Source organism: Delphinapterus leucas, chromosome 2 (genome assembly GCF_059928025.1).
Source record: "Delphinapterus leucas isolate spDelLeu-1000000601 "Yukka" chromosome 2, BTC_Dleu_Yukka2, whole genome shotgun sequence".
Taxonomy (NCBI): domain Eukaryota; kingdom Metazoa; phylum Chordata; class Mammalia; order Artiodactyla; family Monodontidae; genus Delphinapterus; species Delphinapterus leucas.
Window position 1 is genome coordinate 37,259,041 of NC_143130.1, and position 72,089 is coordinate 37,331,129.

The 72,089-nt window shown below is 44.1% G+C and overlaps 1 protein-coding gene across 1 annotated transcript; it reads right to left on the reverse strand.

Annotated features, from left to right (window-relative positions):
• Positions 1-813: 813 nt before the first annotated feature.
• On the reverse strand, positions 814-46,492 carry TMC3 (transmembrane channel like 3). Its single transcript, XM_022554555.2, has 22 exons — positions 46,294-46,492; positions 44,905-45,051; positions 40,946-41,021; positions 35,384-35,465; positions 32,578-32,684; positions 31,688-31,786; positions 31,449-31,591; positions 28,543-28,690; positions 27,791-27,834; positions 23,857-24,004; positions 22,145-22,254; positions 19,320-19,398; positions 16,877-17,122; positions 15,896-16,024; positions 15,532-15,599; positions 13,606-13,734; positions 11,528-11,638; positions 10,173-10,298; positions 9,465-9,543; positions 7,297-7,339; positions 5,378-5,627; positions 814-1,658 (listed from the first exon to the last, which is right to left on the reverse strand). Exons 1-22 carry the CDS (start codon positions 46,380-46,382, stop codon positions 854-856), a joined length of 3,258 nt encoding a protein of 1,085 aa, XP_022410263.2. The 5' UTR covers positions 46,383-46,492; the 3' UTR covers positions 814-853.
• Between the last annotated feature and the right edge of the window lie 25,597 nt (positions 46,493-72,089).

A 72,089-nucleotide genomic window follows, 5' to 3' on the forward strand; every position in this document is an offset into this window, starting at 1 on the left:
TCACTGGCTTGGTGCCATCAACCTGGAATTTTCTATGGCTGTGCATTCCTTCTCCACCTACCACATGGAGGAAGCTGGTCAGCAGTAGGAAAAACAAGGTCAACAAACAGACATAGAGTTGAGAGGTGAAAGAGAGAATCCTGAAGATGTTTGACACCCGGGTCCAACTGAGCCTGAAGCCAGTTTGATGCTCAACCCTCCCAGTTAAAGGAACCAGTAAACCCTGGGGATTTTGTTACCTCCAACCCAAGTATCCTGACTAATGAATACAGATAGATAGTTGGGTAAACAGTATGGTAAGCTCTCAGTAAATTTTAGTAACTCTGGTCATTACTAAACTGATTATTGATATGAAGTAATTAAGCGCTGTGAAATCTTTAAGGGCAGCCACCTCATCTTGGGGTGCTTATCAGGGAGGACTGAGTTTTGTATGCTGAAAGAGAACATTACAATACGAACAGCCCACTCCTAAGATTCAGGACAAGGGCAGACACGTGGGGTGAGTCTTCTGTAATTGGATCAGCTGTCTGGCTTGCCTATGATTTGGGGTCACCCTGAATGGAGGTCAAGGACTGAGGTTTTTTGAAATGATGGCCTAAAGTGGCTGGACCCAAAGAGACCCCCTGGAAACAGACCCCCACACTTGTGTATGGTTGTTGTAGATTAGGGAGCCATAGCCCTGTGGGTCTCAGGGCCTCAGCCAGCGGGCCACATGCCTGGATATGCCCCACTGATCTCACCTACTGGGTGTGTTTGTCTCTCTTCCCAGAAGGGGAGGGACCATACACTTGTCACGCTACACGGCATTCCAATAGGCCTCTGATCTCTATGAATGGGACGCCAGAAGAAGGCCCTAGACATTTGAACAAATCAGGTCATTCAGATCTGTGGTCAGCTCCTGCCCAGACATGGCCTTCCTCCTGCCAAACTGGCCCGCAGACCTCGGAAACTTGGGCTGGCTGCGGGTGACCTGGAGACTGTTCTGCTGGTCACTGCTGGATGCTGCCGACATGGAATCAGATTCTGTGACGGATGGCTCGAACTTGGCCTTAACTCTGGGCTTCAGAGGGTGCTGGGGGGCTTGGAAATTCCGGTAGCGTGGCTTTTTATGCACGTACATCGGCCGGTCAAGCTGACCCTCAACGCCATCATTCCAAGATTTGTAATGTGTCCGTCTCTGGAGCTCAGGAGTCAGGGCCTGACTTTCTAAACTTTTGCCAACATAAAAATGAGGAGCCCCGTGGAGGTCGGTCAGGGAGCGTGGGTAGAAAGCCCGTCTGCTCATTTTTCTCCTCTGCATCTCCTCCTCTTCTTCACTGAGCTGTGGAGAGGCCCAGGGAATACACTGTTGCATGTTCCTGGGGTACATCTCCACAGCGTCCCCAAAGATGTCTACCTTGAAACGTCTTTCTGGCCAGAAAGTTGAATGGTTATTTTGGTGAGGGTCACGTTCATTAACCATATAGTATCTGGGGGCACGGGACCTACGACCCCGTGGAACCAAGGCTGAGACCCTTGATGCATGGTCGATTTGCTGAAGGTCTTTTCGGAAAAGAGGCTCTGAGTGAACATCTTCGATGTGCTTTGTAAACATCCCAGGTGTGCAGGGTCTCTTCCTGTAAAGATCACTTGTGCTTACACACAGGCCACGTGGATACCTGAAAGACAGAGGTGGTTAAACACCTGCAGCCTTGGTGCTCACAGACCCCTATGCTGTCCCAGCACTGCAACCCAGAACAGCAGTTCTCTGCATTTCCACTGAAACTTGTTCTGAAACGTTCATGGGTGTCCAGTGGGGAATTTCCCAGTGGTCCAGTGGTGAGGACTCTCTGCTTCCACTGCAGGGGGCACGGGTTTGATCCCTGCTCGGGGAACTAAGATCCCACATGCCGTGCAGCGAGGACAAAAAAAAAAAAAAAATTTCCTAAGGGGTGTCCAGTGGATCGCATGCACAGGAGGCTTCGGGGAACCGGGCTAAATAGATTTCTTTACTGCTGGAATTCTCAGAACCCTTAATGTAATGATGTGCACCGTGAATCTCCATGGAGGGCAAAGCGTGCTGTGCTGGCGTATTTCATCATGGAGACCTCCTTTTGTCCAGGAGCACATAGTGGGCCTAAGAACTGTGGAGCGCATGCTGGGGACACTGCCCCTCACTATCTCTGCCATGCAGCTGTCCAGGTTCTTGGACACTTCCTCCCCATAGCCTATGTAGACAAAGAATGTCACCTGTCATTTCAGAGAACAAAGGATGTAAAGCCATCGGTCACTGCGGCTGCCGTGACGGTGTACCCTACGGGGAATTCGGGATGGAGAAAAACAAGATACTGGCCCTAGATAGTTAAGATGTGTATCAAAGAAATAACTTCAATGAGCTCAGACTCTTGCATATTTCCCTAGAAGATAGAAAAGCACTAAAATCATTAACTTGAAATGTCTGTCTTTTTGTGATTAGCAGTAAGGCTTTGATGTTCAACCACGTGGGGTTTTTTCAGCAAAAACTGCTGTATCTCCTAGCTCCTTGATGTTCAACCACGTGGGGTTTTTTCAGCAAAAACTGCTGTATCTCCTAGCTCCTTCTTTGGAACGGTCCTTCAGAACCATCTGAGAGGCCGTGTCCCAGGCCACAGTCCTCAGTAAGTCCGCCAAATAAAACATAATTCTCAAATTTTAGGTTGTGCATTTTTTTTCAGTCGACACCTATCCAGGACTATTGGAATCTCTCCTCCGTACCAAAGCCCAATAGATACATGAAGACAACTCCTAATATAGCAAGATTTTGAATTCTTTGTTCACTTAGTCATCGTTTTTACAAACAAAACAACCTCACCCCTTATCCCTGCCAAACAACTCTCCTATATATTACCTGTATTGCTTTCACTGTGTTACATTCAGATCAGATATAATTCTCCGTGTAAGTTAGGGTCAGTGCATCCTTCTAGATGTCCTACCTCCCTGAAAAGAACGCAGGGCTCTACTGCTTTCTTATGTGTAGGTACAACTGAAATAATTGACCCATACAAATGCAGAAATGATCTTGCCCATAACTTGGCCAGCCTGGAACTAAAATATAAAAGATCTTGTCGATAATATAGCCAGTCTGGAGTGAAAAAATAAAAGATAAAAAAAATTTAAACAACAACATCCTACTGTATAGTACAGGGAACTATTGATACATTCAGTATCTTGTAATAACCTATAATGGAAAAGAATATGCAAAAGAATATATATGTATATACATGTTTATATAACTGAATCACTGTGCTGTACACTTGAAACTAACACTGCTGTGTAAATCAACTATACTTCAATAAAAAAAAAAAAACGAGATAAAGTCCCAACTCCAAAGACACTCAAAGGCCTTAGTGGTCTGTATTACACTTCTTTCCAGCATCATCTCTGGCTTCCCTCCAGGCTCCCTATGCTGCAGTCATTTCCCAAAGATACCTCACTTCTTCATAACATCATACCTTTGTTCATGCTTATTCTCCACTATGGTACGTTCTTTTTTTTTTTTCTTTTTTGCTTTTATTTTTTAAATTTTTTGTGTTTTCTTTATAACATTCTTTCTATATTCCCCCCAAAACTATTAAATGGAGATTGGTTAAATAAGTCATAGCATATCTAGACAGTGGAATAGTAATTGACCTTTTCCTCCCCATCTTTATTGAAGTATAACTGACAAATAAAAATTGCGTACGGTTAACGTGTACAACTTGATTTAATGTATGTATCCATTGTGAAATGATTGCCACAGCCAAGCTAATTAACACACTCAGCATCTCACGGAGTAACCACTTTTTTTGTTTTTTTTTTACGACACATGTCACTGTCTCCTTTTAATAGAGGGATTTAATTGACTAAGAACTGCAAACTTTTTTTTAAAAAACTGGTATATGGCTTAGGCAATACTGTCTATAACCAACCAAGAATGCTCTGGAACATATTCTAGTTTCTTTCTTAAGAAATAAAAAGAATTGTACACTGTGACCAAGTGTCGTTTATCCCAGAAATACAAGAGTTGTTTTTTTTTAAGTCTTAATTTAAAATAATGGCTTTTCATTAAACCAGTTTATTACTCAACACTACGGTGCACTCTTTTTTTTTTTTTTGCGGTACGCGGGCCTCTCACTGTTGTGGCCTCTCCCGTTGCGGAGCACAGGCTCCGGACGCACAGGCTCAGCGGCCATGGCTCACGGGCGCAGCTGCTCCGCGGCATGTGGGATCTTCCCGGACCGGGGCACGAACCCGTGTCCCCCGCATCGGCAGGCGGACTCTCAACCACTGCGCCACCAGGGAAGCCCTATAGTACATTCTTGATTCTTCTCCATTCGGTGAGCTCTTACTTAGTTTTTAAGGTCCAAGTCCAATATAATTTCTCCTAAGAAATATTTATGCATTCTCCACGTAGACTTTATCTCAATCCCCCTTGTCCTCTGAAAACATACTGTTTATCACAGAAGCACAGCATTGATCACATTATCTAATATTTAACTACATCCTTCTCTCACTATACTTTCAACTCTTGGAGGCAGAGATGTTTCTGATTCATCTGTAGTATCCATCACAGAGAGTACGATAGAGTTGATTCTCAATAAAAATTTGTTGATTTAGATACTAGAGAATTCTTTACAATACAAACGTGTTTGGATTATGCTAATTTGGAATTTTTTGAGTTAGAGTGTTGTTGCCATTGACAAGCAAGCAACTAATATTCTAATTAAAATTAATCCCTCTATTCATTAAACCAGGTCCCCAATGGAAAAACAAATTTTTTTTAAGGCATTTTCTTTTCTTAGGCTATAGAAATAAATACCCTAGGTTGGCAGGAAAGTTTGCTTATAGGTTATACGGCAGAAGGCCGAGGGGGAAGAATTTGTCCTGTTTGACAAACTTTGTCCCCTCATTTCTTCTCAATAGCAGCTGTCAACAGGCAGAAGTGGCCTTGTGGCCTTCGGGCAGAAATGGAATTTAATGGCTCTCACTTCCTGAACCTGTTAGGGCCTTTGAAGCCCTAACGGTTTTTTTGTTTTGTTTTGTTTTGTTTTGATGCACAAAAACTGAACTATAACTTTATTTTATATTTGGAAATAAACACAACAAAAATAAGAATGAATTTTTATCCTTCTAAAACGCTCCATCAGGTCTGGATGATGGGGACAGTCTCCTCTGCTCTGAAAGACCTGTGTTCTTCTCAATGGGAAAATAATGCTCTGGTCTCCTGCTTCTCTTCATCACCTAATCCTTCCTTATCCGTTGCTGTCCCTAACATTTCAGCTTCCCTAATGGCTTTTTATCCTGCTCTTTATGGCTCTGGACCATCACTGGTAAGTATTACCCAGGAGGCAGATTTCCTGCCGAGCTGCAGTTAACTCACCTGGGAGAGCTGTGCCCGGATCTGGAGACGCCAGGAAGAGGCAAGCTGGGATTGCCAGGTCCTGGCTGGGGACTCGGGGGCATGGGCTGGGTGATGGTCTCCACCCTGCTACTCTTGCTGCTTGACGAGTCGAAATTGACCACATTGCCATTGTTTTGAGGTGTCCCCGAGTGAGCCGAGGACAGCTGGCTGCCAAAATCGCTGTCCTTTGGAAACCTCTTGGTGCTTTCGTCTTGGGTTTGGATGCGGGCTGCAGGAAGAGAGAGGGTGAGGGGAAGACAAGCTGAGGGGGGACACGCTCAGGTTGGTTTCGCTGCAAGTGTCCTGACTCCCAACAGGTGGGTCTACAAACAGTTGTGTGCACTTGCAGATACTCCTGACCCCATGGGTGACAAACATTTCATAATCCAAATCATTTCTTCACTGACAGGTGGAGCTGGAAGGGAGCGTAGGAGGAATCAGATGAACCCCGAGGATTTACACATGCACCATCTGATGGCCCCATTAGCAAAGTGGATTATTCACCAGCTTTGGGGCTCTGGTTCTTTATCTATACAATGGATACGATGAGGCTTAGATGATAATTATGATTTTTTGGAAACAGTTCACAGAGCATTCTGAAAAAAAGTGTGGTCTTGGGCTTGAAAAACATTAGATGACAATATTGTTATCCTGAGAAAGTTCCTAGTTTTTTGAAGGCAACCTGAACTAAACTTAATTATGCTTCATTGGCAAATCATATTTGATAATTACAGTGGAATTTTATAACATGAGCTGCAGTCTCTTTCCATAGCAGTTTTAAAAAATTTTTTATTTGATACTGGAATATAGTTGATTAACAGTGCTGTGTTAGTTTCAGGTGTACAGCACAGTGATACTGTTACGCATGTACATGTATCTATTCTTTTTCAAATTCTTTTCCCATTTAGGTCGTTACAGAACACTGAGTAGAGTTCCCTGTGCTATACAGTAGGTCTTTGTTGGTTATCTATTTTAAATATAGCAGTGTACACATGTCACTTTCCATAGCAGTTTTTATCTGTAGGCTGGCTCTCTGAGGAAGTGGATGGAGCAAACACAACCCTTAGGCCTCATGACTCTTACTCAGGCATTTACTTGGAAGGAAACACATCCCTCCCAGTTAGCTCTGCATTGAAGCAGACAAAGGAGTTGGTCAACAAAGCCTTTTTGGGTCTCATTTTTGTTTATTTTCTGAGGAAGAATGTGGACTACGTATGCCATTTTGCCGTGGCCCACTGATCTTATTAGTGGCTCCAAGTGGCAGACATGTTTCCTTTGAGCTGCACCTGCCCACCTTCTCCTCCCTTCAGCCCACACCAGACTTGTGCTCCTTGTATTATCATTCTTTCTACAGGGAGGCTCTTTCCTTTTCCCTCAATGAGCCCAGATGGGAGCAAGTGTGTCCAGGTGCTGCTGGGGAAGATGGGAAGAAGTGTGTCTGCTGGGTTTGGATTTCATACTAAGGAATCTGTTTTCATGGCTGGACCTGCCCACCTGGTATTGCTCTGCAGGCAGGGACAGAGAGGACATGACCTAAGGGGCAGAGAACTGGGGAGGGGCGCTTGCAAGGAAAAAACGGGCCATTGAGAGGAAGTACACAAAAGTGAATAAGGCCAAGATGTTCTTATGGGTTTTCTTCAGATTTTTGTGCTTCTTTTTCTCTCCTACTTCAATACGTCCTTGTGATTTCAGATGTGTTTTGGGGTTATTCACAGGTCTGGGTCTGATGTAAAAATTATAGATATAAACCAACATTTATATCCCTAGATTTTTATTGTGTCTAGTTAATTGTGAAAACCACAGTTGAGTAGGAATGTTTATTCGTGATGAACCTTAAACTGCTGTTTTTCTAAAAAGGCTCACCAACTGAGACATTGGGAATTTTTGTTTGTACTTACCTTCTACCATTTGGGCAACCTTTTTCTTATCTTCAGATCTTGCCTAAAATATAAATGATAACCATATGTTTGTTTTGGATTTACAGGAAGCAGTTAAGTCCCCTACATATGAACGGGTTCCATTCTGAGAGGGCGTTTGTGAGTCCAATTTGTTCGTAAGTCCAACAAAGTTAGCCTAGGTCCCCAACTAACACAATGGGCTATATAGTACTGTACTGGAATAGGTTTGTAATACTATTATAAAATAATGCACAAAAACAAACACACACACACAAATAATACATAAAAAACAAACACAAAAAATAAAGGAAACATTTCTAATCTTACAGCGCAGTACCTTGAAAAGTACTGTAGTACAGTACCACAGCTGGCATCCAGGGGCACGTTCGCATCTTTGAAAGCTCTCAACTTGAAGGTTCGTGTGTAGGGGACTTGCTGTACTATTCTTGGGGGTGGGGGTGGGGAATGATGTAGGTATCACTGCTAATCCTTTGGGCCATGGCTGAGCTACTGCCATCACCTGGGGACAGTGTGCTCTGGTCCTAAGCCTGTTACTTGAATGAATAAATGCTGACACCTGAGAGCTGAAGTTTTATCCCCGGCAAGTTTCATTTTTAGGGGCAGCTCTTTGATAGACCATGTTGAGATTCTGCTAAGCATGGTTTGGCTGAGACACAAAAGAGAAAATATGGATCAACCACACGGGAGATGTGTGTTTCCATAAAAATGCCCTTTGCAACTCCAGATGCATTTCCTTCTTTTTTTTTTTTTTTTTTTTTTTTTTTTGTGGTCATGCCATGTGGCATGTGGGATCTTAGTTCCCCGACCAGGGATCAAACCTGGGCCCCCTGCAGTGGGAGCACGGAGTCTTAACCACTGGACTGCCAGGGAAGCTCCTAGATGCATTTCTTATTTGACTATATATAAAATGAGTTGGTGTTTCTTTACATGAGTTGATATTTGTGAGAGTTGTTTTTTTTTAAATGGAGAAAGGTGGAAGTTTTTTGCGTGGGGTTCTGGGGCTGGGTGAAGCAAGTGAGGTAGCCAGGGGTCAATTTTAAGGAGGTGCTCACTCTTGGGGCTGTGGGAGTGCAGGGTCGGTGTGACCCTGAGAGTCTGTGCCTCTAAGTTTGGCAGCCTGGTGCCTCGCTTGCCTCGTCCCGGTCCTGGCCCTGGGGGAGCACCTAGGGTGTGCAGAGGAGGAGAAACTGTGGAAGGATTGGGGAGTGTTGGTTTCCCTCTGACTGTTCTGAGATCTATGGTTTGAGCCCCAGATGGGAGAGAAGGTATAGTAAGTCCCCCACATATGAACCTTCAAGTTATGAACTTTCAAAGATGTGAAAGTGCGTTCCATCAGTGTCAGGCGTGAGTGACATCGCAACTCGCCCTCCGTCTCCTGTTGCTGACGATCCTTCAGCTCTACCATCTCCCACCTCCTCTCCCTCCTCCAGTAACTCTTCTTGCCTGCTCACTCGATGCCAGCCCCTGGATGCCAGCTGTTGTACTTTACTACTGTACTTTTCAAGGTACTGCACTGTAAGAGTCAAAATGTTTTCTTTATTTCTTGTGTTTGTTTTTTTATATATTATTTGTGTGAAAAGTATTATAAACCTGTTACAGTACAGTACTATGTAGCTGATTGTGTTAGCTTGGAACCTAAGCGAACTTTGTTGGACTTAGGAACAAATTGGACTTACGACTGCACTCTCGGAGCGGAACTTGTTCGTACGTAAGGGGACTTACTGTAATGACAACCAGAATTTAAAAGATATGAAAAGGGTGGGTCTTTGGCTCCAAACAGTGTCTTTGGGCTCAGATGTCCAACTCGACATGGGATTAGGGAGGGACCCTTTCTCCCTGCCCAGTCAGTGCAGCCAGCAGAAAAGCCCAGTACATTGCAAGCTTGGTGGCCACAGGAGGGGGAGTTGAAGTGCTGAGGGCATGAGCGAGGCCTCTAGGAGAGGAGACTCATTCTGGCAATTGAGGGCCTGGGTATTCTTAGAAACAGCCCTGGGAGCTCCTGGCCGGGGAGGGGTAGCCTTGCACTCTAGCACGTGGCCAAGAGTCCCAGTAATTTGAAAATGTGACCTCACTGGTATTCCCTGGCCAGGGAAATCAGTCAGATGGTTGATGCACATTCACGGTAGCAAAGGTTACGTAATACTTGCGTTTTGGATCTGCGTTCTGAGCTGGTGGTTGCTGAGCTTTAAGGATCTTGCGATGCTCTGAAGGTAATAGATGAGCATGCTAGGGCAGAACAGCACAGGGCGGTGAGCGTACTTCATCCCCCTGGTCGGGCTTTTGTGTTCCCGGCCCCATGTGGGCTACCCACTGACTGCCCCACCACCCCCTGAGGACAAAAGGTATCAGTGAGTTTTCAGGCTGGCAAGTGCTGGGAAGGAGCTGCTTTCCTTTTCTCTCTCCTGATTTTCAAAGCAACCTCCATTGACCTGGAATTCTGCACGGATGACAGCTGTAAGGAAGGAGTGAAGACGGGAGAGGCGTGTGTGTTACAGTGTATCGTGGTAGGAGTATTGGATCAACTACTTGATGTTATTTCCCCTTTAAGTTAAAACAGACGCAAGTTAGCTGCACTGTAAAATTCCATGTTGAGATTAAACTTCTGGAAAATAAGATAATGATAATCACATTCAACCCCATGATCATGGCCACAGCGATCGCCGAAATGCTGTTGATGAATCAATCATGCTCTACCTCCCTGGCCCCTGTGTGATTCAGCCTCCCTGCTCAGATCATCAGGCTCCGTACGTGACTTTTGAATGAACTCACTGAATTTATACAATTATTGGAAAGCAGTGCTTTCTTCTTGGCCAAACACGCAGAAGTCCCCCCAAAGCAGGCAGGAAAGTACTCACAAAAGAAGCAGCACAGCTGGCAGGATAACCACAGGGCTACTGATGTACCCAACCACAGAGCCAAACCACGCGGGAAAATCCTTCTCAATCGTTTCTGACACAATGTCATAAATTTTCTCTTGTCCGCTGTGAGAAAGAAAACCATAATTCCAGATTATATTGCTTTTGGCAGAAGGATCCTGCAAGCCATGAAAAAAAAGAAAAAAGGCTAGCTAGCTAGAGTCCAATCCTCAAAGTCAGTTTCAAAGCTAAAGTAAGTATGTGATGAATGTGAAAGATACATAACATTCCTGAAATGATTTCATCTGAAGCAGTCATTTAATTAACAGGTAGGCTTGAAGATGGGGTCAGTAACTACATGGGGTGTGTGTGTGTGTGTGTGTGTGTGTGTGTAATGTATACAAAGATAGACTCTAAATGTTACATATACGTCGTATCAAAACTGACTTAAGGCAGATGCTACGTGAAGATAATTGAAGTGACTTCTGTCTTGATGCAGCTAGATAATGTAGAATCAAAAGGGACATGGAGGGCTTCCCTGGTGGCGCAGTGGTTGAGAGTCTGCCTGCCGATGCAGGGGACGTGGGTTCGTGCTCCGGTCCGGGAAGATCCCGCATGTCGTGGAGCGGCTGGGCCCGTGAGCCATGGCCGCTGAGCCTGCGCGTCCGGAGCCTGTGCTCCGCAACAGGAGGGGCCCCAGCAGTGAGAGGCCCGCGTATCACACACACAAAAAAAATAAAAAAAAAAACTTCAGTCTTATCCAATCTCACGGCATCTCAAATAAAAACCATAGTCCAGGTCTTCCCTGGTGGCGCAGTGGTTGGGAGTCCACCTGCCGCTGCAGGGGACACGGGTTCGTGCCCCGGTCCGGGAAGATCCCGCATGACGCGGAGCGGCTGAGCCCGTGAGCCATGGCCGCTGAGCCTGCGCGTCCGGAGCCTGTGCTCCGCAACGGGAGAGGCCACAACAGTGAGAGGCCCGCGTACCGCAAAAAAAAAAAAAAAAAAAAAAAAGAAAGTGACATGGACTATCTCTTAATAAAAGCTTTCTGAGTTCTGGAAGGGAAAGATTGACCAGGTAGAATTTCCTTCTAGCCTTGGAGCAATGCCGTTTCCCGTTTTGATTCGAAGTGGGCTGTATCTTTTAAAGGTGAGCACAGAGATGATCATACTTGAGGGCAGCCTGCTTAGCAAGGAAAGGGAAATGGTCTTGGATTCAAAAGACATGAGTTTGAAGTTTTTCTCTGCTGTTGACCTGTTTTGTGAGCCAGAAGGAGAATTCAGTTCAATGCAGGGGTCCTTCCTCTATAGCTGTCAGTAGCTCCAGGCAGAGTGGACTGAACTAAGAGAACTTACCTAAATGGCCCGCAATTTAGAGATGGCTTGTACCGGACAATAGCAAAAATGGTTGGCAGCATGCATAGGAAGAGCATAAAAAGGAGCATTGCCAGGTAGAAGTTGTTGGATCTGTAAAGAAACCAAATGCCAGGCGCTGAGTTCACTCTCTGGCCAGCTGCCAATGATGTCTGTGCACCCCGCTGCCGCCCCCCCAAAACAAAACCGACACAGAAACTGTAGCCCTGACTCCTTGCAAACAGAAAAATCCTCCTCCCATCACTGCCTAGGAAAGGGTCTGTTATAGGATCACAGGCAATTTAGCAAACTAGAAATGGATGCTCAAAGGGAATTCGTGGATCACCCAGCCCAACCTGTTCACCTATTAAACACTTGCTGAGCACCTGTCCACCTCAAACCAAGAGACGGGTGACCCCATGGCCATCACACAATAAACTTAATTCATGGAAAAATCTTAGCACCTTTGCCCCACCCAGCTGAGTCCTTACCTAGTGGTTCCCTGTCCTGTTCCCAGCCTTGAATTTGTCCCCTATGTCTGAGGATGGTTTGACTCTTTTGTTACGGTTCTTGACTCTCTTACTTGGATGCCTCTCTCAACCTCTTATCTGCTCTGCTCCTGGCTGCTCAGGGTGAATGGTCTGCCTGAGTAAGCCCTGGGCCCTGGGCCCTAAGCTGGTCTGAAAGCTCGGCTGCCCAGGCTTCCCCTGAGGGCAGCACAGGTCTGTTTGGTGTGCAAGGCCCTGTATATAGTCCTGAAAAGAGAATGAATGGTCTGTTAAACTTGAGACTCTCATCCTGCATGCTCTCTATCTCTCTAATGAAATAGACTGGACTAGAAGAGAGCAGAAAATGTCAGGGCACATACAATGTGGTTAAGTAGGTGACTGTTAATTTGTGAAACCTTTCTCTATTTATATACACACATTCTCTTTATATATATGTATAGGCACACACACACATATATATACACTCAATATATGTGTGTATCCATTTATATGTACGTGTTATGTATATTTATGTGTGTATATATGTATGCATGTATTTTTATATATAGGCATACATAGATGTCAATGAAAATACACATTCATATATAAATTATATATAAAACATATATGAATATATGCATCTACACTGGTCACTAGGTGAAAGATAAATACACTGTCATGCTTGTTATTGTCAAAAAGTTTGAAAGACACTGATTCACACCCACATCAATAACTATTGTGTCAAAATAAAATAAATGAGTTCTAATCAAGGTGTTCAAAATGTGATATGAATTCACCAAAATGGCTAAAGTGAAAAATACAGAGAAGAACAAGTGTTGACAAGGTTGTGGGACAACTGGAACTCTCACATGATGCTGGTGCGAGTGGAAAGGGTGCCACTGCTTTGGCAAAATAGTTGGTGCTCTCTACTAGAGGAGAACACATGCGTGGCCTGTGAGCCAGCAAGCGCAGTCCTAGGTATGTACCCAACAAAGGACATGCGTGAGAATGTTCAAGGCAGTGTTATTCATTATAGCTAACCACAGGAGGATGGATAAAGAAATTGGGGAGGGGGGGTGTCCTCAATGAGGTGTTTCTCACAAGCACGATATTGAGAAGAAGACAGGAATAAAAGAGGTCATCCTGAGTGTGGTTCTATTTACATCAAGTAAAAAATGGTGTGGCGGGGGGGAACGAATTACGCTGTTAGAAGCTGGTAGCGACCGGCGTCGAGTACAAGGGGGCTTCTGGGCGCTGTTCTTGTTCTGTTTCTCCATCTGGGGGTTGGTTACAGAGTTGTGTTCAGTTTGTGAATATTCATCAAGCCGGATATTTGTGATGTGTGCCCTTTCTGGATGATTATTAAACTTCAGTAAAAAGTTGTAAAAGATGTGGCATGAGCTTAAGAAAAGTCATGATTCATTTGAGGGGTGGGGCATTGGCAATGGCTTCAGGGAGGAAAGGCAACTGGAGGGTGGACAAGATTTTGACAGGCAGGGAGTTGGGGAGACCCCCTTGCTGGAGGTCACTCTGGCTAAGGCGAGTGTGGGTGATGTGAGTTCTCTCTGTGAAGCGGACTTGACGCTCACTGACCTGGAGGCTCGGAAGACTTGCTGGTGGGGCACGTTGCAGGTCAGCACGGCCCAGCTGCGCAGGTACATGAGCCCAATGAGTTTGAGGACATTGAAGGCAGGGAGACATGGCGAGAAGAAGGCTCCCATCCTGAAACCACAATGGGAGGCCAGTTAGCGTCTGTTCTCCTCTGGTCTATCTTGGTTCTGAGAGCTTGAGATTTAAACTCTGTGCTTAAAGAACTGAAGAAGCCCCTGGAGATCTGAGACCCCAACCTTCCACCTGCTGGAGATAAGACAAGTCACTTCTGCAGATGAGCAGGGAGCCTGTTTTAAAATATCCTCTTGGCACAAGGATTTTAAGTGTCTCCTGCCTCTTCACACTTAGCAAAGGAAACGCCCTCTTCCGGTCAAGAGGCAAATGGTGGATAACTGCGGTTTCGGGCAAGCTCTAGATTTTGCCTGTCTATGGGGTTGGTGGGGCTACGTTAATAAATTATTGACTTTCAGATTTGATCAACATTATGTGGAGCAGAGCTACTTTTGTTGGACCTTGTGCTAAGCATCCTCACACATTTTGGCCCATTTAACCTTCTGAAACCATAAAAGGAGGGATAAATAGCCAAAGTTTTTAGACATGAAATGTGGGTCTGGGAAAATTAGGTGATTTGCTCAGAGACTAATAAAAGGGTGACGCTATATCATCCAAACTGAGAGACCTTTGAGAGTGACAGATCTGGGATAACATCCCAGGAAAACAGAGGTATATCTACCCTGCAAATAAGGGCCAAATATGGAATGAAACCCAGATCTTCTGACTTTAAGGCTAAATCTGCTTATACTGGATGTTTATTCAATACAATACTTGTGAAGTTTGGATTTAGCAGCAGGAAAATAGATACAATGAGAGGTTTAATAAGTAAAACGCTTTAAAAAAAAAAACTTGGTTTCTCACATCAGGCAAGACACTTAGCTTCTCTTTTCCTCAGTTTCCTCATATTTAAAATGGAGAAAATAATACTAATTACCTCATAGGGTTTCTATAAAGATTAAACCAGTTATTACAGGTAAAAACGTGCCCGACATTCTGGCAAACATTAAGTAAATGTTTTGTATTATTTTTAATACTGTATTTGTGAAAATATTTTTCAAAATAAGTGGACTCTAAGAATACAGAATTTGAGTAAAGGGATATTACTTTATATTCCATTCCTCCTGCATTTTACTGAATGATTATGAAGAGAGATTGTGTCTTCTGCAGGTATGGGACACCCAGGTTCTTCTTCTTTTTCGTCGTTTGCTTGTATTTTAACAAATAGCACTTTTTGTGGTCCAGTAGGGAAATCCAGAGATGGAGGGATGGTTAGGGAGCTCTCCGCCGTGTCCCCATGGACACACACTCCATGTCGATCAGATGATCCCTTTCAGCCTTTAGTATCTTTAGGAACATGATTGCCTTGGCTGGGGGTTGCCCTGGGTGAGCAGACCTCCCCTAGGATGGGTCTATCTTTCTGGGGGATAGTCGTGCACCTGGGCTCAATGTCCAAGTGAGAGTACGGAAGGAGAGTGGGTAGCTGAAGGCAGGCTCCCCAGCTGTGACACAGCCACTGATGGAAGTCCTCCTCGGGGGTCAGCAGCCTCTCCTCCTAGCCTCCCCACAATCCTCCCCAGCTTATTCTACTGGTTCTTGTGCAGTTTTGTTGGTTTTTCAGTGACCGATAGTGACCTAAAAAGGGACTATTTCCTTCCTCATTCCTTTCTGCAAAATACTTAGAAAACCATTACTGAAATTACTATATATGTGAAATAGTTCAATTAGAAACTCTTTATGTCCTTTCTTGACTCTTATGACTGTGTTTATTATGGTCATGTCCCATCCAGACTTGGTAAATTAAAATCTTAGCCCAGATTAGATGTAAGCACAGCAGGAAGAAGCTTTGCTACGTACCAAATCATTCCTTGGTTGTAGACTAAATGTAACACGTTCTCTGCTATTTTGAATTCCCCATATTCAGGCTACAAGAGAAAAGAACTTCTGCATTAAAAAACGTTCCAAATTTCTTTGCATAAACCAGTCCATTATAGTCAAATACACAGAATTCTTTGCTCGCCTAGATACGTAGAGATCATTGTCTGTGAGGCCATCCCAGCAAATGGTAAATGTAAGAAAGAAATGGGAACTCAGCTTTGTACAGCCTTTCCCTCTTCCCTCACGTATTTTCTCTCAGCCACGTCAGTTTCCCAGCCTGGCCATCAGGAAAGGATGGATCTGGTCATACGAACTTCCCCAATGGACACGGCATCTTACTTACAAACTTGCTCTCCAGGTCCCAACACCAGTAGTCACTTAAGTACCGAACGAAAAGTCCTCGGAAGAAGTCTATGAGCAGAATGCTGGCCACAGTGAACAGCATGTCGATGATGGAGAGCTTCAGCATCTCCTGCAACACAAGGTGTCCTTGGATGCCACCACATCCTGCCCTTCCCACTGTCCACCTCTTCCTTGGGGTCCTCCCTTCTCTCTTCATTCCCATGGCTTGAGCCACCGGGCCCCCTCCAATGGCGACTTCATTTTTGGCACATAATAGCTGCTCAACAAATATTTGTTAATTTGAATTTTGATATCTGAGGCCAGCTTTACACAAAGCCAGGGAAAAAGTCTATGGTTCTGAGCCACAGGAGACTACCTGAGGTGTTATCATAGGATATAGTGAAGGTGAAAGGCAGAGGAGTTCAGAGCAGAGTTTGGAGCAGATGCCTGGGTTTAGGGCTTCATTCTGCTTTTTTTTTTTTTTTTTTTTTTTGATGTGGATCTTTTTTAAAGTATTTATTGAATCTGTTACAATATTGATTCTATTTTATATTTTGTTTTTTTGGTGCGAGGCATGTGGGATCTTAGCTCCCCGAACAGGGCTCGAACCCTCATCCCCTGAATTGGAAGGCTAAGTCTTAACAACTGGACCACGAGGGAAGTCCCCTTCATTCTGCTTTTACTATCTGTGTTTTGGGGCAAGTTACTTAAACTCTAGTGCTTCAGTTTCCTCATCTCTGCTTCTAAGGATGATAATAAGGTTCTAGACTAAGCACTTAGAACAGGGTCAAGCACATCATTAATACTGCCTGAGTCCTTACACTGATTACGATAATTCATTTTGAGACCTGGAAAATCCTAATCCCCCACTGAACTTTATGTTCCTTTTCTATAAAATAGAGATAATGACACTTCAGAGAGTCGCTAGAATTAAGTGATGAAATGGACACGGAAGGGCTTTATAAGGGAACGAGGGAGCCACCTGTCCAACGTATGTCTCCCAGCATTGGCCTTGCGGACTCTGGGTGGAAGCAGTGGTCTTGTTGGCCTCTGAGAGAGGCGAGGTGTAAGTCAGAACGTTGGCTTGTTCCAGGGCCCAAGTGCTGTTTCTCCTGAGCCCTATCCCAGGCCCAGGTGTGGACCACTTCCCTTCTCCAGGGGCTGCCCTGGTGACAAAGAAGATGGTAGAATCTATCCAATGACTTGTGCTATTGGGGGGAGCAGTTTCCTGTGGAGAGAGGGAAGGAAGAAGAAAAGGTTGTCCAGTTATGTGTAAATAAGAATCCATCGTGAACACCAAGGATATCACTGCATTGCTTGGGAATAATCCCTTTTTCTTTACCTCTGTCTCTCTCTGTCTCCGACCCTCTGTCTCCCTCACTATCTCTAGCTTGGTTGATAGCCCCTTGACTGGAGTTGGTCCAGTAATGAACATAGAGTTGTAATGAAGAGCATCGACTGGTCCCTAGTGAAGGGTCAGAGCCTGTCCTAGGTTACAGCATGCTGTATTTCTCATTCTCACAAGAGTGTCAGGTAAGAACGATTATTCCATGTTACAGATGAAGGGACTGAAGCTCAGCTAGTTGAAGTCAAACGCTCGAGGTCATGTTGCTAGTAAGTGGCAGGTAAGGACCCAGTCTACGCAACATCAAAGTCCCGATGCAGAACCATTTCTCCCTGTGGCCTCTTCTGTCTTATGAGCAGCAGGATTTGATGCTAGGAAGGTATGGCTTGGGCAAACAACCCTAAAGAAGCCTCCTACTTCCTGCCTCCTCTTCCCCTACCATTTTGGGATAACCTCACAGGTGGGGCAGGTTTAAAATGACCTCCAAAACTACCCTAGGCTGGGATGGTGGGGCCTGCTCTGAACTGCTCTCCATAAGATATTTATTTTCTCCTGATTTTCTAAGTGAAAATTAGTCCCATGGTCTGCCATTCTCCTGGGATCATTTACAATAGCTGTTGATAACCTTTCCTGATGGAATTCCAGGAAAGAGTGTCAGGAAACCCAGGTTCTCATTCCAGCCCTGTCACTAACTAGCCATAAATTCTGGCCTCAGTTTCTTTATCTTAGAAATGAGACCAAATTTCCTATCCTTTGTTGAGAGACCAAAAATGAACTGATTTTTGAACACGATGAACAGAGTGCAAATACTAGCAGTGGTATTGACAACACTGATGATGACTCTGTGTGTGTGTGTGTGTGTGTATATGGGTGTATATGTATGTGTGTATATGTGTGTATGTGTGTATATGTGTGTATGTGTGTATATGTGTGTATATGTATGTGTGTATGTGTATATGGGTGTATGTGTATATGGGTGTATATGTATGTGTGTATATGTGTGTATGTGTGTATATGTGTATATGTGTGTATATGTATGTGTGTATGTGTATATGGGTGTATGTGTATATGGGTGTATATGTATGTGTGTGTATATGCATGTGTGTGTATGTGTATATGTGTGTATATGTATGTGTGTGTATGTGTATATGGGTGTATATGTATGTGTGTGTATGTGTATATGGGTGTATGTGTATATATGTGTGTATATGTATGTGTGTATGTGTATATGGGTGTATGTGTATATGGGTGTATATGTATGTGTGTATATGTGTATATGTGTGTATATGTGTGTATGTGTGTATATGTGTGTATATGTATGTGTGTATGTGTATATGGGTGTATGTGTATATGGGTGTATATGTATGTGTGTATATGTATGTGTGTATATGTGTGTATATGTGTGTGTGTATGTGTATATGGGTGTATGTGTATATGTGTGTATATGCATGTGTGTGTATGTGTATATGTGTGTATATGTATGTGTGTGTATGTGTATATGGGTGTATATGTATGTGTGTGTATGTGTATATGGGTGTATGTGTATATATGTGTGTATATGTATGTGTGTATGTGTATATGGGTGTATGTGTATATATGTGTGTATGTATTCAATATGTATGTGTATATGTGTGTATGTGTTTGTGTGTGTGCATGTGTATATATATGTGTATGTGTGTATGTGTGTATGTGTGTATGTGTGTGTACATATGTGTGTATGTGCATATGCCTATATATGTGTGTGTATGTGCGTGTTTGTGTGTATTTCTGTATGTGTATGTTGTATATGCGTGTGTCTCTGTGTGTATATGTGTATATATGTGTGTGTGTTTGTGTGTGCGCCTATATGTGTATGTGTGTGTATATATGTATGTGTGTGTATGTGTATATATGTGTGTGCGTGTATGTGTGTATGTGCATATATGTGTGTGCGTGTATGTGTATGTGTGTATGTGCATATATGTGTGTGTATGTGTGTGTATGTGCCTATATGTGTATGTGTGTATGTGCGCGTGTGTATGTGTGTGTGGTGGTGGGGGGCAGTGGTTGGCTGGGCACGTCCGCAGGACGGAGCACTCACCTCAGTGCTCATGCTGTTAACTTTGTCCAAGAGGGCGATGATCAGACTGTAGAGGTTTCCCAGGTACAGCACAAGGACCCTGAAAGCCACAAGCCCACCTTGAATGACCAGACCACCACTCCATGGTTCTAGACTGACCACAATTTGGGAGTGACCACCATGTTTTGGCTAAGACAGTTGCTGGTTGCCACACTTGGTTTCCTTCAGAATCGGACTGTGGGCATTAAAACAAAATACAGAATTCCAGAATCTACACTGTTTCGAGAGGTCTGGATGGGGTCTGGGAATCCTTTTATCTCCTTACCAGGTGATTCCACTATAGCCGATCTCTGGATCAGTATTTCAGAACCGCTGGGATAGCAGACAGTGTGTGAGCTCAGGAAGTGGGGCTTTGAAGTGTAGTGTGAATTATCCATGTCCTGTCATGCCTTCTGGTTTATAAAGTGATTTTCCAGGCATTATCTCATTTGAGTCTCGCCTGTGAGGTCCATATTATTATAACCCCCACTTAAGGGACAAGGGTATTGAACATGGGGAAGCCTTAAGTCACCTGCTCGGGTTCACACAGTTAAAAAGAGGCAGGTGAGATTTCAGGATCTCAGTGGTCTGGTTCTGAAATACAGACTGAACCTGTCAGACGGGCTGAATAAATGAGGGGCTGTGGGCACGTCTACACCTGCTCACAGGTGGGCAACCTTGAGCAGATGGCACCTGCCCGCAGCAGCCTCTATGAGCCAGTGATCCAAGACTTGATGCCCATTTCCCCGGAGTTGGAAGGTTCTGGGAAACACGTCGTGGAGTTTCCCAGGCTGCAGCCTTGGGTCTTAACAGAGACATTTCTGGGAAAATGAGATGAGAAAGGAAAATGGCACGTTTACAAATCTCTCACAGGACAGTGGTTGGCACTTGGAGAATCATGAAGCCAGTGCCAGTTGGTGAAAAAGAGAAAGCAGATTTAACATGAGGAAAAGACTCCAGATTGGAACTTTGAGTCGCCCATCCCCACAGGCCTTCATCTCCTCAGGTGTAGAGTTTACCACCTGTGGCCACCAGTGTGCAGGAGTGAGCAGGGAAACAGGGGCTAGGACACCTCCGGGGGCATCATTCTGACTCATCTTGGCTTTCCCTGTGCACTGTGGAGGGATTCCCTTCAGCTTCCCTTTCTATCTCTGTCTTCACCTAACACAGGGCAGGACCCTCAGAGTCAACTTGGCACTTGTTGGCTGAAGGAAGGACCGAGAGAATTTAACCTTCTGCCGCCTTCGTATCGCATGGCTCTGGTTCTCACTGTGCCCTGAATAAAAGGTAGCTTCGTCTGCTGGTGAGTTAGTGGAACTAAAGTAATATATCCTACTCTTATTTCTAGAATTAGCCTGAATTCATCAGGGGCAAGTCTCTTGAAGCCTCTGTTTCTCTAGTTTTGAACGAGAATAACGAGGCCAATCTGTATAAGAGGACTGCTGTTAGACCAAATGCAATCACAGGATTGATCCTCCCCAGTGCCTGCCGTGAGGGAGTTGCTGAGGACGGCACTTCTCTCTCCTAGGTCAACAGAGGAGGTGCCGAGCAGAGCACAGAGACCAGGGTTCAAGCCTGGGGAGCTGGGAGTCTCTTCCAGAGCTACCCTGGGTGAGGGGCTTCCACACACCCCTTGATCTTTCGAGTGATGTTTTTCTATCTCTGAAATGACAGTTGGACTTCAAGATCGTGGCAAACTACAGCCTTTTAGCCAAAGAGCTAAAGAGCCAAAGAGCCTTTAGCCTCTTCTATTTTTGTAATAAAGTTGCAGGGAACTCGGCCACACCCTTTGGATGATGTATTGTCTGTGGCTGCTTTTGTGCTACAACCTCAGAGTTGAGCCACAGAGACCGTGTGACCCGCACAACCAAAAATATTTACTATTTGGTCCTTTATGGAAAACATTTGCCGACTCCTGAATGACAGCCATTCTTCCCAAAGTGATCTGTGGGAAATTTGTTCTGTGGAATGTGATCAAGCATTACAAGAGAAAGCACAAACCAAACACTGTAGCCCCGGGAGGGATGGGAGGTAAATCAGCGGGGCTCGGACAGTGCCACCCTCTGCGACAGTCACCCTAACAGAGACAGGGAATTTTCCGGAAGACAGTGATGATGCCAGCGCTAGAGACGAAGTGTGGTTTCAGGGGGCTGGCCCCTCTGACCTCCCCCTCCCCCGCCCCTACTCCCCGCCTGCTGTGCTCACATCTGCATTAACCACCTGTATTCATACCCACTGACCGTCCCAGCACAGCCCTGATGCTCGAGGCTCCCTGACATATTCACAAGAACCGCTTTGAGTCTACGCTCTGGGGAATTATTAGCAAAGCACGATGTTCATCTCACATCTGGAAAGACAGCATGGGTCTCTCACCTCTCACGGTGAGTCCACTGAGGGACCCAACGTGAGCAATACACGGCACACTGTCCATCATCCTCTTGGTCCTCTTTCTCTTGTATCTGCTTTTCCTGCCTGTTCTCCCCCTTCCCCTTCCCCTCCCCCTCCCTCTCTCCCACCTCCTCTTCCTCCTCTTGTTCTCATCACCACCTTTTCACCCGTTTCTTCTGTCCTGTCCTCCTGGTCCATCCTCTCCAGCCCCCTCCTCTCTCCCTGCTTCCTCTTCCCCCTTCTTCCCACCATTCTCTCCTGTGATATCCTGCTTTTCTTGAGATGCAGCCGTAGGGGAAGTCCAGTGCTAAGTTTTGGGGGGAACAAAGCAAGCCCTGGCTCCCGACGGACTGAGTTCCCACAGTGGGTGGCCGGACGGGTAACCCACAACAAGCCATTTCCCAGCGGGGTGGCGGTACCTTGCCAGCTGGAAGCGCAGTGTGGTCCGTGGGTGATACATCTCCAAGGCGGCGATGAGGTCAAAAGCTGATGGTGCCAGCATGGTGACGAGGGACACCACCACGCTCACCTACCAAGAGAGGGTGTGCCCCACTGAGCTCCTCGGGGACCCGCATCCCAGCCTCCCTCACCTCATAGTTGGTCTGTAGCCTAATGTTTGGTCGGGGAGGGGGGTATTCGGAGGGTCATGCAGTTCTTACATGGAAAACCTCCCCCAAATCTTGGCTAATTAGCTGTTTTCAAAAGGCCACTTTGCCATGGGTTTATCCCTTCTAGGAACACTCCTTAATCTGAAGACACTCGTACAGGCCTTTTGAGATTTACTGGTGCTTCTGCCACCTTCTCCAATTACCACCTCATTCTATTTCTCCTTCCCTTACCTTGGATGGAAGAAGGAAATAACTGTAACTGTTAAGAATAGAAAAGGGAAGGCTAAGAGGTAATTTAATATTCTTTCTGCACATGGAAGATTAATTATCTAGAGAATTACGCCTGGCTCTCGTTTCTCTGGACTTATGTACTTTCTCTGCAAATGAAAAAGGAGGCTTAGCTGGTACACAAGAGGTGTGAGCTAAAGGAAGAAATAATTTCTGAATTTACCTTTAAAATATCTATCTACACACAAGCCCATATTTATCAATATATAACCCACTTAATTGACATAAAACATGAAGAGGTATAGAAAGAGATTACCTAATGCAGTCTCAGATTTTGAAAAATTATTGTACATTGAGGATAAATTGATAAGTATCACCTGGCCTGCCCACTTTGTTTTTTAAATCCCAAGGATGGTAATCATTTTCATACAAGTGGTCTGAGAGGTAGCATTTGTGCTATTTCTACCACTCAAATCTTTACAGGTAAATTGAGCCAAGTGTTCAGGACAAGAGTCTTGCAATAAATATTAAGAATTATAAAATTGTTTATAACCTTCCTCTTGGTAATTTTCTATTCATGAGAATATTCCCATAAATGGAAGGGAAAGAGCGTTTTAAAAAATAAGCCATCCGGGGCTTCCCTGGTGGCGCAGTGGTTCAAAGTCCGCCTGCCGATGCAGGGGACACAGGTTCGCGCTCCGGTCTGGGAAGATCCCACATGCCGCGGAGCGGCTGGGCGTGTGAGCCGTAGCCGCTAAGCCTGCGCGTCCGGAGCCTGTGCTCCACAACGGGAGAGGCCACAACAGTGAGAGGTCTGCGTATCGCCAAGAAAAAAAAGAAAAAGAAAAAAATAAGCCATTGGTGTGGGGCTGTTTGGGAAGGATTATTTGTGATTTAGAAATATGGAAAGCACCTAAATGTTCAATAATCCCCACATGGTCAACTTTGACACATGCAATGAAAGACAGTGCAGTTGCCAACGCAAGTCTAGGTGAAGTCAGTTTCTGGAAACATGTATATAACGAAACACGAAGCCAGAAAAGCAAAGCACAGTCAGCAGCAAAACTCAAACGTAAAGACTGTGCAAATGCCTGAAGGTGTTTTTGAATCAAAATCTTCCTTATTAAGACCAGTGAAATCGTTTAGCCAAGGCCGGGTGTTGCCACTCTGGCTCCAAGCTCTTGCAGCCCATGCTCTAGAAGAAGAGGACTGCAATTTTTCCGTGGAGATGTTTCCAGGGAACCCACTTAAGAAATACCCAGGAAACAGAGGGGCAGCTACTGTTGTGTGGGTACCTCGTTCTTTTCCCAGAGCGTCAGCTCCTTCTTGGACTGTGCCAGCTTCTGGGACCGATCCACCACGAAGTAGATGAGATAGATGCTCCCAGCCAGTGAGAGAAGCACCAAGATGTTGGCGATGACCCTCAGGCAGATGGTCACTGCCCTGCCGGGAGAGGTAGGTATGAGGACAATATACTGGGCTCTGCACAGGGCACCCTGATGCACAGAAAAGGCCAGTGAAGGATGGGAAGACATTTACTGCCAAGTGGATTCTCTGCCCTGAAGAATCAGTGTTCTTCCCCCACCCCCAGAATCCCTCATTTCCTAAGAGATCAACAGTGAGTTATAAATCTAAGCCACCAGCATCAGTGGGGCTTTAAACACACACACACACACACACACAAACACACACACGCACGCATTCTGGAGTCTGAGTATTTGGGCTTCAGTGTTTGCTTTGCCACTTAAAATCGGAGTCCTGTGCCATATGCACACTTCAGTTATAGGAGCTCAGGTATGGGTGCTCAGGAGAGGGAAGGGGGAGGAAGGAGGGGAGGTAATGATCCTGCCTCTCATTTCACACCATGATTTCAATATTATACCACGTATTTACTTGGGATTTGTTATCTGTCTTTTCCCTCTAGAAAGCAAGTGCTCAATTGTTAAAAGTCGTATTCTCAGCTCTTAGAACAGGCCCAGTACATAGAAGCACTTCATAAATATTTGCTGGAGGAAGAAGTAAAGAAAGGAGCTGGGACACGGGCTCCTCTTTCCTCGCCAGGTCTCACTTCCCAAAGGCCTCTTACAATCAACCGTGTTGCTACTACAGTAAGTCCCCTACATAGGAACCTTCAAGTTGCGAACTTTCAAAGATGCGAACATGCATCTGGAACCTGTACCAGCAACGTCAGGCGTGAGTGACATCGCAGCTCGCCCTCCGTCTCCTGTCGCTGACGATCCTTCAGCTCTAGCATCTCCCACCTCCTCTCCCTCCTCCAGTCAGTAACTCTTCTTGCCTGTTCACTCGATGCCAGCCCCTGGATGCCAGCTCTTGTACTTTGCTACTGTACTTTTCAAGGTACTGCACTGTAAGAGTCAAAATGTTTTATTCTTTGTGTTTGTTTTTTATGTATTATCTGTGTGAAAAGTATGATAAACCTATTCCAGTGCAGTACTAGAGAGCCGATTGTGGCTAACTCTGTTGGACTTACGAACAAATTGGACTTACGAACGTGCTCTCGGGACGGAACTCGTTCATATGTAGGGGACTTACTGCATTTACAGTAAGTTTCCAGTTTTAACTGAAAAAACCCCACTCTTTCTGGAGGAGAACTCACTGACTCCAATTGGCTTATCTTTAAGGCATCTGCTTCCGACTTCGGGGTCAGTCTTAGTCCGTTTTCCCTGAAAGCAGAACCTCAGGCAAATGTGTGTTCGCGAGGAATTTTTCTGGGAAGTGATGCCAGGAAGTGTGCGTGAAGTTCTGGGGAGTGAGACCAGAGAAGGCAGGCGGTACAAGGTGTGAGTGGAGCTGGCCACAGCTGGAGGCAGCTGCAGGGCCTTCTGAGGGGCCTGTGAAGTGGCATCTCAGAAATGCCTGGCCAGGGTGAAAATGCAAAGCGTTTTCTATCAGCTCCTGTTCCCTGGTGGCCAAGGGCCACTCCAGAGCACTGACTCCCAGTGCTGCACCCAGTCTTTTGGTTGCATGAACACGTGTGGACTGGGATCTTGTGGGTGCCCCACACTGCAGCCTCAGAGGAGCCCTGGGCAGCGAGCAATGGGTACCAGTGGAGGCTCTGAGGGGCATGTGTGCAGCCGGTGGCAGCCTGCACAGCCTGCCTGGCATCAAGGGCTGGAGAAAGAGGCGTGGCCAGGAGGATTTGGAGGGGCACGCGAGGGGTGTACCACCCGCTCCCCAGCCTCTGGGTGACCTTGGGCAGGTCACAACATCTCCTTCTGCACACACCTTAGCCTTTCCTCTGCGCAATGAGGAAACTCACTCCCAAATGGAATGCTAAGTGTCACCTTGTCTTCTGGCAGAGGAGAGCTTTAGATAAGGCGCCATAGAGCACCAGAGATGGAAGACTTGAGAGTGAGGTCCATTAACACCACTTCAGTGCTTCTTCACTTCCTCCTGTCCCCAGATCACCCTGTCATCATTTGCAGGGTCATGCTACGCACGTGGTCCCTGAGGCAGGTCCTGCATTTCTGGTCCCCCCTCCCCACCTCCAGCACTGTTGGTCCTTGTGGCAATTACACCAGAAAATGCACGTGATGGGCTTGCGGGGGAAGTAGGCAGTCACATGCTAGTTTTCCCCTGTCTCCACCCTCTTCCTTCCACCTCCTGTTATAATATCCTGGATATCCCAGAATACCTCTTACACATCTATTTTCCTCAAGTTTTGACAGAATCAGGAGGACTCAGGATTTGTGCGTGGAAGAGAGATGAGAATTCGGTTTCTTGCTATTTGTTTGTTTGTAATAATGAATCATTGAATGAGACGTTTTTTAACTGGAATGCATTTAGGACGGCAGGAGCTTCCAAATTTGAGGGAACATAAAAACCACCTGTGAGTTTTGCTTTGCGAGACCCGCTAAGAATGTGGAGCCTTGTCTATCACTCCCAGAGACGTTAATTCAGTCAATCAGGGTGGGCGCCAAAGGGGTCTGCGTCTGCAGTGCCCCCGGGGTGATTCTGATGTGGATGGGTGCTCTCTTTCCTCTGAGAAGCACGGATGGAGTCCCATCCTTTCATTTCATAAGTGAGGAAGTGAAGGCCCGGAAAAGTCAAGGGAGTTTCGGGGTCATAGAAGTTAATGACAAAGAGAGGGCTAGAATCCATCTTCTGACACCCTATGGAGAGTCCTTCCCACCACGACACCCTGCTTCCTCTCAGGGGCTGGGTGTTTCCTCCACTCCCCAGGTCTGCAGCACTCCCCAGGACAGGCATTCTGCACCGTAGGAACTAGTCATGGGGCTTAAAGAACCAGTGAGGATGGACCTAGATACTGTCATACAGAGTGAAGTAAGTCAGAAAGAGAAAAACAAATACCGTATAATATCGCTTATACGTAGAATCTAGAAAAATGGTAGAGATGAACTCATTTGCAAAGCAGAAATACAGTCACAGATGTAGAGAACAAACTTATGGTTACCAAGGGGGCAGGGAGGGTGGGATGAATTGGGAGATTGGGATTGACTTATATACACTACTGTATATAAAATAGATAGCTAATGAGCACCTGCTGTATAGCACATGGAACTCTACTCAATGCTCTGTGGTGATCTAAATGGGAAGGAAATCCAAAAAGGAGGGGATATATGTCTACCTATAACTGATTCACTTTGCTGTACAGCAGAAACTAATGCAACATTGTAAAGCAATTATACTCCAATAGAAATTAATTTAAAAAAAGAACCAGTGAGGATATTGGATGAGCAGGCATGTCTGGCCCAGGAGGACTGGGTCATCGCCTTTCTGTGTCGTCCATTCTGTGGCCGAAGGGCCTCACCCTCACCAAGGAAGCCCTCACAACCTTGAGAAGAACTCCAAACCCAAGAAGTCACTTTAGAAGTTTTGTCAACAAGCATCGGATACTACTTGTGTCCTAGGACTTCAGAGATTTGTTGCTAAATAAAATTAGTCTTTGCTTAGTTTAACAGACTAGAAATTGGTGCTAAAAATATCTTTTATTATCTAAGTAAAAGAACAGGAAGCTGGTCAGCCTCAGACCTCTCACCCTACTGCCAGATCCACGGAAGGAGGAACAACTCCGAAATACTGCTATTGAAAAATTATGGGGTTCCCACATTCCACATTACCAGAAGGACAGGTTTTAAGGAGAAGAACTGCCTGAAAAGGTGTGAAAACGAGATACAGTCTGGTGATTTTTCTACTAAATTAAAACAGCTTATCAATGAATTCAGGATGGGGAGTCTTCATACATACAGGTTTTTGCTCTTCTTCTTCTCCTGTTCTTCCAGTATAGCCTCCTTTAAAGAAAGACACATATGGTATCAAAAGCTTAGCATCATCGTTAATCATAAATATTCAGAAATAGTTTATGAAAGAAATGACTTATCCAGTATTTTTCATCATAACTTCAATGTCTAGACTCCATCCAATAAGATTCTATTGATATCAGTGCTTTATATGATAAAAGATAGATAAAGAAGGAAATTGGGGAATGGGAAAAAGAGGGGAAGGAGTAACTTATTTAGGTCACTGAAATGATCTAAATCATTTTTTTTCTCAAAAGGGGGCACCATTGAACTGTCTGTGTTGTTCAGTAGATCCAGGTCTCCGAATGCCTTTGACTGCATTATCTCCTAAGGTAACACTAAAAGCTTATATCCCTCACATATATGTATTTATTCATTTACAAGTTATGTACACGCAACACGGTAGTAATCCATTATGCAAATGAACAAAGATACACACACTGAAATTTTAGAAGGATGAAAGTAAAAAAAAAAAGAGACGTTCCCGTATTTTTCTCCAGCACACCATCAGATTGTTTGGTGCATGTTGGAGGCACATTATGTCACGTCTCGGTGCAGACCGTGGCTGCCCTGGTCTGTGAGCACCGTGGGAAGGAGACCACGCTGACTCTCCCAGCAGAGGGCCAGCGGCTCACGCTGTGAAGGCTGTGATCTGCAGAGCCCTGACTCCCGGCAGCCTGAACAGGCTTGCTCACTCACCCTGATGCTGTTCACGATGGCAGCGGTTTTGCTCTCTGCCGCCTCTGGGTTTCCAATGAGGTAATCCCAGGCGCAGAACACCCGCCAGCAGAACGTGTAGTTTTCATTGGACGCGCTGGCGAGGCTCATGCGGGAATTCTTAGCCATCCTGCAAAAAAGGACCAGAGGAAACCATAATTTGAAAAGTTACATGCACCTCAATGTTCCTTGCAGCACTACAATAGGCAGGACATGGAAGCAAACTAAATGTCCATCAAAAGCTGAATGGATAAAGAAGATGTGGCACACATATACAATGGAATAGTACTCAGCCATAAAAAAGAATGAAATAATGCCATTTGCAGCAACAGGGATGCAAATAGAGATTATCATACTAAGTGAAGTAAGTCAGACAGAGAAAGACAAATATCATGATGTCATTTGTATGTGGAATCTAGAAAAAGGCTACAGGGCTTCCCTGGTGGCGCAGTGGTTGGGAGTCGGCCTGCCGATGCAGGGGACAAGAGTTCGAGCCCCGGTCCGGGAAGATCCCACATGCCGCGGAGCGGCTGGGCCCGTGAGCCATGGCCGCTGAGCCTGCGCGTCCGGAGCCTGTGCTCCGCAACGGGAGAGGCCACAACAGTGAGAGGCCCGTGTACCACAGAAAAAAAAAATAAAAAAAGGCTACAAATGAACTTATCTACAAAACCGAAATAGAGTTACAGATGTAGAAAATAGACTTATGGTTATGGGGGGGTAAGGGGGAGAGGGATAAATTGGTAGATTGGGATTGACATAGACACACTACTATATATAAAATAGGTAACTAATAAGGACCTACTGTATAGCACAGGGAACTCTACTCAGTGCTCTATAATGACCTATATGGGAAAAGAATCTAAAAAAGAGTGGATATATGTATATGTATAACTGATTCACTTTGCTGTACACCTGAAACTAACACAACATTGTAAATCAATTATACCCCAATAAAAATGTTTATAAAAAAGAACCAGAAAGGGTCATGTAAGAACAGTGTCAGGAGCAGGTTCAGCCACTAGGGGGCTGCTGCGAGTCCACGCAGAGCAAGGAGCCCCATCTGGATGTGGGCAAGCAGAGCGCCGGCTGGGTTCAGCCCCTCTCCTGGCTTGTGTCCTCAGCCAACCCCTTTGAACAGTGTGAAAACAGCAAATTCTTGGGTGAGTCCGGTGCACAAGCTCTCCCGTCACCGGAGGTCAGGAGGTCCCTGAAGGTGTGTGCATCCACTGCATCTCTGTGCGACTGTGATTGTGAAACCAAATTCTTTACTCTGAGCTGAATCCATCTCCTTGGAGCCCCTGCCCATTGAAGTAACTACCCCACCTCACCAAGCAGAAGCACTTCGGATCCCTCCCTAACACGACTTTCCCTCAGATGTATGGGAAGGCAGGGGTCACGATCCCTCCTTGGGTGCAAGTTCCCTGTCTTTTAGACCATCTCTCCCGTTAGAAGCTTTTACCACTCTGTCCATCCATACTTCCTGCTCCCGAGTTGACATCAATTTGTCTCTTAAATTGTAACATCTAGCAAAGAGCCCATGTTCTAGGTGGGGTCATGGGGTCTTGAGGCCATCCAGAGGCTAAGCTGGAAAGCTTCATGGGAACTGAAGGTCCTCAAGGCACTGTGCATCTCCCTAGGTTTTTGTTTGATGATGGTGATGATGGATGATTGTTTTATCTTCTTTTAATCTCAACCCCTTCTACCTGCACTTTGCAAAGATGCCACAAGGGGCAGTGTGATGAAGACGTACTGGTACACATGCATCCGAGGGAAGTAGCAGGTGAGCCAAGAGGGTGGGGGCCCGCTTCTCCTTGGGCTCAGAGCCTCTCTGTCACTCTGCATTTATCTAGCTCCTACACAGAAGCACAGCATGTAACAGCCGTAAGGGAACCTGGTGATATTCTGAGCCAACCTGCCCATTTTACAGATGAGGCCCCAGCCAGTCTGCTTTCTTTGCACTGCGCCCTGCTTTCAATAACCAACTACATGTTTGAACTGCATCACAACACAGACGAGACTGGCCTTTACGTAATTTGTAACGAGGTCACAGGCAAACATATAGTCGAAGGAGGATGCTTTGCTTTCTGCAACCTCTGGTCACCTAACCCATCTCGTTCACCTCTCTTTTAGTGCAGTTCCTATGAGACAGGCTGGGACCTGGGACCCTTTGCTGCAGTGCTGCAATGCTTGCACATGGACACACCTCCCCATGAGCAACAAAATACAAAGAAACTGTATGGGACTAAAAATAACTGTGCTTGTGCAGCTGGGGCAAATTCTGGACCCAAAAGATACAAAGAGACCAAAAAAACCCAACTGCCAATTTTGAAGAGCCTGGAGCAAAAACAGGGTGTCGGGAGCAAAAGCAGGGGGCTGTGCATGCGCCCTGCACACACCACCTAAGGGGTGGGCAAAACACCTAAGCCACCCTTCTGGCCTGACACCTGGACACACACCTACCCGCACCCCATATAAGAAACAAGCTTGCCCCTCCTCAGGGAGCGAGCAATCAAGGGAACCTGTTGTTTGCTCTCACTCCTCCCTGCTGCAGAAGGGGCCCTAGTAAGGCCTTGCCTGAATTTCTTGTCTGGCCTCTGGTCAATTTCTATTGGCTGGGGAAGGCCAGGAACCCTGGTCGGTAACACCTACATTGTCTAAACTGACGTTACCTGGTAAGTCTATTTGATTCTTGTCTCTCCAGACCCAACACAGAACCTGGCACAAAGCTTCAAGTATTCAATCAGTGTTGGTTAAAATGAGCATATATCTCTTTTATCTGTGGTCTCCTCACCTGTAAAATGGCCTTGACTTTACAGGGTGAGTGACAAGATGAAATGAGATCATATGTATCATTTTGGCATGTATTTTGAGAAACTGAACAGACATACTTTTTTAAGAGAATGATGAAGCTGTAAGCAAACACTGCCATCCCCACCAGGAAATAGGCCAAGGGCAGCCGGTAGCCAGCCCTCCCAATCCTTCTCTCACTGCCATAGTAGCCATAGAAGAGGACTGAGTATTGGAGGTAACCCTGCAAAGAGAGCACTCGGTGTCACTTCTGACTCCCAGGTCCCAGAACGTTCACCACCCCCCTCGAGACAAAAGTGTGGTCAAGCCTGAACCTCACCCCCAGGGACCAGACGGTGTCCAGATCTTGGGCAGATGCAGTGTGCTCCTTGGGGATGGTCTTGCTGGCTGTGCTTCCAAAGGGTTGGCCTGCAATGAGCTGGTGAGAGAGGAAAGGATGTCACACGGTCCTCTGGGTGGGAAGGGACCAGAAGAAAAGGGGCCACTGATCTCCATGCACCTCTGAAGATGCTGCACATATGAGGTCCCTAGGGGGTGGATTCTGCTTGATACTCATGGATGAGACATTAATCATGAGTGGCCAGATTTTCTTTTTGCCTGATCGGGGCCTGTCTGGGTGTACTCCCTCTAGGCTGGACATGGCTTCTATGGGTGGATGACTGAAGCCACTGGGTTTCTATAATGGCATGGGACATGGCCCCATTTACTTTACAAGGATAAATTTTAGTTGAGAAGTGGTTTTTATTTTAACACAACGTCTGCAAACTGTCCCATAAGCCAAACCTAGCCTGTCACCACTTTTTGTGTAGCCCGAGAGCTAAGGTTGGTTTGTGCATTTTTAAATGGTTGGGAAAAAAAATCCAAAGAAGAGTAGTATTTTGTGACACATAAGAATGATAGGAAATTCAAATTTCTGTATCTATAAATAAAATTTTATTAGAATACAGCCACACTTATTAGTTACCTAATGTCTATGGCTGCTTTCGTACTACACGGTAGATTTGAGAAGTTGTGACAAACCATAACAGCCCACAAAGCCTAAAATATTTACTCTCTGGCCCTTTGCCGAAAATGTTTGCCAGGCCCTATTTTAACACACAGATTATCCTTCCCATGAGGATAATGGGTGCGGTTGTCTAATGCTATGGCTCTAAACGTCTCCACTTTTTAACAAATGGCACTTTTAAACTCACCGGAAATAGTTCTTACCTCTGGAATGACAATAAAAGCACCTGTCATAATCGTGAGCACAATATTAATTCCAAATAACCATCTCAAGAATATGAAATAAGAGGCAACACCAGATCCAAAATGACCTAAAGAAAGATAAGATAATGCGAACGGTTTAGAGAAAATCCTCCCAGTGTAAGAAGTTCTCTGTAAAGCAACACTGTAATTTTTCTTATAGCAGCAGGACATAGACTAAGAATGCCATAATTGTACCTATCAGGGTGTTGTCCCACGATGATCATTTAGAAGGATTAAGATGTTCATTAATGTCTCCCAGTCATATACACAGATCCCTAATCCCTAATGGATTACTTTCCCTAATGTCATATTGATCGAAAATGCTTTTATCAAATTTACATTTCACCGATGTTCAGAAGCATCAGCACCTTTTGAGAATTTAATATATTTCTTTTCTATTTTGCATAGTTCTGAAAATTCCAAGGATATTCTAAGGATTCTTTTGTCTTAATTTCAAAAGAAATAACAGTATGTTACATGCTAACATTAACATCTAACATAGTGTTAGATGGGTGAAGGGGTTATGAGAATTCTCTTTGTCACTTTTCCATACATCGAAACTTATTCTAAAATAAAAAGTGTAGTTAAAAACAAATTTCTATTGAGAAAACAAGGGGGCATAGAAGAAGTTGGATTGGGATATGGGTGATACTTGTGATGACTTTCTGGACTTGTATCATACTTTGGAAGAATAATGTCTTGAAATTTTATTTCAAATCTAGCTTATGTTTCACAATAGGTAGGAAAACACAAAACATCACAAAGGAGACCAAAAAATTACCTATTGCCAGGTTACTAAATTAAAATCACTACCAGAATTACTTTCTAGTAAATTTTTAGGGGAACCCTCCATTTTCATTCTATATGTGTATTTTTTTTGTATAAAATTGGCATATCTCTATAATATGCATCTTGAGCTATCAATATATTATGAGCATTTTCTCATACAAAATATCTCCCTATAAAATGAATTTTATTGTTCCAGCAAACCAATTTTTCATAATTGATTTAACTTATCCCCCACTACTTGACACTTAGGAAGTTTCTAACTTTTCACTAGGGTAAATAATTCTGCAAGAATCAATTTCTGTCTAAGGTCAGATTTCCTGGAAGCAGAGCCTGAGAAAAGGGTTCAGCTAACATGATATATTGAGGAAGTGCTCTCAGGATAAAGGGGGTGAGGGGGTCAAGGAAGGTCAGCGGAAAGAGCTAAGCAAAGATGTCGTCTCAGCTGGAGCCCAGCTTAGCCTTATCCCATGGGGAGCTCTGGAGGGCAAGTTACATCATAGAGTTGGTTCCACTTTGAACAAAAAGCTGGACTTGAATACCCCTTTGTCATTGCCTCTAGGCTACCCAGTGGGTCTGGGGGAGCAGGTGATGAGTGCCCAACATCTGGAACAATGTGGGCCAAGGCTCATCCTCTAGAGAAGGAGACAGCTATGAGTCATAGCAGCCAACATTCAGAGCAGCTGAGAAAAAGTGGACCAGCCAAGTAAAGGCATCTGGGCTGGGCACCAAGTGTGTCCACACAGCCTAGTGCATTGATTTTGTTGTGGCTGTTGTTTTCTCTGGTTGTTAAGGAGTGGAAGAGTTCTATCAAAGAGTACAAACATTTTGAAGACGTTTGGTCCAAATTATAACTTTCCCCTAGAAACATCATCCCAATTGACATTTCCACCAGCTGGTATTTAATTCCACTTCAATGTTGAAAATTTTTTCCCCCCTCAATTTGTCATCTTTTAGATCTGTTTATTTTTTATGTATGTAAAATTTCTTTGATGTATAGTTAAATACAACAGTACTTTCCTTGATGATTCCTTCTTTACTTTTATAATTTGACAGGCTTCCATTCTGAGATCACATTACTTATATTTCTTTTAATTCTCTCATGGATTCCTATTTTCTATTAAAATATTTAATGGAACTTTGAAATGAAAGATCTAATGTTATTCTTTAAAACAGTTGAATTGTTCCAGCATCATTTATGGTGCTATGGTACACTGTTTCAATTCTTGTAGCTTTTATAATGTATTTTAACATTTTGTTTATACAAGTTCATCTGAGTTTTTCCTTTTAGAAAAGTTTTCAATTAGTTTTTTTTTTCATATGAGTTCATTGTGTTGAATACAAAAAACAGTGCATTGAGAATTTTATTGGAATTGCATTAAAACATAAACTGATATTGAGAAAATCAACCTTCCAAATATTAAATCATTCTATGTCTCTTCACAAGACTTTTAAAAAATCCCATGGTCCAATTTTACAGTTTCTTTATTTCAGACTTCTGCTTATATTTATTCCTGGTCTTGTGTGTTGCATTTGTGTGTTTGTACTGTGTGTGTGTTTTTAAATGTGACTGTGATTGATTTATTTTTTAGGATATTTTTCTAAATGATTACAATCACTTCTCTCCAAATGCAAATTTCTGCATTTTTGTTCTGCAATTGCCCACGTTATCCTTTTATTCCTCTACACAGTTTTCCCCTCTATCCTTTTGAGTTTGTATTGTGTCTAAGGCATGAACTGACAGAGAACTGCAGAGCCACAGTGGAACGTGGGACCGTTTTTATCCTGGGAGGTGGTGGGGACAGGCACTGTGTCTTCCATCTCCACGGACCCATGTCCAGCCTAGGTCGACACTACGTGTGCAAGGGCCCCTGGCTGCTCAGTGTAAGGTCTGGGACGTACCAGACCCGTCTCAGGCCTCACCGTTGTCTGGCTACTGGCACCGCATTCCCGCCCCACTCCTCCAAGTGCCAACACTTACTCTCGATTTTCTTTATCCTCATTTCCCAGGGGATGAAGATGACCACAAAGTTACAGGCCAGACGAGCAAACTTCCGCCACAGCTAGACAGGAGGGAGTAGGATTAGAGGACTTGACATTCGTGAAGACGGCAATGCCTTTGTGGAACCAGGGTCCTAAATGGAGGCGAGGCCCGCAGACACACCAGTTGATACCTTTCATTATGATTTCACAGGCCTTTAGGGAGCCCTAGGACCAGAGCAGCCGCTTGTCTTCTCTGGGCTTCTGCCCAGGTGAAGGCTCCTGTTTAGGGCTCTAAGCTGCGGTGTCTGTACTGAGGTGCATATTCTCTAGGGTTTCAGCCTGCCTTATTCACACCATTCCTGCTGTGAGGACTAAGAACTACTTGAGGAATGATGTCCAAATACACCCCCTTGGTCCCCTCCGGGAGTGGGGCTCAGGAATCCACATGGCTCACAAACTCCCCAGTGATTACAGTTCCCGTCCCTATTTAAGGACCAAGAGTCTAGAACATACCCTGAAAATGAGCCCCATTGTGTGCCTCCCATCCTGCAGCTGGAGCTCATCTCCCAGCCTCTCTCCTGGCCAAAGTTGCCAAAATAAGGTCTGGAAATTTGTCTTGGATGTTTAAGACACAATCGCCAAAAGTTCAAAAATCTTTTTCTTTTTCTTTTTTTCCTCAAAGGAGAATAAAGCAAAATGTGAAAATGTGCCCTGACACTGGGCTTTCTCTCCCACAACATTAGCAGGTTGTTCACTTTAACACACAAACAATGTGGGTTTGTGTTGGAAGCAAATGATATCATTGCAGAAAGAAGGGTTACAAATGTAATTACAACCTTCTGAACTATAAGACAGCACGTGGTCCTGATGCAGACATGCATGATTATGTTATCCTGAATATGTCTGCTAAGGCCAAAACGGCTGCTTGTAAATGAAAATCTACTTGAGTGTTATCACAAGTTGGAATTGTTCACTTTCTGCTCATGATTTAAGACCCAACTCAAATACAGCTACTCCCATGGAGACCTCACACAGATTCTCTGTAGCCAGAAATCCATTCTTCCATCTGTAAACTTCCCCAGCTATCATTCTGGTCTCTGATAACGCTTATCACATCCTAGCTTATATTGTCTTTATATTGTTCACCTGGCTTTTTCTCCTCCAGTATTGAGAGGAAGACCATGGCTTTCTGATTTTTCATCCCCTACAGCAGACAGAGGCAGAATGCCCAGTATCCTTTGGGGAGGGTTTGCTGTTGAAAGCATTTGAGTTTCTGGTCCATTGTAAAGTCGTTAAGAGTCCTCAATTGGTAGAGGAGCTGTCTAGGAGGGGAGAATGGCCAGTAGGAGCCTGTGGATTAGCATGAGCTGGGCATTTTATAGAAGAGAATAAAGGAGAGAGGAGTGAGATGAGGTCCAATAGTTAGGTCATGGCCAGATCATGTGGGTTAGAGGAAGGAGTTTGGATTTGATTCTAAGTGTAATGAAACTCTGTCTATCTATCTTATCTATCTATCTATCTACCATTCATTATTATTATTAGTTTTAAAAATAAGTTTATTTTATTTATTTAGTTTTGGCTGCATTTGGTCTTTGTTGCTGTGCACGGGCTTTCTCTAGTTGCCGCAAGCAGGGGCTACTCTTTGTTGCTGTGCACGGGCTTCTCATTGCGGTGGCTTCCCTTGTTGCGGAGCATGGGCTCTAGGCGCGCGGGCTTCAGTAGTTGTGTCTTACGGGCTCTATAGCGCAGGCTCAGTAGTTGTGGCACACGGGCTTAGTTGCTCCGTGGCATGTGGGATCTTCCCAGACCAGGGATTGAACCCATGTCTCCTGCATTGGCAGGTGGATTCTTAACCACTGCACCACCAGGGAAGTCCCTATCATTCATTATTTTAATTAAAGGATGGCATGCATAGTTTACTGTATCAAAGATTTCCCTGGCTCCTATGTGGAAGAGAGTGGAAGATGGAGGGACATGAGTGGAAACAGGAAGATCTGTTACGAGGCTAGTCAGTCTATACACCATCGTGGGCAGGTACCTTTAGCTTCTGCACAGAGGAAGCGTTCTTGCCAAATCATGCCATGAAGGCTCTCAGAAGGATGACGTCCCTTGCTGGTATCATGTGAGAAACCAAGGACATAGACTATTCGAACTAGAAGACATCTTAAGAATCAAGCATGAAAACCTCCTCAGGTTCCAAGTCATTACCCAGAGCAGGGAAACAATGGCAGAAGGACCTAGGTGTCCTGACTCTTGGTGTTTGGTGTTCCATGTACCCAGGGTAGCATTTCTGCCTGCGTGACTCCTTGGGTCCTGGTGGTCTCACATGCTCAGACCTTGCTTTCTTATGAAACATAGAAATAAACTGGTGCTAAAGGCAGATTGTCTGTAACAAGGTGTTTTCCTGCTGGAATCAAGGAGAAACCCATGTGCACAGAGGATGCAGGTGGGAAACAGTGGGAGGGGCTCCAGAGGATGACTTGTGTTCTGGAACCGTGATTCCCAAGAGAGGATAGAGTGGCAGCCCTGGTGAGTGGTGATCAGGATCTCAGTTGTGGGAATCATGGGAGAAAGTGTACAGTAGTTATATTATACAAAATTTACTATTTGAAAAACGAAGTTATCATTTTTCTAAGAGAAACTAAAGACTGTAAATAGAGACAAAACTCACTGGGCTGCAGGTAATAGCTAGATAGCTTCTGTTTTCTCTACTTTGGAGTGGCTGCTGATCCTCAGGGGTCTGTATTAAAATTTCCAGTGTAAAAAAATTCTAAATAGGGGCTTCCCTGGTGGCGCAGTGGTTGAGAGTCTGCCTGCCGATGCAGGGGACGCAGGTTCGTGCCCCGGTCCGGGAAGATCCCACGTGCCGCGGAGCGGCTGGGCCCGTGAGCCATGGCCGCTGAGCCTGCGCGTCCGGAGCCTGTGCTCCGCAATGGGAGAGGCCACGACGGTGAGAGGGCCGCGTACCTCAAAAAAAAAAAATTCTAAATGTAAAAAGGTAGAGGAATGATGTTCAGAATGAGAAGGGGGAAAACCAAAGTGTTAGGAAGACATGGTGGGAGGATGATTTTCTTTGACATTTTGCTGTGTCTCCAGAGGGCAGAAGACACTGTATCTCAGCCATCTCTTTACCCTGAGTACCCAGCACAAAGCTTGGCACATGGATTAAGCTGAACTGGGTTGAACTGCTTTCTGCAGGGCCACTGGTAAAATGGAAAGGACTGGGGCAGCTGTGTCTGTTAAGTGCAGGCTGAAAACTGTGGGACAATCTGTAGGTAAGACTGAACATTTGGATCACTTTTCTCATTTTAAAAACTCTGATTCTAAGAATTCAGTCCATTATTAACTTACACTTTTTTATTTTTCTTTTTTTTTTGCGGTACGCGGGCCTCTCACTGTTGTGGCCTCTCCCGTTGCGGAGCACAGGCTCCAGACGTGCAGGCCCAGCGGCCATGGCTCACAGGCCCAGCCGCTCCGCGGCATGTGGGATCTTCCCGGACCGGGGCACGAACCCGCATCCCCTGCATTGGCAGGCAGACTCTCAACCACTGCGCCACCGGGGAAGCCCTTAACTTACACTTTTAATCCACTTTGAGCTCACTGTTACTAAATGCCCCAGGACTTTTTCATTGTTATATATATTACAGGTTGTCTGAACCTAAGTGAGAAACCTTACATTATTTCAGATATTTTTCCATAGCATTTCATACAGTTTATTTAGAGAAAATGAGAGAGCTTGGTAGCACATATGCTTATAAAAAGATAATTTTGTTTTATATATTTATTCCATAAGCTCCATCATAGTGTGACAGGTATAAAGAGTTATGGATAATTTTGATCATAGAATGGATAAGCGTCTTCAGGCAGATTCTGTGAAAAGTAAGAAGAAAGAAAGCCAAGGCACAATCTTGGGGATTCTTTGATATTTTATAACTATTCAGTTATGCAAAATTTATGACCAGCTTTAATTTAAACTTTACTAAGAATATTTTTTGTTTCAGAGAATCGAAAAAGAGTGTGTCTGTCAGTTTTTGTCTGTTAAAATAATAAACTTGAAAAAACGACAATATTCAGTGTTAGTGGAGATACTATGAAGACAGCAAATTCTTTCATTGTGGATGGCAAAGCTTTTGGAAAATAATTGATTAGTATTTATCACGAGCCAAAAAACATGGATCATACTCTTTACTACAGAGGTCGTAGTTTTGACATTTATCCTAGAAAAAGAATTTTAAAAGATAGGAAAAGCCACCTGTGCAAAGACGGTCTTTGCAGGGCTGTTAATACTAACGAAAAATTAGAAGCTATTTAAGAACCACCAGCAGGTACATAACAAATTAATAGACATTTTTCTGATGGAATATTACACAGTCATAGGAAACAATAGGTATAAAAACTACATAGCAACAGGGAGAAAAATCCTTGTTATGGTGGTAAGTAAAAAAAAAAGCAAGACAAAAATATTTGTATACTCTACTTACTCCGATGTGAAAATGATATATACAATGGCTGAAATGTGAAATTTTAAAAAAGATTCTATCTTGGGAAGTAGGGGATTATAGTAGGAGAAATTATTTTTTTCTTTGCCTTGGAAACATTTATGAAAATTATTGGAACGTCTATAAACAGATAATTTCAAAGTATACTAAAGTTTAACTGCAAGTAACTGAATGGGAAAAATAACAAACAAAAACCTTAGCATTGTATTATAAAATGAGCATTGGAATATGCCTGTAACTTTCTCATTATAAGAAATACAGTAAGTCCCCTACATACGAACGAGTTCCGTCCCGAACTTCGTAAGTTCACGTTCGCAAGTCCAATTTTTTCGTAAGTCCAACAAAGTTAGCCTAGGTACCCAACTAACACAATCGGCTCTATAGTACTGTATCGTAATAGGCTGATAATACTTTTCACACAAATAATACATAAAAAACAAACAAACACAAAAAATAAAGAAAACATTTTTAATCTTACAGCACAGTACCTTGAAAAGTACAATGGTACAGTACAACAGCTGGCATCCAGGGGCTGGCATCGAGTGAACAGGCAAGAAATAAAGATACTGTACTACTTTATACAGCACTGTATAGTAAAGTACACAAAAGCACAACCACTTGTAGAGGATGCACGCACATGACAGTATATGCCAGATACATAACCTAACTTATGTGGCTGGACATGTGAACGCCCATTCGCATCTTTGAAAGTTCTCAAATTGAAGGTTCGTATGTAGGGGACTTACTGTACAGTGAATGAAACCTACACACATGGGTGGGCTTAACTCAGGGAAGAGGCTAGAGGATTCTCCCAAGGGCAGAGATAACCTTTTTCTGATGAGCTGGGATTACCCAGGGTCACACCACTTGGTAAGTGACAGCATCGGGAACTAAAATCCAAGTCTGGGGACATGCAGACCTTCAAGCTCTCCATACTGTTCTACAGCTATTAATGATGGATGTACACAACCTATGTAGTACAGCAACTGCAAGGACAAGTACAACTTCCCAGGCCCGGAGACCACAGGAAGGGTGGGCATGTCCATGTGTGGGCTCTTTACCTCTGCACCTGCCGCTTGGTAGCCTCGGGTCCTGGTCAGCCTCCCCTCAAACTTCAGCACAATGTCCTTCGCTCGCCTGAGAGAAGAAATACTTGGTGGTGAGCGCAATTTTATGACCTTGATAATCTTGGCAAAACATGTGAAAGTGCAGCAGGAATAGACAGTGGTAACCAGACAACTCCCTTAAAATATTTTCTATAACATTTAAATGCATGAATTCATAGGAAATGATGAGTGAATACTAAAATCAGTTGCAACTGAATTTCTTAACGCCCTGCCCTGATTCTGGCTGTTGGCTGGGTATTATGGGCTTTGGAAATCCTGGTATCAGGTACCAGCATCTCAGCTCCTCCACTTAATCTCAGCAGCCTTCTTCCTGCAATTAATGCTTTGGAAGTGAAAGTCAGACCTAGCTCAGAGAATCTGCTTTGAGAAAAGGGTAGTGTCTGGTTAATGTGAGCAAGAAAGTTGTGTCTATGTAGCCATGAACAGCCTGATTTCGCCCAGACTAACTACTGGCACACTAGCTGACCACTTTGGTGAGCTGACCTGATGGGTCACCTAAATGGCTAATCCTTGAAAATAGACTGAATTCATTAGGATAGATGGTTAAATTCACACTTAAAGAACCACAGGATTAGAAAAAAAATGTTAATTCCATGGAACGGACTGAAGTCAAAAACTCTTAGCGAAGAATGTCACCTTCAAGGTGACCTCATCTGTGACTACACTGATGAGATCTTCATTAATCCATGGTTGACCACTTAATTATGCTCAGGGTTGAAGAACTGCTGAATCATTCCGCTTGTTAGTTGGACCAGTGTACTTGGTAGGGAGTTCATGCATGTATATCCCAAGTAACACCCACAGGTTCCTAGCCTTTTGTTGATTGACACAAGGAACTAGCCGACTTCCTTTTCCACAAACAGCGTGATCGCTTCAGAACATGCCTGACCAGAGTGCTGAGCTTTGAACCTCCCTGCCCTCACTGCAAATACTCCACCTTCATAGCCCCGCCAATGGGCTGGCTTCATTCTGGTCAGAACCAGAAATGCAGGCAAGGGTGAGGGTTGATGTTATACCTTTTATAGCATCTAAAAGATAGGGGCCTATATAAGTGAAATAATAATTCGTTTAATTTCATTCATTATCATTTTTTTCCCCGCAAACATTTTCTGCACACTTGTTTGGGTCAAGTATAGTGGAATACAGAGGCGCATAAAATAGAGCTGTTGCCCTGGAGAAGCCCACTAGCTAATAGGGATGATAGAGACCTGAAACAACAATAGGAGTGGGTGGGTGTGTAAGTGTTGGAATGGGGAGCTGAGCAGGGGGCTGAGGCGGCAGTGAGGCAGGCTGGGACCCGGGACCTGGGACCCTTTGCTGCAGTGCTTGCACCTGGACAAACATCTCCTTGAGCAACAAAATACAAAGACACTTTAAGGGACTAAAAACAACTGCGCGCAAGTGCAGTTGGGGCAAATTATGGACAGCAAGATACAAAAAACCAAAAAGCCCAACTGCCACTTCTGAATGGCCAGGAGCAAAAGCAGGGCACCGCGCATGCGCCCTGCACACGACACCGCCAAGGGGGTGGGCGGACCACCTAAGCCAACCTCCGGCCCGACCCCTGCACACACCCCTACCCTCACCCCAGATAAGGAGCATGCTCACCTCCCCCTCAGCAAGCGAGTGAGCCAGGAAACTTGTTGTTTGTTCTCACTCCCCGCTGCTGCAGTCGGGGCTCCAATGAAGCCTTGCCTGAATTCCTTGTCTGACCTCTGATTAATTTCTATTGATTAAGGAGGCCAAGAACCCTGGTCAGTAACAGCAGTGGGGACAGTACCTGACCCAGGCCCCATCATAGACCAATGCTGACTCCATGGCACTGACCACTTGCCTCCCTACCGGGGAAATAAATATATGCTCTGTCCCCCCATAGACAGAACTCGCTGCTTTCTCTGTGTCAGCAATGCTCCCTTAAGCCCCAAGCAGTCAGGGTCTGCGCCTCCCACAGACCCGATGAGTCTCGCGGGCCCAATTAGTGAAGCACTGCTCCAGGAGCTTCTCAAGGTGACGGGGAGGAAAAGTGCGACGCGGGGATGACAAATGCAGGTCTCAGAGGGCGAGCTGTTCTCTGAGAGCTGGACCACTGGCCTGTGCCTCGCTGGCGTTGGTGTCTCGGAGCCCTGGCTGAGGTCCCTGGCTTACGCTTGTGGAGGAAGGCCTGGTTTGTTCTTTTGATTCTGACAGAAAAGTTATCATTTGCTTTGCTCTGCCCGCAGGTTAAAATGACTCACTCTCTTACAGTTCAGAGTGTTATTAGTCACCAGCATTCCTGTATGATTTTTAAAAATCTGATAGAATACGTGACTTTTTTATTGCGGTATAGTTGATTTACAATGTTGTGTTAATTTCTGCTGTACAGCAAAGTGATTCAGTTATACATATATGTACATTCTTTTCTATATTCTTTTCCAGTGTGGTTTATCACAGGATATTGAACATAGTTCCTTGTGCTATATAGTTACATGGCTTTTTTTTTTTTTAGGATAAATTGGTAGAGTTCCTCTGTTTCAATAGAATAGAATATTGGAGTTGAGGTCAGGAAGCCCAGCTTTAAAGCTCAATTCCAGTACTCAGAAGCTGTGTGTCCTGGGGGAAGCCACTTAATATCTCTGAGTATCAGTCTTCTCATTTAAAAAATGTCATCTTTACTCAAAGAAATGGAAGTGACGAGAACTGATATCGGACCTGGAGAATTAACTGGAAACTTCTGGGAGTGGAAACTATGGATGACCTTAGCAATCTGCCGCGGCCACCTGGGGGGGCAGGCTGGATCTTTGGCCAGACTGGAGGAACAATGCCTGGAGTGGAAATCTAATGAAGGCATGATTTGATGGGAAAGAAAGTCAAACCTAATGGTGGATTGGAGAGACAGGGCAATGTGCTTGGTGTCTGGAAAGAGGCACTAAAACGTAAGATACGACAGTGGTTCTAATCCTGTCCACACAGTAGGTGCCCGATGATTACGTGTCATGTCTGTTTCTCTAGGAAGGTCCACTTCATGGGTCAGAGTAGCTCAGTGGCACTGGTCATTAAGAACCATTCTACTCACTCCCCTTGCTGTGATCCCAGGGATCCACATCATCAATTACTACCCACTCATAGGGAGTGACTACTGTAGCCCAGATACAAGGCTTAATATCATACGGTTTACCTCATTTAATCCTTTAACTGCTATCAAGGGATTTCAAACTCTAGTTTGCAAAAGAATCAACCTGAATGCATGCTAAAAACGCTGGAGCCCTCTGCCGTAGTTCCTGATTAAGTCCAAGGGCAACAAGGAATTCTTGTCTTTAGCAGCACCCTGATTGCTTAACAGTGCCACAGGAGGTAGGTGCTCTCCACCTTCACTTCAACCTTACAGAGAAAGGAACTGGTCTTTAGAGAAATTATGAAAAGAACCTAATACCACATGGCAAGGCAATGTCTTCCAGCCTTCAGCTCTTCATTATTATCTAAACAGACTCTCCAGTATGACTCTAAGTGTCCCAGTAATCTAGTTTCCCACAGAGATCCCCGCCTCAAGAGGGAGGTAATAGCCAAGCAGGTAAAACTAATATTTATTTTCATTCTAGATTGCATACCTAGTGAGTTTAGTTATTTTGTTCATCTCTAGGCATAGTGCTAAAATCTAGTATTTGAAAAAGAGGTAGAAACCCAAAAAACTCTCTACCAAGGCACACAGCCACCTCAGACACACATACACAGACACACACACTGAGGCCCGTCTGGACCAGGTGGATCCCTCAGACGTGTCTGTGACTTCTCTAAGTCAGATCAAGCGCATCCGACCCACCACCCCCTCCAATGTGGATTTTTATGCTCGTTTCCCAGGGCAGGGCAGGGTGGGTGGTTTCGTGGGAAGCATACTTGCAATAACCCATAACCCTTACCTCAGTGCCCTCAGCTTCTGTCCCATGGTCCAGGGTCGGCAGCGAATGTTTGCCATGAGATCTTTCTGGAACTGTATATTCTGGAAGATTTGTTCCGGATCATGGCTGTCCCCTGTTTCATCAGCAGTAAAGCTGTCATCCAAGTTGCTGAAATGATCAGGGCATTAAGGAGGAAATCTGATTAGTAGAATTGCTTCCATCCCAGATCTTGCCCTGGGTAAGTTTAGCATCTTGCTGCCTTGGGGTCATCTGTATGAATTCAGTGTGTGTAGAAGGAGAGGGGAGGGATCCGGGGAGTCAGAAGGAGAATTCGGCAGTTGTTAGCAGCCACTGGAACACATTCACTGGGTTCTGTTACTTTGATGGGTCAGTGAAAGAGAAAGGCTTCAAAGGATAAGAGGTAATATCAGAAGACATCATAAAAGGAACCAAGAGAGGGCTCGTGTAGGATTACTGCATGGCAGCATCTTTGGTGGCAAAACCATTTCTTTTTCAGGCTCATTGAAATAATCAGCTAATTCCAAAGAAAGGACGCCTCCTGTCCCCTAACTCTGGATGTAAAATAAATAAAAATCAAACTTTCTCATCCAGAGATCCCCCGCTCTCTGTACTCCTGCTTTGATTCGTTTGAAATCAGAGATAACAGAGGCAAACAGGCAGCAGCTTCTATGAACAAGAAATTAGCTAAGCAAATTTACATGTACAAATGTTTCAGGGAAATAGTTACTCTCTAGGAGAACAACTTTTCAACACATAGCAACACTTATTCCCAGTGAAAATGAATACACTAATCTTAATGCAACTTTTCAGGAGGAGTTAAGGGTATTTTGTTGTGGTTATTTCATCAATGATGCACTTAAAAGTAAGGGAAAATAATTCCTTTGCTTTTCTCTAATTCAGCTTGTTTTTACTTACTCAAAGGAGAATTTTCTCCAGGTTCTCCAAATTAATGGAGATTTTAATATACGTTTATAAATATTTAACAAATTTGAATAATACTCCCCCACTTCTAACCAGCCTGTAGCCTTTTCCAACAGAAACCTCATTTATTACGACAGATGTATTGTCTGCTCTCTCTTGACATTGCTGACTGAGTAAACAGAGAGAAAACAGATAAAGCACGTCTGTGGGTTTGGCCAGCAATAAAGCCAGGTTGGAGTACAGGCTTTTGGATTCTGATCAGAAGCAGGTAGAGCCATCAATGTCTGTGTACATCACTGAGGTTGCCACCCTTTTTGTATAGTGACCTGGAAAAAGGAGTTTCGGAGTTCTTTCTGAAGGAGAACTGAGCAGGATGGGGACTTGGTCCTCTGGTCAGATGCAAGCAAGGGTGACCCAGGCTTTCCCTCCTCACAAACCTGCCCCAGTGGATGGATGGGACTGGCTCACCTGAGCAGCAGGGACTCCTGGTAGAAGTAGTGCTGGCTGGCATTTCTCCGGATGCTCCTATAACGCTGGGATGTCTTTGATTGTTTCATGGGAGCAGACTGGCTGCCAGTGATTAGTACTGGTGGGCAGGGTGCTGGAAAGCCGGCAGGCAGGAGTCTGCTCCAACGGAGGTTTCTGAACTGGATCTGCGAGGAGCTCTGCCCTCCAGTCCTCAGGAGCTGGACTGCACGTCTGTAGCCGATGCTCAGAGCTGGGGAGAAGCCAGGAAGCCAATCATGCATATGTATGTTAAGGTGGCTGTGGTAGCAGAGATTGGCTGGAGTCAAGACAGACAAAGGCAAGAGGCTTGGCCAGGTGATCTAAGAGCACTTGGTGCTGCTCAAATAATCACATTGGTTACCCTTGTGCCCAGAAAGGGCTCTGTGGTTTGCAAAGCACTTTGCATCTATTACCATGACTGGCGTTCACAAAATACTTAGGGAGAATGCAAGGCGTAGGTTTTTGGTTTTTGTTTTTAACTACCAAGAAAGAAGCTTAGAAAGGGTAAGAATGTTGTGCGTGTTCATGTAACCAGGAAGAGTAAATCTAACTCAATATTAGATCTGTTTCTTTTACTTTAACCTTTGTATTCTATTGCTTTGAGTTAAGAATGTTGCCTATAGCCTGAAATATACAGGAGAGCCCATTCTCAAGGCTCTGACCTTTAAGGGTATAACACTTTTCCATTCATACAGATATAAAAAGTTGCAGAACAGAGAATAACAGTTGTCTTGCTGGAGGTTTACAGGAACATCGTGAACTGACCTAGGTGGACAGCTGCAGGAACAAAGGATTCCTACACCAAGAAGTTTGCAATAACCAACCACGCCCCTTCTTCACCTTACCTTTAAAAATGCTTTGCTGAAACCCTTTGGGGAGTTCTGGGTTTTGGGGGGCACAAGCCATCTGTCTCCTTGCATGGCCCTGCAATAAACCTTTCTCTGCTCCAGACTCTGACATTTCGGTATTGTTTGGTCTCACTGCGCCTCAGGCACACAAACTTGCATTGGGTAACATCCACACAGCAGAGCCCCAGGAGAGGCACCGTCATAACACTTTATTTGTTTTTATTTATCTATTCTCAACTTCTTTTTTTCTATTTTGAAGAAGCCAAACCTATGTAAATGATAGAACAATACCACAAATATTGTATACTCCTAACATAGATCCACCAATTGCTAACATTTTGCCACATTTGCTTTATTTCTATCTATACACTTTCCCCCCTACACCATTTAAAAGTAACTATCAAGAAAAAAGCTTAGAGAGGGTAAGAATCCTGTCCGAGTTCATGTAATAGGGAAGAATAAATCTGACTCCATATTAGATGTGTTTCTTTTACTTTAACCTTTGAATTCATCCCCAAGTCCAGGACTTTCCCATAGCTTCACCATATAAACCTCCATTTTTTAATTAACACAAGAAACAATTTGCTTGCAGCAAGGTTGATTGTACATTAACTGAATGGGCTGGTGCAGGACTGAAATAGAAACAGCCTTTGCTGTTGAAGACGCCTCCTAGTCAGTATACTAGAGATGCCACAACGGGGTGAGTCAGTGAATGGGGCAGGCACCAGACAACAGGACAGAAAGGAAATCTATTAGCAACTCCAGGTGTGGGGCTTAGGAGGGGGACTTCATTCATGTGCTCATTCATTCCTCTATTAATTCATTAGCAAATCATTAGATCCCTCTTACTGTCTGACATGCACTAGACTGACAAAGGAAGCCAGAGCCCTAGACTGGGGCATTGAGGTTCAGGGACTACCAGACAGGTATTCAGATTTCGGGCTCTGGGCATGAGAACAAATCAGAGGCCGGGGCGCCAGAGCTGGCCTTTGCTCAGAGATGGACTGGGGCCTGTGAAGTAAGGTCACCTGTCTGCCAATTTGCCTGAGGCTGTTTGACCTGATCGTCTGTCTTCATACTAGATAAAATTTGTGTTTATCAAATGAACAAAATGGCATAGTAACAGAATTATTTCTAGCCTCCTGAGGTTAGTTTTTTTTTTTTGTAGCATTCTTTTAGAGATCTTTACTTACATGAACTATATATCTGAGCATTTCAAAGATGTTTTTCATCCTACTTTTTCTAAAGACCGCTTTACCTTATTTTGAAATATGTATTCAAAAATTGAAATATTTTATGTTAATTTTATGCAATCAACTATTTTCAGCATTTTTGTCTCTTCTTTGCTTATATATATTATACACGTGTATATGTATATATACACGTGTATACATATATATATGCTTGTGTTTTTCAAGGGGTAGGAAAAGATAATAGCAATTTTTGAAGTATACTACAGGGAATTATTAAAACAAATTACGATATGATGTGTTTTTATTAACATTGGTAAAATGAGTTTTAATGTGCTCAAATTTGTCTTTTTTTTTTTTTTATGGCTTCCTTGGTCTGATTTTTAAAAATTCTTTTTGAAGTCCACCTGGCATTCATTGTGGTGATGAGTGCAAGGTGCGGGGGTCATTGCTACTCCTTGTTCCCAGCACGAGGGACTCAGATTCATTTCCCCAATTCCCCTCTGGGCCTCCTGCTCCTCTGGGCTCCCAAGGGCCAGGCAGAAAGAGGAAGTGCAGGCAGGGGATGTCGCTTTCTGAAAGCAAGGGATAAATTATTGAGCGTGCATCTGACTTCCTCTGACAATTTGCTTAGAGGTTTTAGATGTGCTGGGTGGTTTTAACTTAAGCCAGCATGTGTATATAGATAAATGACTAAAAATCCCTTAAATGCGAACAATTTAAACACTTTAAAAAATCAGAAAGGATCCAGTGTCAAAATGGGCTAAACTATTATTTCCTAGATGAACTGCTTACAGGTTCTGGGTAGTGGGAGAAGGAAGAAGATAATAAAGGTTGAAAAGGAGAGAAGTAGCAAGGGAAGCTCTATTTGTATAACACACAAATCCCTTTCAGTTGGAAAAAAAAAAAAGAATAAAATTTTGTTAGAAATCCCAGGAGGTTTTAACAGAAATCATTAGATGGCTTAGCTTACAGGAACAATAACATTCGTTCCCTTCATCGTCAATTAAAGACATTTCCCCGTGCTGCTAAGTGAATTCTGAGACATGAATATCCCCGGGAGGGTACTGAGTCTCACCAGCAAAGCCAAGTTCCCTTTTCTAAGTTATCAAGTGTTTAGCTCTGGATTTTACAAGAGAGACTTTTCCATTTCTGGGATATATTTACTTGCCTGTTATATTGTTTGAGTGACTCTAAAAGCTTTTGTTTGAAGTTTAGAAATGCACTTTGGGTCCAGAAAATGTTATTGAGGGAAGACATTCAAGAATTGTTTCCAATTTTCTAAATGACAACGGAATTTGTTGAGACATGAGAGCAAATTGTTATTGTTGAGTTCCTCCTGAAATCACCAGCTGCCAATAAGTTTGAAACTGAGCAGACACTCTGAGATAATCCATGAGGAAAATCGTGATACTCTGTTACTCATTTTGAGAGTTGTGAGAGGTTGACCACAGGGCTGGAGGGGTCCTTTGCTACACTCGCTCCCTGCCATGAGTGAAGACAGATTGTCACCACCCCAACAGAATCCTGTGGAAGGAAGAAGTGATCATTATCAGATGGGTGGCAACTGGGATACGAATTATAGAGCTTTCCTATCCTGCTCTGCGGTTATGCTTCCTCAAAAAAAGAAATTCTTTTTCCTAGGTGATTACATCTAAACACATAAACCGTCCTAGGAAACAGGGAAAAATCGAGCATTCTCAAAAACGGGGGTGAAAGAAAGCAGTTGAATTCCTTGTCAAGCAACCATTTAGTAGCTGGCTGAGGTTTTTCTTTAACGATTTTTAGGTTGTATTTTCCGTAGTTTGGGGGTACTTTTAGACAGTTCAGCAGTGTTATCTCTCAGGAGTGGTGGCCTCATCTCAGCATTTCCTTCCCATCCTTCACAGAAACGTTATGTCTCCAAAAGCTGATGGAAGCCAAAAACATCTACGGATCGGCTGAGTGAACAGAACAAAGCAGGTTCCGCACGAGACATCTTTATAATGTGTTGACCTACCACCTAACCATGAAGTTCACCACGTTCTTGCTTTAGTCTAAGTGTGATATTTTAAAATCCTCTCTTTTAAAAAAATTATTTTCGTTTTTCCTTCAATTTTTACTGACATCTCTTTTCATCTTTTTTTTTGACGTATTTTCACTTCTTGCTTTATTGTGACCTTTCAAAATCCTTTTTCTTAAAGTGCAAAGCAATTTTCCCCTTAAAATTTACTTTCCTTTCCTCAAGCAAGACTTTAAAACAATTAAATGCCCTTCTCTCTTTATTTTCCTTTAGAACCATATCTCCTTTTAGGTTAAAGCATATTTTCGTAGGTCCGTTCATATTTGTTGATTTTCAAATGAGGAGAGGTCTATTCTGGCCCAGTTATGCTCAAAAATAGTTCATGTACAAACTCAATTCTCATCTTAAGTATTGTACCCATGAATGCCATGAGGATCTTCCTTATAAATCTTCTGGGATTTTTATACTACTTGTTTAGAGATTTAATAGCCCAAAGCAGGGGCAGCTAGGACTGGAGAAAAAGCAGACAAAAGTAAAATTTCTTATTGTGTTTCTCTTTCTTTTGCCAACCTCTGGCATCACTGTTTGTTTCCAAAGTCACTTTCATTCCAGCAGCTTCCAGTATGGCTGTGGCTGACTGGCTGCCTTCCTGTTGCTACCTTCTGCTGGGTCTGGGATGGGGGTGGGGAGTCCCTCTGGACCACAAAGGAGTAGGTTGAGCGCTTCTCTGTGGAGGTTGAAACTTGTAGCATCAGCGAGAAGCCCATCGGCAGCACCCTTTGGTATTTGGTGGTGAAACATTGTCTTGAATCTCCTGGACAGACATAGAGGAGGGTTATGGATCTGTAGTGACAAAAGAGATTCTAAACATAGGGTCTTCCTGTCTCTTGAGGGAGGCTCTGTACGGTGGTAACATGGCTAAGCTGGAAAGGTGTTTCCCAGTGGCCCCTTTTCTGTGTGGTTCTGGGCTGTGGTTGGCTACAGAGATACGTGAACGATCTGGAAGATGGAAGAGAAAGAGCTGCCATTTTCTGCGCTCTCAAGGTTGGCGACGAGCAGCAGGTGGTGCGCGGCTCACACACGTTGCCTCTGAGTCGCTAGCCCGCCCTGTTGGCGTGGGGTTGTAGCCCAACACTCAACTCCTTCTCCTCCTATCGGGTCTCTTTTTTCAGCCCCTCTGAGCGCTGGACCAGGTGTATGTATACCTCTGTGTGATAGGCACCAACCACTCCTGTATGTCATCTGCATCTTTGAGGTTGGACATGATGGGGGACACAGGTGGGTTCTAGTTTGCCCAGGTGGGTTCTGGTCATTCGGCGGGGGTGGGGAAGGGAGGAATCTCTCTTGTCTTCACTCTGCTCCATTTCACACTCAGCTCTCCTTCCTCACTCCCAGGCCAGGCGACCTAGAGCAACTTCAGCCCAAGAGCAGAGGCAAAAGCAACACCTTTGCATCGACTTCACCAGCTGCCATGACTGAAGACCTTCTAACCCCTATTACAAATCCCAGATATTGACTCTGCTCCTCTGGTTGAACCCTGATGGAAAACGCTCTCATGGCTGCTCCTGCCTCTGGAGTTTTTCTCTTACATTAGGAGATGGCTGTATTGCTCTGCCAGAATTATTCAACTTTCTCCCTAAACCCTGCCTCCCCGACTCCTTTCTCAGAAAGGGCAAAGAGCCAAGTGGGAATTGTGATTAGATTCTTTTTATTTATTTAATTATGGCTGCGCTGGGTCTTCGTTGCTGCACGCTAGGGCTTTTCTCTAGTTGCAGCGAGCGGGGGCTACTCTTTGTTGTGGTGCGTGGGCTTCTCATTATGGTGGCTTCTCTTGTTGCAGAGCACAGACTCTAGGCACGCGGGCTTCAGTAGTTGTGGTTCACAGGCTCTAGAGCCCAGGCTCAGTAGTTGTGGCGCACAGGCTTAGTTGCTTCGCGGCATGTGGAATCTTCCCGGACCAGGGCTCGAACCCATGTCCCCTGCATTAGCAGGTGAATTCTTAACCACTGTGCCACCAGGGAAGCCCTTGTGATTAGATTCTTGATGACCTACTTTGGGTTAGTAGTTTGATCTGTCTATGATGTATCTTTAAAAAGCTCATTGAAATATGTATTATATGACTGATATCCTTGCTTTTATCATGTTTAAAGTTTTCCCTTATTTTTATAATCCTTGACATTAACCTTTCATTCAAGGAGATTGGGGGGCTCGGATTACCCTTATCCTATTTCTTGGGATTCTGCTAATCCTGTTTTCATTTTGCCATGTCAATTTCCACTCACAGTTTCTTAACTCTTCCGGTTTCCTTTATAACTCACTATCTTTTCTTGTTACCTCAATTTGCCTCTCGTTTCAGAAAGAATCATTTGATTTTATTTCATTGGGAGAAGTAAATATGGTCTAAGATTTACGTTTTGTTTTCTGCAGGAAATCTTTTTTCTGAAATATGCTTTTTCTCTACTCTTACATGCTTCACGTTCATTTCCTTTTTTATGTTGCAGAATTTTTAGTTAATTCTTTTTCTATTCATGCTCCTTGAATAAGCAGTGTTCTGAACGTTTGGCATTTGCTCCCCCATAATGTTCTTTGGTTTTCCTCGCCGCTTCAGGGATGCTGTTGGATTCCTCCTCTCAGCTCATCACTGGGGGAGACTGCTGGGTGATGACTTTGTGGGGTGAGGCAGTGGAGGGGGAGGCGAGGTGGGGAGCATCTTGAAAAGAAGAATTGGGTGTTCGTTCAGTTAACTCCTCCCTTCTTGCACCAGAAGGCAGTTCTCTCCTTGTGTCCTTTTGTTCATGGTGGCCTCTTCCTCAGATCCTTATGTGGCTCAGTCTGCCTCCCTTCCTGCTCTGTTAGGAACTTTTCCACAGCAGGAAGATCTCACCACATTGGAGAGAGTCAGAATCTCCAGAAAATACCCATGCTGGAGACTTCCTGTTTGGAATGGCCACTCTTGTTTTGATCACCTCCGTCCCTACAATCTAATTCTGAATATTCATAATATTTGTCGTTGTAAAACCATTTTAAGTGTGCAATTCAGTGGTATTTACATTCACACTGTTGTGCGACCATCACCACCACGCATCTCTCTTCATGGTGCAAAACGGAAGCGCCGTATCCATTAAACAATATCTCCCCATCCCCCGCTTCCCCTTGATACTGACCAGGGTTCCTGGCCGTCCCCAATCAATAGAAATTGACTAGAGGCCAGACCAGAAATTCAGGCAAGGATTTTTTGGGGCCCCTGCTGCAGCCGGGGGGGAGCAAGAAAAACAACTGGTTCCCTTGCTTGCTAGTTCCCCGAGGGGGGGCCAAACTTGTTCCTTATCTGGGGTGAGGGTAGGGGTGTGTCCAGGGGTTGGGCTGGAGGGGTGGCTTAGGTGATGGTGTGTGCAGGGAGTGTGAGAAGTACCCTGCTTTTGTTCCCGACCCCCTGCTTTGCTCGCAGCTCTTCAGAAGTGGCAGTTGAGTTTTTGGGTCTTTTGTATCTTTTTGTCCAGAATTTGCCCCAACTGTGCATGCACACAGTTATTTTTAGTCCCATATAGTTTCTTCGTATTTTGTTGCTGGAGGAGAGGTTTGCCCAGGTGCAAGCACTGCAGCAAAGGGTCCCAGGTCCTCAGCCTCTGGCAACCATCGTTCTGCCTTCTGTCTCAATGAATGTGACCACTCCAGGGACCTCAAAGAATTGGAATCATACAGTATTTGGCTTTTTGTGACTGGCTCATTTCACTTAGCAAAAGGACCCCAAGGTTTATGCATGTTGTAGCCTGTGTCAGAATTTCCTTCCTTTTTAAGGCTGACTCATACTCCGTCGTATGTATTTACTGCATATTGTTTATCATTCTGAATGTTTTTAAGCTACAGCAGGGAAAGGGGCAGAATAAAAAATGCCCCCATCTCTTGCACTATCCGTCTTCATATCTAGCCCCTGCTCTTTCATAATAGTGGTGTTTATGGGGCTCTAGCAACTTCCTGTGAAGGTACCTCAACTTGTAACGGGGAAGAACCAAATCAGACTGCATGTTGGGTCTGTTTCTTTTACTTTAACCCTTGCTTCCCGTTGCTTTTGTTCACTAAAAGGATACTGTCTATGCATAATGGCCTGCCTTGGGGAACCCTGCCCCTCTGCCTGAATTTTAAACCACGGCACCTTTGTTCAGGGAAACAAAGGGACACTGTTCTACCTGTGGATGGCTGCAAGAAAGAAGAAATTAACACATCCCCTCCCCGAGGCTGGCCATTCCAGGGGATATTTGCAAAACTTATGACCTTTTTATTTTACTTCCTCATCTCCTCCCCCTCTCTGTGCTATAAAAGAAACTGGCATCCAAACCCCAATAAAACCATATCCCTTTGCCTCAACAGCTGTCTCTGAATTTGGCCTGTTGTGTGGCGAGCAGAGCGAGCTTGGACTCGGTAACAAACTTACCTATGGACAGGAGTTCTAAAGTGGTCATCAGAGCTTTCCTTAATCTTCTTCCATTTTACCTTATCTTCTAGAAACTTCTTGAAGCACTTAATATGTGGAAGCGTCTCTTTCCCAGTTCCTAGTGCTACTGCAGATTTCCCCCTAATTAAAAAAAAAAAAAAAAAGGAACCTAATATTCTCCGCTTCTACTGGGTGGAATTCCTGTTACCTTTTCTCCTTCAAATCTTTTGTCAAAGGTTAGACGCTTAGGAGAGAGTTCGCAATATTAACAGTCACTGACTATCCTGGAGGCTTTCTTTTCTTACCTGCAGAGTGGCAGTCACCTTGCAAAGTTGTTTGAATTAGTACTAGTATGCATGTTGAGCTTTGCACAGTGCCTGGAGCATGGTGGAAACCTAACAACCTGCAACTACATTTTACTGTTTTGTCTCTAATGGTAGTATTATTTAAACCTCACCATGAAAGCACGGCTAGAATGGTTTGAGTTTAGCAATTTTATACGAACTATTGTTATGACCACTATCATCACCATTACTAACATTATTTCAACTTCAGCCTGAAAGCTTGATTAGAATGGTTTTGAAATTATTTATTTCTCGAGACCTGGCCTGATTCATGTAGAGAATTTGCAAAGAAAGTATATTGCAAATCTGCTTACTAGCTACATGACAGACACACACTGTGTCCTCTTTAAACTTCTTAAAAAATTTTTTAAATTTTTGGCTGGGTTGGGTCTTTGTTACTGCGCGCGGGCTTTCTCCAGTTGCGGTGAGTGGGGGCTACTCTTCATTGTGGTGCACGGGCTTCTCATTGCGGTGGCTTCTCTTGTTGCAGAGCACGGGCTCTAGGTGCACAGGCTTCAGTAGTTGCAGCACGTGGGGTCGGTAGTTGTGGTTCACGGGCTCTAGAGCGCAGGCTCAGTAGCTGTGGCACACGGGCTTAGTTGCTGCATGGCATGTGGGATCTTCCCAGACCAGGGCTCGAACCCTGCATTGGCAGGTGGATTCTTAACCCACTGTGCCACCAAGGAAGCCCACACTGTGTGCTCCTTTATCTGGCTACAAATACAATTTTGAAAACACCTTCCCCTTTCTAAAAAGCGTATGAATCTAATAAACAAGCCCAAACGGTAGCCAATTACCAGTATAGAATTTAACTCTGGGTGTTTGCATTTACTGCAGTCAGCCATGGAAGAGGGAAGCAGCCTGCCAAGGTGGAGAAACACAGGGATTCAGTCCCAGAGCTCCCAGGGAAGCAGGCTGATTGCTGAGAGAGACCTCACTGTGTCCTTGAACACGTGGTCCCAGCCAATCACAGGAAGGATGAAATCTGTTAAGTGATATCTTTCCTGAGATTTAAAAAGGAAGATGAACCAGGCTTAATTATGATTGGGTCTTATTAAATTTTTACCCTGCAAATTTGGAAACTCTGATAATGCAGACTTGGCATATGTTAAAGAGAATAAAGATGTGTGTACGATTCAATGCTGTCACGTGGAAATTTTATATTAACAGCACACCGCTAGACAATGCAGGCCAATCATTTATGGGAGTTTATTGTATCTCAATTTTGTGTACTTATTTTCGACCCCTAGGTGCCATCTGCTTGAATGTTATTGAGGTTCACTTCCAGTGTAATGCTTGGGCTGCAGGAATAATACCCAAGTGCCGGGAAAGCATCTGAGTGGTTGCAAGATGGAGAGAAAAGATTCATGAAGGCACAGGCAAGGAAGGATCAGGGGTGGGTTGCAGGAGAGGGGTCAGTCCAGGCTGTACACACCAATCCTAGGAAGAGGACCAAAATCCCAGAGCAGAGAGCTGAGCTAGTGTAAGTGACAGCAGCACCGTGGTGAGAATGATATGGGAGCCACTCTCAAAAGAATGGCTCTAGGGTGTGTCTGCATGGCCACCGTTCAAAACAAAGAGCCTGTGTTGAGCTCGCTGGGACCCTGGAAGCGTCGCCTGCCTGTGACCTCACTGGACAGTGGCTTAGCGCAGCTTAGAAAGAGAGCCGTCTGTTCCTCCTTGTTGGTTTAACCATATGATACACAATCCTGTAAACAAATTAATTTCCCCCAGGGACTTTTGAAAGCATCCTAACTGTATTATCATTTTTTCTGCATAAAGGAAGCTTAGCAAGAAAACAATTACAGAATGGACTTCAAATGATCTCCAAATGACCATCAAGTAGAGATGGCAGTCAACAGACATGCGGGGGGGTGGGGAGTGGGGTGAGGGGTGGGAATAAAATGTCGCTTGCTAAATCCAGACTTGTTTATGCTGAAAGCTGGATTGACCCTTTCCTTTTCTTTCTCCCTTTGGGCAGAAATTCTTTGGCACCCTCATTGAAGAAAATTCTGTTCCTCTCCTACTGTCCATAGCCTTTCTGCTCTGTCCCCAAGTAGAATTCTCAAACTTGGCCTGTGCTGGGATGAGCTGACATGGCCGAGGCCAGGAGGACAAGCAGATGGGCCAGGATGTAAGATGTAAACAAGCCCATTTATTCCTGTGTTTGCTCACCAGGCATTTACCAACTGTCTGGTTTGTGCCTGGTTCTGCGCACTTCCTTAGAGATGAAATGGAAAACAATACATGATCCTCTCCTTAAAGCAACATGATGCTTCGTGGCATGACAGACAAACAAAGCAAGAATCACCAGGCAGTGAGGGAACTGCTGTGTTATGCGTAGGAGGAAAAACTCTCCTCTACGCAATTTGCGTCTCTGGCTTGGCTTCAGAATTACATGGCTATGAAACAGATTAACAGGAGTCAAGCATTCCAATTTTACTGAATTTTCACATGTACACTGAAGCCTTCTCAAGAGAATGAAGGTCCAGAGAAGTGCCCAGAGAAGGAAGCTTTTGTATTTTGTAGACAAGGAAACAATAAATTTGTGAACAATTGACAAGACAAAGGGATTTGGGCCAAAGGTAGTAAATAGGGAATAAGTATCAAGGTTTGTTAATACAGTCTTCTCAGCCCTGAATTCCCTGTCTCTGCTGAAAAGGATGCCTTCTATCATCCTGCTACAGGGAGGGTACCTTTCACATGGGAGACTTGTCTCCTGTTTTTAGAGGGACAAAGGAGGGCCAGAGTGTCTTTCTTGTACTGGCTGTTTCTTAAGTGCCTTTAATACAAAATAATATGCCAAAGTGACATATTTTGGGGTGACATGTTCTAGTGAAAAGAAATGATGACTAAATGTAATGTGGGATCCTGGGTGGGATTCCTGAACAGCAAAAGGTCACTAGGTAATAGCTAAGAAAATCTAAATAAAGTATGGTCGTTAATGAATGATAATGTATCTGCACTGGTTCATTAATTGTGACAAATGTACCATACGAATGTAAGATATTAATAATGGGGGAAACTGGGTGTGGGGTATTATCTTTACAATTTTTCTTTAAATATAAAAGTATTATAAAATTAAAGTTTATTTTAAAAAAACGTGGTACTGTCAAGTACTGGGGGGAAAATAAAGCTCTAAGCTCCTTTCCAAATGTCATTTCCTCCTTTTTTATGCTATTTATTTTGTGCAAACCACATGTTTACTGTAATGAGTAATGACATGGAATAATAAATGATGACAAAAGCTAGCTTTCACTGAGTACCTCCTGTGTGCCATTTACATCTATTAAATATAATAGTATACCTCTAATATAACCCTGATAATAAGGACAGTTATGAGGCAAAAAGGAAGGGACAACCAGGTCTCACCCATATCTGATTTTTCTGTCCTTCATGGACACATGGGGGAGACTATATTTCCCAGCACCTTTGTGATTAGTCCAGGTCCTGTGCCTGGTTCTAATGACATGTGGACCAAAGTAAAATGTGTTATATATATAGACCATTTAAGAGCTGTTATAACCCATCTACATGTCTTATCTCCTCTGGCAGTGACCATGGAGGTTGTGGGCTGAGATGGCAGAGCCACAGGTGAAAGTAAGCTGGATCTCTGAGTCACTACACGGAGAAGAGCTTCTCTGGAACATCACCAGAACCACATAAGTCTCGGACATGAGCCAGATACTAATTTTCATTGTGTTGAACACAGCTTCTTTAATGATGATGCTCACAGACCCGAGACTTAATGTATAATATCTACTATGTAATCACAATGTAATTATGTAGTAGTCTTTATTGATATGATTGATGATCTATTTTGTAATAAAAATCTCCTGAAGAATATTGGCTGAAGGAATGACAATCCCTGAGAGAATTACAGCCTTGTTTCAGACCTTTTTGTAAGTCCTTGAAGCAGACCTTTCTGGTTTTTCTAATTCCAATGGCCAGCCTAAAACTTTCAGTGTCATTCTCACATATTCTGACCTCTGTTCTTTCCTGTTGCTCGATGATCTTCCTATAAATTGTATAGGAAATGAAGCAAATGCAATTACAGTGTCCGCCAGCCCTGATGCAGATAAATAGGTGGAAGTCTAGCCAAGTGTCTTCCCAAGGCAGCCCTCGGTGTCTGTTACTCAGAACAGAAAGAAGTAGCCTATCTATCGCAGCACTGCCTTGTTCCAAAGATATCATTAGCTCCTGGAGAACAGGGATCATGAGAAAGCCATTTCAAGTGAAAACACAAGTCAACACAAACAAAGCTTCTTTGGGAATAGAGCTATACATTTGCATTAGAATTCTGACTTCCCAGTGAATAATCTATTGACTCTTTAGGCCACAGCCAACCTTTGATTATAACCTTCCTCATCTCTGTGTCACAGGAGACCTCATCTCCAGGCTGGGGCTGGGTCCCTTCATATGGTAGAGGCACGACCAGGCATATTGGGAGGGCTGGTTGAATGGACCAGTCCGAGATTTATCTACATGAGAAACTCAATGATTAGATGGTTTGGAACAGACTGCCGGTCTTTCAGAATGACATCTCCAAGCTACTCTTTAAGTTTACGGGTTGTAGAAATGAACTCTTCTCAAGGGAGGAGTTGAAATAAAGAGTAAGTGAACTAACTCCTTTGTTCTTATGTTTTTTGTCTAATAATAGGAGAATAAAAGCAAGGCCTTTCTTTGACCCAGCCCATGACAAAATGCAAGTGGAGAAAGGATTCTCCCCAATGTCTTCACTTTTAAGGCAATAGGAATGAAAAACAAGAACTTCCCCATCTAGGCTGGGTAGATACAAAGAAGAGTTTTTTTTGTTTGTTTTTTTTTTGTGTGTGTTACGCGGGCCTCTCACTGCTGTGGCCTCTCCCGTTGCGGAGCACAGGCTCCGGACGCGCAGGCTCAGCGGCCATGACTCACGGGCCCTGCCGCTCCGCGGCATGAGGGATCTTCCCGGACCGGGGCACAAACCCGTGTCCCCTGCATCGGCAGGTGGACTCTCAACCACTGCGCCACCAGGGAAGCCCACGAAGAAGAGTTTTAATGTGTGTTTGGACAGCAGGTCAGTACTTGAAGACTGAGGTACTCCAGGAAAATCTGGGAGCCACTATAGAGATGTCAGTGCCAGGAGGCCACACAGGAACATTGGAAGATGACAGCTTTTGAAAGAGTCCAAGGATTCCAATCCTTTAAGCCAGAAGGCAGGGTTCTCCCCATCCTTCTTTCACACTTTGAGACTTTGTTATGCGTTAGCCCCCTATTTCTTAACCCCACCTCCTGGGCCCTTTGATCCTCACACACTCTGACTTTACCAACCATCACTGTCCTTGTAACTATGATCTGGCACAGAAAATGGACACCTCCTACAACCAATTCTTGTCGTGATCCTTATTATTTTAGCTGGTGTGTAATAAACTGTATGGCTGACCCTTGCCCCTATAGCTCTAAATGTTTGGAACTTCTTGCATAATAGGAGTGTCTTTGTTATTAAAGTAGGTCGACTCTAAAACTTTGGAATTTCTTGCATGATAGAAGTATCTTTGGGGACTTCCCTGGTGGCACAGCGGTTAAGACTCTGTGCTCCCAATGCAGGGTGTCTGGGTTCGATCCCTGGTCAGGGAACTAGATCCCACATACATGCAGCAACTAAGAGTTCACATGCCACAACTAAGGAGCCCTCAAGCCACAACTAAGGAGCACGCCTGCCGCAACTAAGACCTGGCACAACCAAATAAATGAATGAGTGACTGACTGAAAGAATGAATAAATAAATATCTTTGTTATTCATGGGGCCACATTTGATAGTTTATGCTAAGCAGATGACTCAGGAAGGGGGTTGGTCCTGTAAGAAAGACCAGCTGTGTGATTAAGTGGGGTGAAGCTTTGAGGCAGGTAATATCAGCTCAATCTCTCAGGAGGGCAGCGGAGCTGGAGGTTCAATTCAACCATATGGCCAATGATTCAATCAATCATGCCTACATAATGAAACCCCAATAAACACTCTGGGCGCCAAAGCTGGGGTAAGCTCTCCTTGTTGATAATATCCAGCATAATGTCACACATTGATGCGCTAAGAGGGTAACTCATTTAGATCCCACCATTCTGTAGGCATCCAGGACCCCATCCTGTGTATGTGGCACAGCTGAAATGTGTTCTGTACCACAGGAGGGGGGATATCTACATGGCATGGTTTGGATGGAGGCTAGGGCAAATTCTCACAACACAGACAGATGTTCTTCTCCTTGGATAATTGAAAGCAGTGATGGCTGTTCTCCATTTCTGGTCTTCCCTTGATGATGAAATGAAAGACAAACGGGCTCTAAGATTATGCTGACTTGCGATGCCTGCTCACTGTGCTGCTGGAGATCTTTGGGTCTTATTCTCTCTTGTCTACCTTGTCCCTTCCTTCTCTGGCTCTCCCCCGGCTTCCTGGTATCTAAAGGCAGGAAATAGCAACGCTTCCTATTATTTACTTAGACAAGTTGCCCATCTCAATGCCATTGAGCTTTTGAATTTCACAGTCAAGTATCTGCAACCTTTGTCTTCTGGTTCTGTAGTGAAGGACTGATGTCTCATTGTCTGGCCTTGTCAGGGGTGGGGGGTATGCAGGAAGGTACAATAGAGTCCAGGATACAAGTGATGGAACCTAGGTGATCCCAGTGTGTGTGTGTGTGTGTGTGTGTGTGTGTTTAGGATGTACACAGACTCATTTTCCTTTCCAGATGCTGAAGCCCAGTGATGACAAGGCCACATTGAGACGACAACCCCTGCCACCTTGGACTTGGAGAGACTTACGTCAGAATACGGAAGCTAGGACTTCCCTGATGGCACAGTGGTTAAGAATCCGCCTGCCAATGCAGGGGACACAGGTTTGAGCCCTGGTCTGGGAAGATCCCACATGCCACGGAGCAGCTAAGCCTGTGCACCACAACTACTGAGCCTGCGCTCTAGAGTCTGTGAGCCACAACTACTGAAGCCCGTGTGCCTAGAGTCTGTGCTCTGCAACAAGAGAAGCCACCGCAGTGAGAAGCCTGTGCACCACAACAGAGTAGACCCCACTCGCCGCAACTAGAGAAAGCCCGTGCACAGCAACAAAGACCCAACGCACCCAAAAATCGTCCAAAAAAAAAAAAAAAGAAGAACACTGAAGCTAGACTTTCTTCACATTCACATTCCCCGATTGGGAAGATCTTTCCCTGTGGTAATCAACTGATACCAGACCTTGTCCTACTCAGCGGGTGTGGGTAGGTAGGAGGGATACCTGAAACTTTTAGGGGCTCCCATCCTGAAGACATGACCTTTAAGGCCAGAAAGAAAGCGATGCTTCCCACCCTTTTGCTGCACGCTGGCCCTACTGCTCTGCCCATTACCCCATCCCACTCAGTGGGATGTCCAGGACATGGTGAGTTACCCTGTTAAGGAGACTAAATGGTGCTGTCACCTTCATTCCATAAGAAACTACTCAATTTGAATTCTTCCAAATCCAGTGTAAACTGAATAAATCTGGCCCCACGTGGTCCCCTGCTCTGTGGCCCTCTTCACTGGCAGTTCACATCACAGCTGTTTATTTCTTCAAGATCAGCAGGAGAATCTCTCCTTCCTACTGAAAACAGGCTCTATGACCTCTATGTGACCCCTCCATTTTATAGATGGGGCCAGAGGCTGGACTAGAAGTGAATTAAGGTATTCATCCTAAAATTGTTGAGTACAGAAATTCCAGGAGCTGGGATGCTTTCCAGGACTAGGATAGTCTCCACCTTGTGGCTAAATTCAGCTCTGCAATCACTCTTATTACTGTGAACATCAAGCAACCTAAAAGTCAACTTAGAGGAGCAGCTTAGCTGTCAGTGTCTTCCACAAGAAACATAAACACAGCTTGTTAGCTTCAGTTGAGCAGGGCAGGTTTCATTCACCCATTTGGAAGGGGATTTCAACTTGTACAGTGAACTATGCAGAGATATCTATTCATTCTTTTACTCAGGGGAGGGCCTACTATGTGCTGGGAAGTGAAGATACACTGGTACATGGCACAGTCCCTGCCCCCAGTGAGTTCACAGTCTAGTGGGGCAGTTGTGCAGACAAGGACATACAGGGTGTTAGATGCTATGCAAGTAGGGTGTGCTGTGGAACACCTGGAATACCTGGAGACTCCAGTGGGTATTGTAGAACAGGAGGCATCTGAGCTGATACCTCAAGGAGGTGTAGGTGTTAGCCAGGGGAAGTGCACTGGGGTGGAGGAGAGAGTGGCTGATCATTAAATACGAGGTAAGAGTGGGTAGAATTTTAAAAAGGAACAAAATCTTAGACCACAATGTAAATTACTACCAGGAGCTTCGATTTTGTCCTGAGCATCAACATTTAAGTCATATGCATTTAGAAAGAGCACCCTGGTGTCCCAGGAAATGGATTGGGAGGGCAGGGGAAGGTTAAAAGCTAACATGGGCCCAACAAAGATAGTGACAGGAGGAATGGAGAGAAGGATACAGAGGTGGATTAGATCTAGGCCGTGACAAGGTCCTAGGTGCTATTACGATAGTGGTAGCTAAAGTGGAATAAAGAATTTAAAAATTTATGGAAATTGAGATGGTCTGAGAATCTAAAAGGTCAGGACAATGGCTGGGTGGTTCTTATGCAGGTTGACATCCGAGCTGCTAAATTGGGTGTCAAAGTTGCATTAGTTTCCTATTCCACGTATTCCATGTAGTTTCCTCTTCCACCGCAAATCTAGTGGATTAAAACAACACCCATTTTTTATCTCATAATTTCTGTAGGTCAGAAGTCAGCTGGGCATTCTGAGCTCGACTGAGTTTCTTGCTCAGGGCATCACAAGACTGAAATCAAGTGTCATTTGGGGCTGTGGTCTCATTTGCGCCTTGGGGTGCTTTGCACAGCTCATGGGGTTGTTGGCAGAATATAATTCCTTGCCGTTGTAGGAAAGAGGCCTTCCACTCCTCCGGTTCCCCTGCTGTGTGGCCCTCTCTGTAGGCTGTTCACATCACAGCTGCTTATTTCTTCAGGGTCAGCAGGGGAGTCCCTCCCTCCTGTCTGCTAAGATGGAGTTTTACATAATGTAATGCCATCATGGCAGGGCCATCCCATCAGCCTTGCTGTAGAACATGACATATCATCAGGAGAGTGTAATCCCATCCTAGCCACAAGTTCTGCCTACAGTCAGGGGAAGGGTTACCCAGGGTGTGTGCACCAGGAGGTGGGATTCTTGGGAGCCATCTCAAGAATTCTACCCACCACAGACGTCTTTGAGGGAGAGGGTAGCGAGGAGGGCAAGTCCTGAGGTAACAGCTGTGAAGAAGAGAGGAAGCTCCAGGGCTTTCTGGTCTACCTGGGAGAAACAGCAGGCGCACTGTGTGAAGGGCCCAAGCTCATTGACAACGGTGTAACTGTATGACCCTGTCCCTCTGGGAGATGGGAGCTCAGTGGTTGAAAGCTGTAGCCCTTTCAAAGACTCTCAAATATCATGGTACCAGAATTGCAGGAAAAGTTAGAAGGCTGTGCAGACCTGTCCATCTTCCCTGGCTGTTCACGCCAGCATCTCTCTACTACTAGGGGTGACCTTGTCAAGTCAGGTTATTCTCTGTTTCTTTCCATATCTCTCTTTCCAAAGGGAAAGTAATCTCCTAGGTAACCATCTGTGTCTTTGACTTGGATGTTTTCTACATCCAAATGTGAAATGAAGCTTCAAACCACATTAAGGAAATTTCTAGCATTAAAAGCTAGGTATGACGTTTTAGGATTTGGGAGCCTCCGAAATGAAAGATTCACAGTCTTTCTTCCTTTCCCTCTCTGTTGCCTGATTCCCTTTCTGTTTATAACCAGGATTCATTATCACCTGCAGCAACAGTGACTGGAGACAGGAACTATGAGGACCTGGGACACTTAGCTAGCTCATGAAATCAGCCGGATTACTCTTGACTATGCACTCACATTCCAAGGACTGAGCTCCTGCTTTGTTCCTTGTGAAACGGCCCTGGCCTCCCATGTGCAATATCACATCTCCATCAAGTTCTCCTGTGCCTGCTGAACTCCTGGGCTCTCTTTACCCCAGCACAGGGTCTTGCTGAGTCCCAAAGAATCCAAGCCCATGATGGGGTCCCCTGCAGCTCACCAGACTCCTCTGGGGTTAGGTTGTGCCCCTGGGAGAGGGAGCTGCCCTCAGGCACTCTGAGGCTCATCTCCCACCAGATATGCAGAGCATCAATGTTAAGGGCAAATAGGTCAAGTGATGTTTGAGAGAAACGTTTTAGATCAGGGCTTCCTAACTTGCACACTATAGTTTATTAGGGGCAGCTGTGGGACAAGGGGAAATATTACAGTAAGTGTTGGAGATTGACAAATCCAATAGCATACAAAAGGATCTGAGACTGTCCTATAGTAAAGAGGTCTTTACCAGTTTAATCCAATATTTTCCAAACTTTTCCATTATTTTGAGTAACTCTTTTTCCTATAAAGTAGTGGTCTCTAGAATACACTATTAAAAATGCTATTTTGGGCAAACTAACAATTTTTTAAAAACCACATTTCCTCCCAAATAACCCCCATGAAACAAGGAAAATCGGGGTGGGGGGAGAATTTACTGTCTCCATTTTTAGGGAACTTAGAAAGCAGTTGAGACTGGACAGACACACATACTGAAGAAAGAGAAAACATGCAGAGTAAAGAGACAGTCCAGTGCCAGCAGATCTCAGAAAGGAGCAGCAAGACCTCCCCGCTGAAAGTCAGAGGTGTGCCCTGAAGGGGAACACCATAGACACTTCGTCCGCAGTAACAGGTGCAGGAACTGCAGTGAGCAAGGCTGGTGGCAGAAGCCCTCCTGGGCCTGATTTGGTTTGGAGAAGCAGAGGGAATGGGAATTTCAAGGAATCACACAGGAGAACCATACGCACATGATGCAGCCAATTTCTAAGGTAGCATAAAAGGTGGAAGAAGTAGTAAGTCTTAAATAAATAAATAGATAAAAGAGCTGGTCTTAAAAAATGATTTCATGATGAAGAAAAAGCAAACTGGTGGAGCAGCCATATAACATTTTTTTTAAAGAAAAATATGGAAGAAAATAGGAGTAAAACTGTCAAGAGATGGAGAACACACACCATAACAGTGTTGACTCAAAAGAGATAAAAATAGTGACCAAGTAATTTGCCAAGAATTTTTTTTTAAGCCTTCATGAGCATCAAGGAGTCTCAGGAGCAGAAACGCAAGGGAGATGGAGAAAGAACAGAGACAAACATCACAGGTAAGAGGATAAAACTGGAAGGAGCACAGGAAAAAATAGGCATTGTGGAAAACGCAGTGAAGACACGAGATAGAAATGCAAACAGTGAACACAAAGAAGAAAAAATTAAAGTGTTGGGGAGAAAATGATGAGTAAAGAGACTCCAACGTATCTTCAGTGAGAAAACTAAATCAATGGAACAGAATTGATATTTAAAGCTATAATCCAAGAAAGCATTCCTGAAACAAAATATGTGAAAGACACATCTTGTATCAGGGAAAAATGACCTATGGGCAAAAACACAAGATATATCTGAATAAAAGTATTGCACCTTATAGATAAGGAAGGACTCTTTCAAGTGTCCAAGCAAAACAAAATCAGTTATAGGTGGAAAAAAACTCAGGCTGGCTTCAGATTTGTCCATCGCAACCTTCAAAGCCAGAAGACAGCATAACAAGACTTGTAGATGCTCAACAAAAGAAAGGAAAATCCAAGGATTTTATTTCCAAGTGAATTGTAATGCAAGTGTAAGGGCTACAGACATGCTTGTGGGTAATTAAGAACTCAGACTCTTTTGAGGAAACCACCAAAGGATGCATCTCATTGAAAAAAAAAATGGCTGAGCATACTACGACAGAAAGACCAGTGATGAGCAAGAAATATATTTAATTGTAGAACTAAGAGTAAAATAATGCAGAAGTAAGGGTTTAGAGAAGAATAGAAATATTATATTTGCTGATATATAATATTTGATATAAGCAACAGAATTGGATGAGAGAAATCGATTCAAGGTGGGGAGATAAAACAAGAATACTCAGCACCTAGTCTGTGAGAGTTGGGAACCAAAGCAATTAAGTTAAAGCTTAATTTAAATCAAGTAATCACGTTATTTAGTAGTTCAAAAGCAACAGGGAGAGATATAATATTGTCAACTAAAATGGGGTTGCAGGAAAGGGAGTGGGGGAAAGGAAGAAGAAACTTGCTAATTTATCACTTTTTGTTCTCATTGAATCTAAAGAAATCAAGACATGATGGTATTCAGTGATGTCATATAGGTAACCACTAGTACTCACATACAAACCTTTAGAAACACAGGTTTCCCCTGATACCTGAAAGCACCAAGTAGAGTCTTCCTATGAAACCTTTCTCAAGCTGAAGTCGTGTAAAGTGAAGAGTGTCCCCCGCTTTCCAAAAGTTCAAGTTAGGTCACTTACTTTTAGGAAAGACCTACATTAGTATGGCAATGGCTTTTTTGGTAAAAGTAAAAATCCTCTTCGAATTTCTCTCCAGGTACTAATGCAAGGTCTTTCGTAAAAGCCAAGTGGCATAAAGCAAGCTTTCAGAAAGAGGGATATACCTGTATTAGAAAACCAAACACACATACTCCACATAGCAAAAGACTTTTAAAATGATAAAACAGGAACTATAGCAGAAAAGAATATGACAGAACTGAGACAAAACATGTCATATAAATAACTACTAATGGGTTGAACTAATCTATAAGGAGAAAAATACTTTGTTGGATCAAAAGCAAAATGTGGCTCTCCTCTGTTTATAAGAGACATACCCCAAACGATGCAACGGAGAAGGGTTGAAAGGAAAAGATGGGCAAATGTATACAAGGCAAATTTAAACAAAACCAAACAGGAGTGGCAGTCACAAGACCAGAAAAGGTGGTATTTAGTCCATAAAACATTCCATGGGAGGGAGAAGTGCATATTACAACTCTGAAGTTGAGCAGGGTTAATGCAGGAAACCATTCTCATACCTCATGAGTGAGGCCAGCAGAATCCTGTTTCAGGACGGCTGTTTACCTTGAGCTGTGAGGAGTGTAGCTCTCTTGAAGTGATAAAACACCTTCTTTGTGATATACAGTTCTGGAAAGAAAGCAGATCATTAAAGCTGGTGCTGGAAGACAAGAAAAAGAGTCTCAAGGAAGTGTTAAAATGCGGCAGACCCGGGGTAGGGCTGAACCAGTTGGTTTTTACCTTTCTTAGCAGATAAAAGTTTTGAATTTTATTAAATTGTGGCTAGATTTTTGGCTAGAAGATGAAAGTTCAGAACTAAGATATTAAGACTAATATAAAACAGACCTATGCAAAGGACAGAGAGGTAAATGATGCTATCTTGCCATTTGGCAAAAAGGACTTAAATAATATACTGTATGGATGGAGCATAAATTATTTCACCCATATATTATTTCTACAATTTAATTTTTTTTGTTGTTATAAAAATTCTGATGACATTTTTGTGGCTAAAGTTGAATGTTACACGTGTTCATGATTATTTCCTAAGGATAAATTCCTAAAGGTAGGATAGCTGATTCAACAGAATGCATATTTTAAATAGATTTGATATTGATCACAAGTTGTACTCCAAAAAGTCTGCACCAGGACTTCCCTGTGGTCCAGTGGTTAAGACTTTGCTTTCCAGTGCAGGGGGTGTGGGTTTGATCCTTGGTTGGGGAGCTAAGATCCCACATGCCTCACGGACACAAAAGCCAAAACATAAAACAGAAGCAATACTGTCACAAATTCAATAAAGACTTTAAAAATGGTCCACATCAAAATAAAAAAAAATCTTAAAAAAAGTCTGCACCAATTTACTTCTCAGTAAGCAATTTATGAGAGTGAACATTTATTTCCGAAATATCAGGCAACGATTTTAATCTCGGACGGACAATTTGTTAGGTGAAAATGCAATCATGGTGTGGTTTAAATTTGCATTTGTTTGATTATTAGTAGGTAAACTAACCATATAATGTCTTATATATTCATTAGCCAATTATGTTTCTTCATTGTGTATTTCCTTCTATTATTGGGGCAATTGTTTTTTAAATTTATTCTTACTTGGTTGACCATCTTTGGCAGGACCTAACTATTAATGCTTAGCTGTCCACAGTCTCTCCACGCCTGTGACTCACCTCAGTCTACAAAGAGAATCCTCAGTGGCAAAACCAATTTTCTCCCTTCCTACACTCAGCCTCTTCTAGCTCTTAGAGCCTCTCTCTTTTTGACCAGTTCCTAGATTCTTTTGTGTGTGCTGCAGAATAAAAAATTACATGGAGAAGGATGTCCTGGAGCATAGAGGAGCAGGGAGAAGTACTGAGGGATGGGCTTGGGCAATCTACATGATGAAGACAGTGCGTAGGATGGGAAGCTGCAGCAGAGATTTGAGTGTGTTTTGGTTAAAAAAATCAGGGAATTGGGGAGTGTATTAGTTTCCTATGGCTGCTGTAACAAATTACCACACACTTGATGGCTTAAAAAAAACACATTTATTCTCTTACAGTTCTGGAGGTCAGAAGTCCAAAATCAGTTTCACTGAACCTAAATCAAGGTGTTTGCACGTCCACCCTCCCTCCAGAGCATCTGGGGGAGAATTTTCTCCTTATCTTTTCCAGCTTCTAGAGCTGTGTTCCTTTATTCCTTGGCTTATGTCCACTTCTTTCACGTTCAAAGCCAGCAGGGTAGCATCTAGCTTCAGTCCTTACCTTGCCTTATTCTTCTGTGTCTAATCCCCCTCTGCCTCACTCCTATAAGGATACCTGTTGTTACGTCGGACTCACCTGAACCATCCAGAATAATCTCCCTATTTCAATGTTCTTTAGGTAATCACATCTGCAAAATCCCTTTTGCCGTATAAGGTCCAGGGATTTGTCATCCACGTATTCCAGTGACTAGGACCTGGACATCTTTGGGGATTACGATTCAGTCTACTACAGGGGGGGAAAAGAAGAGGACCTGGGAAAAGTGTCACCAAGTGTATAGTGGACACTGTTACTGGTCTGTCCAGCATCACTGCCACCACTGGAGAGCAGTCATGAGGTGTCATTCAGAGGGACCTTTGTCCAGTTCCAGGAGCGGGTCCTGACTGGTATAAGCCACTCACTATGACAATCTCCCTGATTTTAGTGATGTATTCAGGAAAGGTCACTTGAACAAATTCAGACCAACTCAGGGCCCTCCCAGCCCTCTTCCATGGTGGTGGAAGGAGAAATTTTTTTCCTACTTGGATTTTGTGTCAGCTATCCTGGAGGTTAGGAAAAGAAGCCCAAGTGATTGCAGTCTTTATTTTATTTTTTACTATAAACCTCACAGTGATATTTGACTTATCAAATTATTCTATTGAATTGCATGAAGATTTTTTTGAATTGAAGTGGGAAAAATAATTTGATTTAAAAGAGAGAGAGCTAACAAATATAATGTAATTTCAGAGTATTGCTTATTATTCTCCAGAAAATCATTTGTTTTATTATTATTATTATTAATTTAACTTCAATGTTCATTGTCCAAGAAGTGTGTTGACTCCAAGAAATATTTTTTAAATGGAATATTCTGAGGACATCATTGTGGGAAAACGTTGAGTATCCTTGGTCTTTTCTGCTCATTGTGGATGCTTTCTAGAAGATGGCTCTTCTTAGATACACTTCAGGCTTCTTATAAATTAGCTGTCAATCCTTTACAATACTGTATTTCTTAACTCTCTTGGTTTTTCTTGGGTGACTCTTGTTGGAGAGAGAGCTCCTGTAATTACCTATGACGTGAAATTCTTTATCGGCCATTTCCCAGCACTAAGAGTACGGTGTGAGTGGCTTCTGTTCAGTCCAGCCTCCAGGTAAGAGCATGGGGATGTCCTCTCTGAACAGGTGTTTTGGGGAAGCTGCCGTAACTTCCAGGGCTCAAACCCAGAATCTCTTGCAGGACGTGCTTCATGCAGTAGTGGTCAGATCGTCACCTGCTGTGCTTCATTGAACTTGGTGCTGAGCATGTCTGAGGGACACTTCTCTGCCTCTATTGTCATCCTGGACCACAATCCCTCTCCTAGTGCTTGCCCTCTTGTCCCTTTGTTCTGAACCCGTGGAGTGACAGATTCTCCTGTGGAGGACAGCAGTGTCTCCATGTGTCAGCTCCTTTCTTTCCGGGGACTCTAGTGGTCCCAGGTAAAGAATGCTTGTGAGCTGTGCACAATGAACCGACACATTTTAAAAATGGGACAGGGTTTTAAAGATGGATGCGTTCAGTGTCTCATCAAGTGTGGAAACAACGGCCAGAAAATCCCTGACATGCTGTCACCTTGTGTCAGACAAAGTCCTTCCAGTGACCCGACAGTCATATGAAATTCGTGGAATCAGATTTTAGGATTCAGAGTGGTCTTAAACATGATCTAAGGTAGTCTTTCTCAAGGTCAGGTCCATGGATCACTTGTATCAATCACTTGGGATGTTTGTTGAAGATTCAGGTCCTTGGACCCTACTACCTACTGAATCATACGCTATGGGGGTAAAGTCCATGCACCTGGCTAGAAGAGATGATCCTCTCTCTCTCTCTCTCTTTTTGCTTTTACATTTATTCAACAAATAGAAGAGCTGATTCTTAACTACACTGACATCAGAGATGAACTATACTAGACTAACTCCCCCATCCAATTCTCAAACCACCTTGACGTTTATGCATGTTACAGATTTTCCCCAGAAAGAGATATATATGCCCTACTCCCCCACCCCATATATCCTATTATATTATTCTTCTTCGGCCGCTATAACAAAATACCATAAGCTGGGTGGCTTAAACAACAGGTATTTATTTCTCACAGTTCTGAGAAGTCCAAGATCAATGTGCCAGCAGATTCGGTCTGATTAAGGTTCCTGTCCTGGGTTGTAGACAGTGATCTTCTTGCTGTAGCCTCATGTGGCAGAGAGAGAGTGAGCTCTGTTC

What these genes read in the sequence shown, in the direction of transcription:
- TMC3 (XM_022554555.2), bottom strand. Translation starts at nt 46,382, where the DNA reads ATGAAACAATCAAAGACATCCCAGCGTTATAGGAGCATCCGGAGAAAT. An exon ending in CAGGAGTCCCTGCTGCTCAG is followed by an intron (nt 45,052 to 46,293) that starts GTGAGCCAGTCC and finishes TGATCATTTCAG; the next exon opens with CAACTTGGATGACAGCTTTA. An exon ending in TTCATCATTCTCTTAAAAAA is followed by an intron (nt 28,691 to 31,448) that starts GTATGTCTGTTC and finishes CCTTTTTTGCAG; the next exon opens with GATGGCTAAGAATTCCCGCA.